The 64430-nt window shown below is 50.9% G+C and overlaps 1 long non-coding RNA gene across 1 annotated transcript, besides 6 other annotated features; it reads right to left on the bottom strand.

The window, feature by feature from the left end:
• Positions 7354-7423: an enhancer, noted in NCBI's record as "active region_17646". NCBI's record gives its function as "activates an Ori minimal core promoter by ATAC-STARR-seq in GM12878 lymphoblastoid cells {active_cell/tissue: GM12878}" and the evidence as "EXISTENCE:reporter gene assay evidence [ECO:0000049][PMID:35858748]".
• Positions 12656-13157: an enhancer, noted in NCBI's record as "H3K4me1 hESC enhancer chr20:24770113-24770614 (GRCh37/hg19 assembly coordinates)". NCBI's record gives its function as "activates a minimal SCP1, AML or CMV promoter by ChIP-STARR-seq in naive H9 embryonic stem cells {active_cell/tissue: H9 hESC(naive)}" and the evidence as "EXISTENCE:reporter gene assay evidence [ECO:0000049][PMID:30033119]".
• Positions 32019-32519: an enhancer, noted in NCBI's record as "H3K4me1 hESC enhancer chr20:24789476-24789976 (GRCh37/hg19 assembly coordinates)". NCBI's record gives its function as "activates a minimal SCP1, AML or CMV promoter by ChIP-STARR-seq in naive H9 embryonic stem cells {active_cell/tissue: H9 hESC(naive)}" and the evidence as "EXISTENCE:reporter gene assay evidence [ECO:0000049][PMID:30033119]".
• Positions 38806-39307: an enhancer, noted in NCBI's record as "H3K4me1 hESC enhancer chr20:24796263-24796764 (GRCh37/hg19 assembly coordinates)". NCBI's record gives its function as "activates a minimal SCP1, AML or CMV promoter by ChIP-STARR-seq in primed H9 embryonic stem cells {active_cell/tissue: H9 hESC(primed)}" and the evidence as "EXISTENCE:reporter gene assay evidence [ECO:0000049][PMID:30033119]".
• Positions 39308-39807: an enhancer, noted in NCBI's record as "H3K4me1 hESC enhancer chr20:24796765-24797264 (GRCh37/hg19 assembly coordinates)". NCBI's record gives its function as "activates a minimal SCP1, AML or CMV promoter by ChIP-STARR-seq in primed H9 embryonic stem cells {active_cell/tissue: H9 hESC(primed)}" and the evidence as "EXISTENCE:reporter gene assay evidence [ECO:0000049][PMID:30033119]".
• Positions 41975-46790, bottom strand: LOC107985402 (uncharacterized). The gene is made up of 4 exons (XR_001754562.2): positions 46553-46790; positions 45508-45637; positions 43680-43809; positions 41975-42552 (listed from the first exon to the last, which is right to left on the bottom strand). It is a non-coding gene; the product is annotated as an uncharacterized LOC107985402 (long non-coding RNA).
• Positions 48781-48955: a silencer, noted in NCBI's record as "fragment chr20:24806238-24806412 (GRCh37/hg19 assembly coordinates)". NCBI's record gives its function as "represses an EF-1alpha promoter that drives an FKBP-Casp9 reporter gene in an ReSE screen in phorbol 12-myristate 13-acetate-treated (for megakaryocytic differentiation) K562 erythroleukemia cells {active_cell/tissue: K562(+PMA)}" and the evidence as "EXISTENCE:reporter gene assay evidence [ECO:0000049][PMID:32094911]".

Here is a 64430-nt window from a genome sequence, read left to right on the forward strand (position 1 = left end):
ACTGGCGAGAGGAAAGCAGAGAGTGGACAGAAGTGAGACTGGAAGGTCAAGGCAGGTCCTGCTGGCTCTTGGAGCCCTTGGGGGCCACTGCAGGGATGGTGGATCCCACTGCAGGCTCTGAGCAAGAGTGTACCAGGACTCACTGTGGGAAAAGAGTGTGAGGGCAAAGGGGAGAACCAGGACGCCCTGTCGGGACACACAGCACATTTCCCAGAGAAAGAAGCAAGTGCTCCTTACTCTCCCAGACTCTGTCCCCAGCCTGGAGGGTGTCACCTCGGCCAAGGGAGGATGCTGTCTTCACACCCACCTGCCCTGGGAATCTTTTCTGACAAACACCCCAGGCACAAAGCAACTGCACAGTCATGTGGCATAATAATGGCACAGCCCATGGGCAAAGGAGCCACAGGAACTGACTATGGGGCTGGAAGGTGACACACCTGCCTCGACCCCAGAGGCTCTGAGGGGCTGGTCATATGCTCTCCTGAGTGGGTAGTCCTGGATGCTCAAGTCCCATCGTGCTTCCATTCTTGGATTCAGAAGATGAAACTGCACCTGGTCAATACAACATGAGAAGTAACATTAAAATACAAAAGAATGTGACATGTTAGAGGCAAACATAGAACCAACATTGTTTCCATGGAATCATGTTTCTACAGAATCATGTCTTTAAGCTCTTTAAGCCCCATACATAGAGGGTCTTTAAATAGCTTGTCTTTAGTCTGGCACAGAAATTAACAGTCCTACAATTATTAAGCAAAATGTTTGAGTTCCCACTATGTGCTAAATTTCCAAGAGACTGGACATAAAAATAGGCTACACGGAGAACTGTGACTATCTGACTCAGGTTTCTGAGAGAATTGGTGCATAAAGGGATTTCAGCACTGAATTTCCAAGAGACTTGTTCTAATGTAAGGCCTTGTAGCTCATTGATTTTTGAAGAGTTGGCGAGACGCACCACCTGATATAGAACTGAATTCCAAACAAGTGCTACACTTGCAGAGGGGATTGGATGGTTCTCTGCCACCTGTCCTCCTGGAGAAAATGGAAGCTCTCAGACACAGCCACGGGGTAGGTGCAAAGGAGGCAGCGTCCATCTGTTCTTGTGGGATTCCACCCCCTCCCCAAGCCTAAAACTATCCCTAGAAGCAGGGAGAAAGACACCCATGAGTCATCATTCATATGTGGATCCTGGAAGATGCCACGGGGACAGCCTGAGGACTCAGGAGAGGAGGGGAACCTTCTGGCAAATGCAGGGGTGACACTGAATGCCTGCCTGCCATGAGCTAGGATCTGCCCACCCCACACCCCAGCTCCCAGGAGATCCCTGTCAACACAGGCAAAGTTCCCAGCCCCTTCCTCAAGCAAACATGGAAGAGGGGCCCCTTCAGACAAATTGAGGGACTCAGGAGAACCCTCTGTAGGTTCTCTTCCAGCTTTACATGTCGCTGGCTGCCTGGCTTCCCCTCACATTAAGCAACCATTCATTCTCTCCTCTGTGCATTCCGTCCATCTGTGTGTGCAAGGTTCTGGGGCAGGGGAACAAAGACAGGGCAGGACAGATGCTGCCTGGAGCATGGCCTAGAGATCAGGGGAGAGAGAGAGAGAGAGAGAGAGAGGGAGGGAGGGAGGGAGGGAGGGGTAGAGAGAGAGAGAGAGAGAGAGAGAGAGAGAGAGAGAGAGAGCTGGGAACTGAAGCTCCTTGGAGCCAGGACATAAACTGGCCGAATTCCCTGGACCAAAGTCGCCTTCCTTCTAGGGGCTCAGCATGCTGGGTGCCTCATCACTGCTTCCCACACACTGCCAGGCCAGGGCAGGGCACCAGCGCTGGGCACAGGAAGCCTGCCAGGTGGAGACAGCATCTGCATCAGCCTTCCTATTGGGCCGGTGAGGCTTGAAGCCAGGTTTTCCTCTCCATGCGTCCACCTTTCAGAAAGGCTCCGAGGCTCCCAGATTGTCCTCCAGGGTCAGGGTAGGAGGGCCTGCTGACAGCAGGTGCATGAGGACGCCCAGATGAAGACGGCAGTGCTGCCCTGACCACAGTGGCTGCCGCCTGCCGGCTTCTCGGAATCAGCAGAGCACCTCGGGACTGGCGCCAGCCAGAAACACCTGTGCACCGGAACCATGGGAAGGAAAAGCGGGACTAGACTGCCAATGACAGAGCTGGACCGGGGCCAGAAGTCCAAGCTCAGCTCCAGAAGGCAGGATCTAACCACCCCTTCACGCCACACCCAAGAACCTTTCCTCGGGTCCACAGCACCTCCTGCTTCCAGTGTCCTACCCAGACAGACCTTCATCTGATTATTTATCTAGGTGCAGAATTAATTACAGGCCCTAACCGTGCATCTAGTTACCATTTTCTCAGTTGGGAACACAACTGTTACTCTGGTCTTGGCTGGGATGCAGCTGTTTCCTCTGAACACAGCGCTTGGTGCCCAGAGCTCTGCTCGCTGTGCCTCCTGCACCTCATAAGGGCCTCAAGCTCCAGGGCCACCTCTCCTGGCATTTCCTCTGTGGAAATATAACCATCCTAAGTACTGCGGCCCCAGAGATTCCTTGTTCTTTGGCCCTTCCCTCTCCTGTGCTTGGATGAGAGCCCAGTGAGGGGTGGATGTCTGGGCCCAGCAAGACACCGAGGTGCAAACAATGACAGAAAGCCAGAAGGGCTGGGCCAGCCAAGCCTGCTTTCCAGCATGAGACCCACAGCTTCCGTTCCACACCTTTGCAGGAGAAAAAGCAACAACTCTATCTTATTAAATAGATGCACAAGTATGAGCTGCATGCGATTCCCAATCAAGCAAAGTGCAGGATGGAAGAGGGTCTGGATTTTCCTGGAGGGAATGAGGCATGTCCGCCTTGCAGGCACCAGAAAGAAACCATAGATGGGAAAGTGGGGTCTGCAGAGCCAGAACAAATCAGAAGGAACAGGATGGTCCCATGGAGTCACAGAGTGGCTGAATTTGGCAGTCCACATACAAGGCCATCCTGGGATCTGAATGGACCGCAGAGATAGGCACGAGGCACCAGGTCACCCCATGGGGAGGACCTCTGTTCCTCCCCTTCCTCAGAATCTTCCTTGGAGTCCTGAATGACACCCCCTGGGAGGACTGGAGAGCTAGCTTCAGGGTTTACTTTGGGTTTTTGGAGTTCCAAACCCATGTGTGATTTGAGCTGCCACCAATGCTGCAGCGAAGGCCGAGGAAGGAAGCACCTGGGCCCCCATCTGAGCTGGACCCCATGGCATGACCACTAGCAGCCTTCAGTGTGGCTGTGTGTCATGAGGCATCAGGGCGTCTGAGCAGAAGGGAGAACAGGTGAGCATGGAGAGCCCCATGTCCCCAGGGAAACCTGTCCGGTCTTCATACTCTGCAGGGCTTCTGAGGCCCCTCTCCAAGACCACCCCCCTCCAGGGCTTCCTGGCCCTGACACAGCTGCCACCTGGCCTTCTGCACATCATGGTCATGTGCTGGCTTCTCTGCCCCAGAAGTTCAAGCTTGCTCCAGCTCCCAATTCTTTCTGGCAAGGCTTTTACCTGCCATATGTAATTTGACGTAGTGTTTTACTGGCTTTGTCTTCTTAAAGGGCATTTTCAATTATTCTGGTCTCCTGCCAAACCCTAAATTCATCTCCTACTTTTATTAGACCTGTTTATGCATCAGAATGAGTTTTTCCAGCTCCTGGCACCCCTCAGCTATGTCTACTGTGTCTCCCTGAGCCAGTCTTGAACCTGGCTCCTGTCAGAGGCCCTACGAGACTGAAGCAGCTCTAGAAATCCTGGCTGTGCATCCATGCAGCCTGCAGCATAAGCCCAGCCTTTGCCCTAATCGGGTGCTTAGGCCCAAGCTTGTCCTTCCCAGAATGTGCATTGCTGAAATCGCACATCACCTAAGGCAGGACAACTTAATCAGTCAACAAGAACCCACCCCATCTCCTCCCAGGCAAGGCAGGTGGGCCCCACCCGTGCTGGGGGAAGAACTTCTGTTTCCTTAGCCCTGGGCTAACCACTGCAGCAGGTGTTTTCCGCTGGTGAGGATGACAACCGCCAGGGCTGGCCAGGAAGAGGGGCCACAGGCAGAGGCAGAAGGGGATGTGTGGCTCTCCCCGGGACTGGCTCCCAGCTCACTCCCAAAGCAGCACTGCCCCCAGAGGGCAAGAAACGAGACCCTGCATCCCCACAATGGGGGTTTCCAAGTCCACCTGTCCATCCCTCCAAGGTCTCTCCAAGGTCAAGCTTCAACCATCCCACAACTCTGCTTACTTATTTAGGAGTGGACTCCATCAGTAGCTGTGTAACCCAGCAAGCGCTCCCTGAGTAGTCAGCGTGTGGATGCACTGGTGAGTTACCTGATTCTCTCTCCCTGCCTTCAGTCCTCCTCCCTCACCTCACCCCTTGGCTTGCAGCCTCACTGTACACTGGAAGCCCTTCAGATAAACCAGTGAATGAATGAATGAATGGATGAGTGAGGTATAGGAAAGAAGACTCCATGGGACTCGTGTGGAGGGAGCTGACTTGGAGCCGCTTCACAGCCTCCTTCTCCCACAAAGTCCCGCAAGGGAGTGAGTGGAAAGAAAGCTCTGAGAACATCCCTGGCTCCTGAGCCTGGGCAGCAGCAGAGCTCTCTGCCTTGCTTTGCCAAACTCTGACACTGGGTGCCCAAAACTAACTACAGATAATTTCCACTATAATAAACTAAATGGTTCGAGGAGGTTGTACAGACAAGCTGTTGTTAAAGGGACTCCGGGTGCCCTCTACTGGGTAGCAGTGGATGAGCCCTGTGGGGAGGGCGGCTAAGAGGGCAGGGCTGGGGGCTGTGCAGAGTCCAGGTCCAGCAAGGGCAAGCGGGATTGGAGGCCCCCAGACCGCTCTGGTGCTGGCCTGGCTCTGAGACAGCTGCCCTGGCTGACTTGCCCACCAGCTGTTTCCATAGAAATAAATAGAAAGCAGGTTGACATGGTTGTGTTGTCCTTTTCAAAGCACTATTCCCATTTCTTGTGATTTTGCCTCAAACTAAGACTGTGAGCTAAAGAGCATCCACCCTCATTACACAGGTGAGGAAAGAGACTTGAGGCTTTGAGCGACTATGTCCAAATGAAAGTCCTAATTACTCGCAAATGTGGAGGAAAATGGGTTCTGATGTCCTGGATCGTGGCTACATCCTCTCTCAACAAAAGGGTAAGAGTGAATTGAAATGCATCGGCTGTCTCCATCTAATAGGGAGACAGCTCCCGATGTCCCCACCCCACTCTCAGCCTTTCCTTTCCTCACCCCTCCCACATCCCAGCACACCTTCTTCCTCCATCTTTAAAAAAAAAAATCATTAACATGGCTTCTGAGCCACACCAGACTGTACAGCAAAATGGTCATTCTTCCAAAAGCCAGGTGTCCTGCCAAACCAATGAGCAGGAGGCCAAGAGAATCTTCAAGAAAAAGACAAATTCACCATTAAACAATGCCTGAAATATAAAATTAATAAAAGAGAAAAGAAAGCGGAAAGGAGCAGGCATTTCTGTGCAGCACTGCCAACGTCGGCAGCACGGTGCATGTCTTTCTACCAAGCCCTAGTCTGGTCCCTTTCCCAGGCTGCCGTCTCTCCTCCTGCAGCCTCTATAAACGCTGCGTGTGACTTTGGGCAGCCTCTAACAGAGTCTGCCTCATCCTGTTGCCAGGGTCCATCAGTCCCCCTCTTTTGGTCCCTCGGAGCAACCTGATCAAAGGCTCGCTGCTGGCTCAGACACATGAGCATCTTTTTTTTTGGTCCGCGTTTGTTTATTTTCCCAGAAATGTTTTGCTCTGCTTCAGATCAGGAGGCTGGGCCACTCATGTTCCATTGCTTGGCAAAGTCAAAGGGAAAAACTCTATCTCCCCTTGGCTTTAATGGATTGAAATGAAGTTCACCTACAATCGCAGCTCTATTTTAGTGTCCTGAAAGGACTCCCCTCCCCTGCCTCTCAGCCCATCTCACGCTTGATTCTGGGCTAGCCTTTCTAGGAGAGGCCAGGGTTCCTGGAGAAGAGGCTGGCCTGGGCTGTAACAGGGCATGGGGCAGTGTCCCCTCAGTGGCCACAGGGCCTCCCCAAGGACCAGGGACAGTCCTGGAGACAGTAACTGGACCACATCACCCCCTGGTGGGTGCTCCAGCCCTGACGCTTGACTCACACCAGGTGGGGCCTCCCTAGGCTGCGGAGGTCAGGATGAGACCAGGGCCAGGCTGTGAGCTCAGCAGGGCTCCCTCCTAATGCAGCCGAGACACTCTTTTTCCTCTACCCAGAACATCCTGCTCCCTCTTAAAGGCCACAGCAATCACATGATCCTACGTGGTTTGGAGTGCACTTAGGGAGCCCTCCCTCCTTCCCCCTGCCCAGGTGGAGAGCTCCTTCCTCTTCTGGCCCACCGCTCAGGCCTCCCGCCCCTGGTGTACTACAGTTGCTGGTTCTTGCATCTGTCTCGACTACTGAGGTCTAAGCCATGGGCACGAAGACCCGCATTTTACTCGCTGCTGCCCATGCTGTCTCCTGGCACTGAGTGGTTTCTCTAAAACTGTCTAGTGAATTACTCCAAATTCTACCACTTCTGACTAATGATGGGTGACGCTTAAGACAGAGAAAATCTTAAGAGCCCAAAGAATGGATTATGGTTAATGAAATCTCTGGTGCCAAGAGAAACAGAGTAAAATGCACTTAAGGCATATAGCCAACTCCAGCCCCAGCAGCTGACTTCCCGCCATCCACACAGGCCACCTCTGGCAGAAGGACCAGCCTGAACAAAATCCCACTACTGAGTCTGGTTCCCCCTAGCCCTCCAGTTCTCTCAGCCTCACACCTCCTTTCCCAAGGAGCTCAGAAATGCTAAGGACTGCCAGGATTCTTCATGTACCTGTTCATTGACTCCTTGCACTCCCTTTAATTGAACACCATCTTAGTTATCTATAGCAGCACAAGTCACCACAAGCTTAGCAGCTGAGAACAACGCACATGGTCACCACACAGTTTCTGCACGTTAGGAGTCTGGCCCGGGCTCACCTGCACCCTCTGCTCAGGGTCTCACCAGGCAGCAGCCCAGCAGTGGCCAGGGCTGCAGTCTCATCAGAGGCTGGACTGGGAAAGGATCCACTTCCAAGCTCCCTCGGGGTGTCAGCAGAATGCATTTCATTGCATCTGTAAGACTGAGGGGCCTGGCTTCATGCTATCAGCTGGAGGCCACTGTCAGGCCCTAGAGGCTGTCTGCAGTCCCCTGCCAGGCAGCCCCCTCTCTATAGGCCTTCTCACCTCGTGGCAGGTTGCTTCCCCAAATCCAGCAACTGAGAAGAGAGCAAGTCTGCTAGCAAGACAGTCTTAAATAAATAATGTAACATAATCACAGGAGTGACATGCCATCACTTTTGTGTATTCTAGTTAGAAGCAAGGCACAGGTCTCATCCGCTTTCAGGGGAGAGGACCACACACAGACGTGACCACCAGGAGGAGGTCCTGAGCCATCTTAACGTCTGTTCAGCACACACACCTACCTTGCCAGGCCCTCTGAAAGCCACCTGTGCCTCCTGCTCCAGTGCCCCACAAACCAGCTCTGCCTCTTCTGCTTTGCCTCTCCTCAGATCGGGGCAGTAGTGCCTTCTCTTTAAGGCTGTTGATGGAAATATGGGAATGCAATACTGGGCACAGAGTCAGTGCTCAATAAACAACAGCTATTAACACTAGGATTGGGTTGAACTCAAGTGGAAGACCACTCCCAGCTAATCTAACAAGAGAGCAGATGCTCAGGTGACACCCTGACTCTCTAGTTGTGCCTTAAGTCAGTGAAATAAGCACAGTGACTGGTTATGCTGGAGGTCTCAGGACAATGTTCCCCACCACACAGCCTGAAATGCCCAGCTGGGCACTACATGCTCTTCCTGGTGCCAACATCTGCTTGACCATTTCCTTATTTTAGAGTCTTTGTATTAGAATGGTGTGTTTGAGTTCTGGTTTCCTGACTAGCTTTGACACATCCGGTATTTTGTATCAGGAGCGGGTTTCTAATCCACACAGATGTGGCCTGGAGAATCATGTGATGGCAGCTTCTCTCACTTGTTACCCTCTGCAACAATTTTTTTTTTTTTTTGCTTCCCATTGACACAGCTTTAAGCTCAGCTGTTTTGGAGGTCTTAGCTCCCCAGGGAAGAATGTTCCACCAAGAAACCCAACAATAGTTTCACTGAATTGGATATTGAGACTGCCACCTAGTAATCTGTGCTCCTTGTACACTGACCCAACAGTTTCACATAAGAATAACATGGAAATTCCAATGTGGCTGAAGAGAGAGAAGGACAGATGTGGACACAGAGAAGGTCAAGACATGGGACAACCTCAAGGGAAAAGGAGATCTAAAGACTGAGGGGCTAGTCCTCAGACATGATGGTGCCAGTAGCAGGTGGGGTGTTACTGAGCAGACTCCTCCAGCCGTCCCAGTGCAGGCACAAGAAATGGCTCTGGCAGTGACTGCCGGGGAAGTGGGGAAGGCTGGGGCCTGAGAGTGGGCCCTCTGTTCGGCCACAGCCACTCCCTCACCTCAGGGCTATATCCCAGTGAAGTTGACATCTCACTCATGACCCTGACCTCATGTCATAGGGATGTGGGGCATGTCCTCCAGTACCTACTACCCCCCAGGCCACCCCCTCACACCACAGACAGCCTCAGCTTAGATCCACGGAGAGAATAGCACCAGCGTCCAACACAGCAAACAACTCTCAAATTGCTTCTCTCTGACTCTGTGACATCCTGTCTCATTTGGTCTAATGTGAAAATTCATCTGCACTTCCTGGATATTAACCATCTGCTGCTGGGAGGCACATGGAGTTGCAGGCAGGTTGGCCAGGGCTTGGGACCAGCGTTCCACACACATTCCTTCTCAATTCCTCATGAGAAGGAGAGGACGGGCACTGGAATCACCAGAATGCCTAAGCGCCCCTCCCACGTGGAGTCCTCATCAGGCTTCAAAAGCCAGACTTGAGGTACCCACTCACCCAAGGGCACAGGGATCAGTGGAGGGAATGGGCCCAGGCTCTGACACGTCTTTCTCCTTTTGAACCTGGCCTCCACCCTCTGTCAGCCAGAGGCAGCTGATTGCACAAAAGCACTTCTAGGAAATCCTCTTCCCTTCTCATTTTAAAGGCAGAGGCGCAGGCAGCTTCTGCAGTCACTCCTTGCTCTTCCTCACTCATGGAGGGTCCAGAAATTGATTGCAGGACAACTGGCTCTTTAGTTCCAGCCCAGAGGAGACAGTAACAACCCAAGATTGGCATCTGTGGAGCACCCATGCCCCGGGTGCTGTCTGGTGTTGTCCCCTCAGCAGCCCGGTGAGGGGAGCAGTTATCAGAGGTGACATGGCTGCCCACACTGCAGGGCTAGCAAGAGACAGGATCAGGACAGCGCACTCCCCTGCCCTCCAGGGAGAAGAACCACCGAAGCAGAGGAGGGAAAGTGAGCCACGGGGCCGATGGGGCCGCCCCAAGGACCAGATGCTGGTGGGCATCCGGCAGCCAGCACCTCCTCTCTCTGCCCAGGGGCTTTCTCTGAAACCTGGAACCTGCTCTGCCCGCAGACAAGGCAGCCACAAACATCCCTGGGAGTGGGCCTGACCCAGGGTAGACAGGAGTAGCGCTCCCTCATGCCTCCCCCAGGGCCTCCCCGTCCCCCGAGGCCCCAGCAGGATTCAATCCCAGTGACCACAGAGCTAGGTGGCTGACTCCCACCCTCACTCGCCATCACTGCCCCTTCCTCCCTCACTGCCCCCTTCTCCAGCTGCTTCCTGAGACCCCTTCCAGACCAATGCTTCATCCCAAAGCCTGTCTTGGGGTCTGCCCTGGGCAAATGCAGCCTGAGACACCCCCTTTCTGGTGGGCTGGCCAGACCATCTGCCTTCACTGTGGGCTCACAGCCCACTCACAGGACAGCCCTGGGCCCACCGTCCTCCCGCATCTCCATGAGAAGCAGGTCTCCTCCAGGCCCCTGACTGACCCCACAGAGCTGCTCAGAGAGCACTCGGGGCATGAGGGCCTGACAGCGGCATGCTCAGGACCCAGCGGCTGCTGTGTGCTCCATGACCTTTCCCGGGAGTCCCCTGCAGGAACCTCACCCTATATGGGTTGCCCCCGCCCAGCCTCTTCTCCCCACCTCTTCCTGTGCTTCCTGGGATCACCTTCCACATAAACTGCTGTGCCCAAAGTCTTGCACCAGGGCCTGCTTCTGGGGAACACGGTTGTGTTAGGGTGGAGGGTCCCCTGGCACTGGCTGTGAAGTCTCTGCGGTTCAAGCTGGAACTGAATATCAAAACCCCCAGAAGTGAGGTGCTGCTGCCGGCCGTGTAAGCCTGCTTATCCCTCTGCTTCCATGATCAAGTCAAGGCTGATACCCTCTCATGCCTCCACAGGAGCCCCAAAGCAGGGAGTGCTGCCCCAGGCCACCACCCAGTGCCCCTCTCAGGGACATCGCCGCCGGGCTGGTGGATGGAGGCCATGACCGCTCTTGATAAAGCCGTTGCATGGTGGGCAGTCTGTAGGAGCTGACTTACCCTGGGAGAGCAGCAGCCCCCACAGCAGTGGGCCCACGCCCCATGACATCCAGAGTCCTTCTTTGCACATATGACCACACATTCCTCCCCATACATTCGCCCCCACCTCCAGCCCTTCTTCCCCTCCCTGACACAAGCATCACCTTTAAGGTCTTTCCTGTGTCTCTTTCTCTCCAATGCAGGAGGACTCCCTCCCTCCATGTCTCCGTTTCACTGGTCAAGAGGAAACAGACACTATTTCTAGAGTTAAGCATGTGTGCACCAGGCTCCGGAATCCTGCTTCAATAGCCCTGGGTGATGGGTATTTGTGTTGCCTTATTTCAGAGTTGCAGTAACTGAGGCTTGAGAAGTTTCTGTACCTCACACCAGGGCACATGGCTGGACTTAAATGCAGGTCAGCCTGACCCCTGAACCCAGAGTGTTCAGTAGGACACCATGTCACGTGGTGTTAGTTACATGCAGAGCAGAGGCTACAGGAGCCCGGGCCCCAAAGGGAGTGATGTCTGATGGAGAGCTAGTTCCATTCATGGCCAGGGAGAACCTTCGCCTTTTTGTGCCAGAGACTCCTCTGCGGGTCAGGTGAAGCCTACCGAGCCCTTCTCAGAAGGATGCTCCTAACACATTACCCAACATGCGTCGCCTTACAATGTCAACCAACTATACTGAAGTGGTTATCAACACTGTTTTAATAGCTTTTGCGGTACAGGTGGTTTTGGTTACATGGATGAATTGTACAGTGGTGAAGTCAGGTTTCAGTGCATCTGTCACCTGCGTAGTGTACATTGTACCCAATATGTAGTTTTTCATTCCTCATCCCCCCCCAGCCTCCCCCTTCTGAGTCTCCGATGTTCATTATACCACTCTGTGTCCTTTGCATACCCATTACCCATAGCTTAGCTCCCACTTATAAGTGAGAACATGTGGTATTTGGTTTTCCGTTCCTGAGTTACTCTACTTAGAATAATGGCCTCCAGCTCCATCCAAGTTGCTACAAAAGACATTATTTCACTCTTTTTAATGGCCTGTTAGTATTCCATGGTACATACATCCCACATTTTCTTTATCCACTCATTGGTCGATGGGCACTTAGGTGGGTTCTATATCTTTGCAATTGTGAATTGTGCTGCAATCAACATCCTCGTGCAGGTGTCTTTGTGATGTAAGACTTCTTTTCCTTTGGGTAGATACTCAGTAGCGGGATTGAAACAATTCGTGACTAAGACTCCAAAAGCAAATGTAAATAAAACAAAAATAAATAAATGGGACCTAATTAAACCTTCTGTACAGCAAAAAATAATAATAATCAGAGCAAACGGACAACCTACAGAATGGTAGAAAATATTTGCAAGTCATCAACATGTTTTTTTTGTTTTGTTTTTGAGACCAGGCTGGAGTGCAGTGGCACGATCTCAGCCCACTACAACCTTCACCTGCCAGGTTCAAGTGATTCTCCTGCCTCAGCCTCCCGAGTAGCTGGGATTACAGGCATGCATCATCACACCAGGCTAACTTTTGTATTTTTGTAGAGATGGGGTATCACCATGTTGGCCAGCCTGGTCTCGAACTCCTGACTTCAAGTGATCCACCTGCCTCGGCCCCCCAAAGTACTGGGATTACAGGCGTGAGCCACTGCGCCCAGCCACTCAAAATGTTTTTAAATACATGTGTGATGTGTTAATATATGTGCTCCTTTACTAACATCTTAAGCAGCAAGTTCACTGGAGGATCTAAGAATTACTAAAATTTCAAAGTCCCAAGATGCCTGCAACCACCATCCATCCACGATAAAAAAAACCCTCTGCAATGTCCGTGGGAAAAGTCACCATGGTGGAACTCAATTCAGAATCAAAAGTAACGCAAAATCTGAGTTTGAAGCTAGTAGAAATAAAGATGAAATTTGTTTTCCTTCCAAGTTCACAGTCATCTGAATTTTACGCCCAGCCCCTCAGGAATCCATGAACCCCTGGTTAACATTTCCCCAGACATGGGATCCCTACCCCAGCTCCTGCCCAGGGTTTAAGTCGTCCCCTCCCTTCGACCACCATGGTTAGATTTCCTCTTTCCAGTGGTGCAGAAAACAGCATAGCCATGGGGATCTGTTGCAATCCTCTGAGTCCCTGGAAGTCTCCCCACACCCCCTGCCCTCTGCTTCAGCTCCTTCCTGTGCCTTGCATAAGAATTCCGGGCACAGCCAGGCAGGGCATGGAGGGAAAGCCTGTGCATTAAAAACATAGGTTTGCAGGCCAGCTGCATCACCTGGAGATCTGTGTAAGGCCCAGGAATCTGCATTTAAACAAGCCCACAGGTGAGTGCATTGCATAGCCTAGGGGCCGTATTTTGGGGAACACTCCTGCAAATTCAGTGACTTCCTCCCAGTCCCAAGCCCTCTCCTCCAACGTCATACCTTAACCCCTTCAGGCAGGAGACCCCCTGCTGCCCCCAGGAGCCTCAGCCCCAGAGATTCTGCAGTGTCTAAGTTTTCCACAGTCGCCAATCTCCACGGCATGAAATGCCTTGACTGTGCCCCTCACAAGCAGTCCCAGAGCCCTCCCTGCAAGAGGAGATCCAGGCAGTGACTTGGATGGCAGAGGATGGCTGGCTGTTTCCTCCAGAGACAAGGCTAAGCCCAGGAGAGCACTACCCAACGGCACAGGCTCAGACCGCATTCACCCTGCAGGGAGGCTGAGCTTGGCAAGGGAGAGGGCATCAGAGCCTGGCAGGAAGCCACAGGTTCTGCTGTGCTCAGCAAGGAGCCATCGGGGTGGGGACAAGCAGGTGACCCAGGGGCCTGCCAGGGAGGCTGACAGAGCTCCGTGGAAGATGTAGAGACTTTCTTCTTTGTTAAGCCAAGCCTGGAGGTAGAGCACTGATGGGTGGGGGAGGAGGAGTGAGGGGAGGAGTGAGGGGGAGGAGAGGAGGAGGAGTCAGAAGAAGGAATGTCCTCCCAGCAGCTACCATTTTCTGAGCCTTCCACCCCCTGACTGTGCACCTACTGCAGACTTTATATACATTTTCCTCACTTCACCCTCAAAATACACATGTTACAGAAACCTAAGGAATCAAAGGGTTAATCCTTGGCCCAAGGCCCACAGTGTTTCAGGTGCAGACCCAGACATTGAGCCCGGGACTGTGGCTCCACTTGTGCAGGAAGCAGTAGAGGCTTAGCGGGAATTCGGGGTGCATGCGAGGGGGACCTTAGATTCTCAAGTCCCACGCAGAACAACACTGGATCATTATGAGCCCCCAGAACCCCTCTGAGAACCATCCTGCCCGAGCCCTTTAGGGAGCTCAGATCCCTGAGTCCCAGGACAGAATGACACTGGATCATCATGAGCCCTCAGAACCCCTCTGAGAACCATGAGCCCTGCAGGGATCTTATATCCTTGCATCCCAGGCAGAGCGACACTGGATCACTTTGAGCTCCCAGAACCCCTGAGAGCTGTTCTGCCTGAGCCCTGAGCGCAGGTGCCACCTTGCCCTGCTCTGAGCAGCAGCGTGGAAGGGCTCTGAAAAGGAAGCTGTAGTTGGTCTGAAGCTGCCCCTCCGTGCCCAGTGGAGTCAGCTGACCAGCGCTGAGTTCTGGTGCAGAACTCGCAGCACTTTCCTGCTGTGGGATCTGTAGTGCATGCCTTACAGCCTCTGAACCGCCTTGCAGAGATGATGAGGCTTCCTGCGGGGCTGTAGGCCGTAGGCCACCCCTCCGCCAAGCTCTGGCCCAGCATCACAGAGAGAGAAGGTCGCAGCCAGGGGGACCCAGAGGCCAACGTGGCTCCCTTTCCACTCCATCTCCCGGTTAGAAAGTTTTTTAAAGAGTCAGTTCAAAGGTTTTTGGTTTTTGTTTTTTGTTTTTTTTCTTGTTGTTATCCTGACAGAATTTTCATGGACTCTTTTGATCCACATAAAGCAAATTGAAAAGTGAATAACCTGGTTTGGCCTCATATTTATGAAAGGAGGAAACAGCCAGCTTTCTCTAAAGCCTGCACTTGACCTGATGTAAAGGAATAAGAAAAAAATAAAGGAGGGGATGAGGGGAGAGAGGGAGGAGCATGCTTTGAAGTTGAGAGGCCAAAAGGGATGTGTGATTAGCTGGGCCCTGAGCACGTTAAAGAAAATTAATCGTTCAGTCTATATTTAAGGCTGGATCATAATTTTGCTCTTCCACAATGAAAAGAGCTCACACTCTTTAGCTGTTGGCCTAAATTACTCAAGAGACCAAGACCTGGAAACAACTCTCCAGCTCATCTCAGAGCCAGAGACAGAGACCCCTGCTCCAGCCACAGATGGTGAGTTTGATAACCACCCAGGATTCTAAGAAAGGGAAACTATCATGCTCATCTGGAAAGTAATTGCCAAAGAGTGTCCCCTGAGTGTCCTGTCCTCCTCCTGCCCCAACCACTAGGCAGGCAGATTCTGGGGGAAAGTGAGAGAAGAAGCATAAAGCAGTACAAAGAAAATAGAGAAGGACATTCCTGCACCGAAAGAAGAGAGGTGGTTTTCTGGAAAGCGTCGTAAGAATAAAAAGCAGCTTCTGGCTGTGCGTGCTGGCCGTGATAAATGGTGTGCACATGCCAGTCGTGGATTTGCGTGCCTAAAAAAGTGTCATTGCCCAAACATTTCTTCTCAAAGTGTTGTCTCCACTGGTAAAGCAAGGCTGCCTCATGGCATCTAGCTGCACTTAAGTTGGTGGGATGGGAGGAGAGGCATCACACCCACAATTTCCATTGACACCAGTGCCCCAGACCTTGCATGCCTGCTCACATCCCATTGGTCAGAAGCAAGTCACATGGCCACAGATAAGTGCAAGGGAGGCTGGAAGATGTGGTCTCCAGATGTTGGCCACACCCTGGGCAAAAGGTTTTTTTGATCAGGAGACACCAGAGTCACTTTTTAAAGCTAACATCATCTCGGTAGCCGGCATTAATGGGAGCTGCTCCTTTAGCAGGGAGAGCATGGCTCAAGACCCTAGGCTGTAGACATGGTCATGTCACAGCTCCAAACAGCCAGTGACTTGGCATCCACAAATCCTCCCCTCCCATCTAAACCAAAGGAGGTCGTGAAACCAGGATGGGGGAAGACACGCGGGAAGATGAGAAACCCATGTCTTCAGGTGCTGAGCCAAACTTGGGAGTGACCCCTGCAAACAGAAAGCCACTGCCCACCCTCACTGCCACCACTCTCGGCAGCCTACAGAGGAACCTTCCTGAAGCCAGAGGGGCTGTAGGAGCAGCAGGGTCTGGATGTGATCTGAAAGTGTCCAAAAACCTCTGTAGACAACTGCGTACATTTAAAAAGGAAAGAAAATCTTTCTTCTGTGAAAACCTTGATTTTTATGCCAGGCGAGTATGAGGACCTCTATTTAGAGCCATGTCTCTCCTGGGGGACGCAAAGCCCTGGCTGCAAACCAAGGCTTCCCCGGAGCCAACCGGGAGCCAGGGGTGACCGCGGGCAGCCCCTTGGGCAGCACTGCAGGAGAGACCACCTAGGGCCGCAAGGACTGGCAAGGGAGCAAACACTAACCACCACCTCTGGGTAGGGCAGCTGGGCACGGATGCTCCCATCACAGAGATGGAGACCCAGGACAGGGCTTGAGGTTTGCAGCTGCTTCATCGGGGAAGGAGAGGACGTTCACACAGGGAGACTCGGGTCCTAGGCAAGCAGGGCATTGAAAAGAAAAGGCTGGCATTTGCCACGTCATAGGAAGTGATGGAAGCTTCGCTGCAGGGAGTCGAGCCTGAGCCCTACCCCTGTGGTGCAGCTGAATATTGAGTGCGGGAGGTGGCAGCAGTGGCAGCGTCCCAGAAGGGTCTAACAGGTCATGAGACCCAGGGCAGCACAGTGGAATCTGGCGGGGATTGTCCCCACTGTGGTGAGGATTGAAGCCATGCGGGAGTCAGCAGGCTCACCCAGCAGGAAGAGAGGAAGGCAGGGGCAGGAGCCTGCATTTCCACCGACCACCGTGAACATCTCCCTAAGTCCCCCAAGGCACCCTCTTCCGGTCTCAGGAGCACCTCACCCTGCAGAAAACGTTGCTCAACTTAGAAAGGCTGTCAGCAAGGTGAGCCCTTGGCTGGTGTCTGGGCACTTGGATTTCCCGATCATTCCCAGGATAGATACAAGTGGATCCCTGTGTCTACACTGTCTGTACAGCAGTGAGGTTGATGCTGAACCTCTGCTCTCCTCTAGGAGTCTGGAATTTCGGCACGTGTCAGACAGAGGCTTCCTTCATGATCAGCCTCCGGTAAAATCCCTGAGTTCTAGGTCTTAATGAACATCCCTGACAAGCAACACTTCACACGTGTTGTCACAGCTAGCTGCTGGGGAACTAAGCACGTCCTGTGTGATGCACTGGGAGAAGATTCTGGAAGTTCCACTCACAGTTCGCTGCTGGCGAACTAAGCACGTCCTGTGTGATGCACTGGGAGAAGATTCTGGAAGTTCCACTCACAGTTCACTGCTGGCGAACTAAGCACATCCTGTGTGATGCACTGGGAGAAGATTCTGGAAGCTCCACTCACAGCTCGCTGCTGGGGAAGTAAGCACAGCCTGCGTGATGCACCAGGAGAAGATTCTGGAAGCTCCACTCACAGCTCGCTGCTGGGGAACTAAGCGCAACCTGTGTGATGCACCAGGAGAAGATTCTGGAAGCTCCACTCACAGCTCACTGCTGAGAACTAAGCACAGCCTGTGTGATGCACTGGGAGAAGATTTGGGAGCTCCCACTGGGTTTGCTCCAGACTTCGCCATGTACCTTGTGCCTTTGCTGGCTTTGCCCTGTGTCCTTTGTCATAAGCCACAGCTGTGAGAGCCACTGTATGCTGAGTCCTGTGAGTTATCCTAGCGAATCATCAAACCGGGCGGTGATCGTTCAGATCCCCAACATAACACCCCAGCCCTCGTGCTCCAAGGAGAGTCTGTGCACCCCCTACCCTCCCCCCTACCCTGCCCCCTCCCTGCCCCTTGCCTCCTGGTCAAATGAGAGTCTGTGCCCCACCTCCTCCTGGCCCAAGGAGTGTGGGCCCTGAGGCCACCAAAGGCTGTTTCCTTTGGAAGCCCATGCTTAGGCTGTGGCCTCTCAGGTCCCTACCTGACTCCTCCAGCAAGCTGCCCCATGAGGGACCCACTCTCCTGAGGCCACAGAAGCCCTCCCAGCTGGGACAGATCCTAGAGCTTGCTAGCAGGGTCTGGAGAGGTCGGCTATGAAACTTCAGCCTAAAGGAAAGCACCAACCTCCTTCCCCAGCACTGCTCCCAAAATGCAGCCCAGAAGCCTCTGCACAGAGAGACCCCTGCCCAGCTCCAGCCTTGAGTGAAGCAGGTGACACAGTGAGGGGCCTCAGCCCTTCCCAAGCCACAGCCCAGCCTTACAACAGACATGCTAGTACAATAACCCAGAATATTCGCCCCAGAGAATATTTGATGTGTAGTAACAGGGGAATCACCTCAGGAGTTTCCGGCAGAGATTCTGGAGAAAGCATCTCAATCCCACTAGAGTGCGGATTAGGCCCGGTGTCCCACCCACCAGGCACCCCCAGGAGTGAGGAGTGGACACCATTGTGAGTCCCAGACCAGGCATGGCCATGCTGCTGATGTTGGGTTGATGGTGGGAAGAAAAATAATAGTAAAGTAAAAGGGGTCGGATTTCACTTCTCCTGCACTTTATGGAGACCAAGGCTTCCAGCCCCAGCTAATGGACCAGACCCTGGAGGCAGCTACACTCCCCACAAAAGGAAGACACTTTGGAAATAGTGTTGTCCCAACAGGGCCCAACCTCCTACTCACCCCAAGCCCCTTCAAATAGAGAAACTCCATTTTCCTAAAGGATTCACCAAGGCCCAAAACCACCCTTGCCCGTAGTTACAAATCACAGCCATTGCCCATCACAGAGTGGGGTCTGAGGTCAGCATGGCCAGCCGAGCTGTCAGCAAGCCCCAGAGTGTCCTGCTAGAAAGACCTGAGGAATCTGGTCATCCCTGGGGTTCCCAGACTGCTGGATAAATATCCTGGGAACTTCCAAGTGATGTGTATAAATTAAAGGGGAAAGAAATCATCCATCATCTGGAAGCCCCACAAAATCCTCTGCATGGCCCCTGGAAGAGATCTTGAGCCACCCCCGCATCTTCCATGTTGGAGTGGGTGCTGGTCAGGTCCCGCAGCGGTAGCTCTGTGGCTCCCCCTGCTCCCTTTCAGGAACAGCCATGTCCAGGGCATGGCCAGCCACAGCCAACTTCCCCTGCACCGTGTGCAAGTTGGGAAAGGAAATGATCTCACTGAAAGCTGTGGCTTCTAAAAGAATGACTGGAAAGAGAGGGAGGTTGGTGGTCAGGCACAGCTGGGGTAAACTTTGCTGCTGGCCAGCCCCGCTGTGAAATCTCAGCAAAGGACTTCACCTCATCCGCCTCAGTCTCCACATCTCTAAGCAGGAAAACCCCCTCCTCGCTCCCGATGGTGGAGGAGACAAAATGAAGCTCAGCAGATGACTTCACGCCCACGTCACACCCGATGCATCGAGTCCACATTTCCAAGCAACTTCCAAGAACACTGGTTCCACCCAATAAGGGGTCTGAGTTTTAGAGTGGGGAAGAAGGAAAAGAGGATCTTAGTCAATAAATTTGTTAAACTCGAGGCTAAACTGTGCTAAAGAGATTTCTTCAAAGCTGCAGTTCTCTGGGCCTTGAATTCAGGAATGTTAATTTTGAGTCTACAGGAAGGAGGGTAGAGTAGAGAGCATTTCATAAATATATTTCACTGTGGAACCCTCTCTTATGGATGGTGCTTATTAAAATCTTGCCAAAGCACAAAAATCATCTGGAAAATTAAGCCATTTTTTGAATAATTCAGGACTGGCTTTGCACTGTGATACATAATGCTATTAATTATTAAATAAGGTTTAATTACCAAGTAGTATAGATTCCTTTCTTTTGTCCAAACATATGGCTGCCATGGGCCATGCCGGCTCTCTCAGCCACGTCCCTCCCTTTGCCGAGGGGCTTTCAATGACAGCCACATGCACACGAATGGGCAAGTGACCCAGGCTGGGACCCTGGTGACCCACCACCTACACACTGCTTGGTCCAGAGGTGGCTCTGCTCCCATGCAGGGCCAGTCGCCTTCCACAGCGTAGCTACGTGACAAGTAGGGAAAGCCTCTTTCTATCAGGACAGTGGCCTGGAAAAAGACATCAACAGCAGGGTGAAGAAGCGACCAGACCCAGAGGGAAGCTGAGGGCAGTGGGGGTACAGGGGACCCTGACATCTTTGCGTCCCTAACTGTTGCCACCTCTAGATGCAGCCCTGAGCCTCCCAGTTACGAGAGTCATGACATCCCTTTTTATGCCTACGTTGGTTTTAGTGGAGTAAGTTAAGCAGCATGTAAATGTTGAACTGGCATGAGTGATTTGGGTAACCAGGTCATCATGCACTGATATTCTCACTCCGTAACTCCTCGATTCTGTTGCCTTAAACCTTCTGAGAACAAGACAGGAAACACATAGTCTTAACAGTAGTGTCAAAGTCAAATAAAATTGTAGAGATAAATTTTTAAATCTCATGTTTTATTTGAGAAGGAAGAATTGCAATTTGGGGCACACACACAGACCAGGTGGTATTAGTCATGTAAAAAGTACAAAGAGGAGGTTGGAGGTTTTATAAAAAGGAGAAATATCATGTACTGATCTTTGAGAAAGTTTATTGGCACTAGTAAAGCTTTGGGGAGTTGACAAGCTCTGGTTGGTGAGTGACGGAGGGTAAAATTAGTCTTAGATTTGCAGCAGGTCCCATTAGATAAAACTGATTTCAGGTCACCACAGGCAGTTTCAGCAGTCAGGCTTGCAGGGAATTATATTTCAGAGCAATGTTATGTGACCTGAGTGCTTTTTGCCTCTGGCTCCTTGACTCTGTTTTGGTTGGGTGTGACAAGAATGACCCAATTCGTACAATCAACATTCACAGTAGCAGCTAAGTCATAAGATTCATGTTTTGCTTCCTTGCATATTTTATAGTACCTGACCCATTGCCTTGCATGGACTCCGGGTTCATTAAATATTCATGGATTACGATAACAATGCCGTTTCTGAGCAAAGCATTCAGTAAGGAACCTTGAAGGTGAACGTTCTCACCATTATCTGCCCCCCGGGGACTCCAGGCTGGGCTGTGCCATCCTGCAAACCCCCAAATCATCCTTCAGGATGCAGGAAGAACATGCTGGAACTTCTATTTATAGCTATTTTAAGCTGCAAACATATCTATTAGGCTTCACTAAGATTTAATGTGATTAACAATTACACACATGTATAACTTACGAAATGCATGTATCTGGGTATAGCTGGGAGTTTTTCGGTTTTGTTTTTGTTTGGTTTTTAATTGATGGGGCAGAGTAAAAATGCAGGGAGTGCAGCCTTCTAATAACCAGAGCTTCCAAAGTCCAGAGGCCCAGTTGGCATAGGATGGTCCCTGGATAACCCCAATTCTCAAAGTGGGATCCCTGGACCAGTTCATCAGCATCTTCTAGAACCTCCTCAGAAATGCAAATTCTTGAGCTCCACCCCAGACTCACTGAATCAGGAACTCTGGAGGTGGGACTTGGGAGTCTGTGTGGATGAGCCCTCCAGGGAATGCTAATCAGCTCAAGATTGATGACCTCTAGATAGCCAAGGCCAAATTCAGGTCCATGCACATATTGCCCAATACCATGTCGAAGGCACCCCGGTGACCTATGTGAGCAAACGTGTTCGGTTCATATCACTGTTCTTGTAGCCCATGACTAAGCTCACGGGGAGGAGTGTGGTGTGTAGTGCAGCCTCACTACAGCCCTGTGGCAGCTTCAACACAGAGATCCCAGTTTCCTTGACACTCCGGCCCACATGAGATGGGGTCTGCCTCCCTCTCCTTGGATCTAGAGGGCTGTGGCTTCTTCGACTGGCAGAGCATGGCAGAAGTGATGCTCGGTGACTTCTGAGGCTGGGTCAGAAGAGGACACAGAGCTTCCACTTGGATCTCCTGGGATACCTACTTGTGGGACACTCCCTCTTAAAGACCATCACTACCCTGGTTTCAAGGCTCAGCCCGACGAGCGGCCATGGGAGGTGCTCCACCCGCAAGCTGAGCCCAGGCCAGGAGCCGAGCGTGGGAGGGAAGATGCTCCCTCGGAAGAGCCCTCAGTCCCGGATGACTCCACCCCACTCGGTCTTCTCAACTGAGGACCCAGAATCATGGAGCAGAGACAAAGCTACCCCTGGCCCTCAGCATCCGTGCCCATAACACGATGAGTGCAGGTTGCTTTCCAGCCCTAAGTTTGGGGGATTTTGTGTAACAGCAATAGATAATTGGAACCTGCAGTCTCCAACACACAGCCTGAGAGTGAGGGCTTCTCCTAAGCGCTCCACAAAGTGTGCAGCAAAGGTGGGTGTCGGGGCAGGTGCAGAGCTTCATCTTCCAGCCCTAGAGTTTGGGACCTTCAAAATGTATCTAGTCCACCCCCTCCCTTTACAGAGAACTGTGAAACACAGAGACCCGTGGTGACTCAGTTAAGCTCCCAGGATGAGCCAGCAGCAGAGCTAAATGAGACCCCAACACAAGACAGCTCCGGAAAAGTTCACAGACTGGAGTGGGACCAGCCCAGGTTTGAATTCCAGCTCTGCAGCTATGAGCAATTTTCCAAGCACCATCTTCATTACAGCACCAAGAAGGAGATCCAATTAAGTGAGATAAGGATCACTGCGCAAAAGGCAGGCCCTGGCTGGTACCATGGCTGCTGTCACTGTTCCCGCTACTGTCCCCCACCTGGCCGGGGTGGGTGGACCCATCCCAGGACTTTTTGTGGATGTGAGTTTAATTGAAGAGCCCAACGCTGTGTGGCTTCTCTGGCCTGCTGTGAAATCGCCCAGCCCACCAGGGAGCTGATCCGATGAGTTCCAGTCCTCAAGTGTTCCCTGACCACTTATGCCCTGACTCAGCACCACTGTTATTTAGGGCATGCACAGGAATTAACCAACTGCTAAGACAGGATGGAAATCCTGGAAAAGGAAAACAAGGAAATGTAGAGATGGCTTCCCTCCTGCCTCTGAGGCCCTCTCATGCTTCAAGCGGAGCTGTGTCCCTCCACCCTTGGCCAGCATGGGACCCACGCTGACCCCAGGCAGGGGAACACAGCAACAGAGAGCAAGCCGCACCGTGCATGGCACACCACACTGCCACTGAGCCCACTCTAACCATGTGGCCCAGCTCCAGAGGTGGACTTTTCCTTGTGCCTTTGGAGGAGCCTCTGCCTTCTTATCCCTTCCAGACCAGGGTCTTGCCTCTTTCTGCAGCTCGGTATTTCCGAGAGCAAGAACATTCTCCTTCAGTGCCTGATGCTGCCCCTAGATCCTTGCTGCCCAGTCTTGGATTTCACTGATGGCAGTTATCAGTTTACATTGGCTAGATTTAGGTTCAAGTGGCACAAATAGCAGTGGCTTAAACAAGATTGTCATGCATCCTTTGCATAAAGGAGGAACAAAGATAGGCGTCCCTTGGCTGATGAGTCCAAAGTGTCAGGGACTTGCCTGTCTTGCTGCCCCACATACTGGGACAGAATAGCTGCTTAATCTCCAGCCATCACATCTACATTCTAGGCATCAATAAGGAGGCAGTTTTCTGGAAGTGCCATAAAACACTTCTCTTTACATCTCATGGCCGGAACTGAGTGGTATGGTCACATACAGCTGTAGGGGACACAGAAAATACGAGAAGGTAAAAGTGGATGAGGGACAGCCATCACCATCTCGCAGTGGAAACCCAGGCCTCTTATTTGGTGTTGTGCTCTGTCTCCTGTTCCTAGATCGCCCCCATGCCAACCGCCCATGTCAACCTCTCCTGGTGGAGCTACTGGGACCTCCCCGGAGCCCAGGACCAGTCCCTGAGGGTCTTACTGTGCTCGGCTCCAAGCCTTCTCCAAGCCAACTCGAGCTGGTAAGGAAGGGGCCAGTTCAGAGCCATGGAGTCAGGTGAGGGAACAAGAAGCCCTTTCTCAGCCTTGGAGGGTGGGGGCTGCACTCCATCTTGGCTCCCTGAGATCCAGGTGACCCCGGCTTGCCCACCAGGCAGCAGCTGCACACCTCCTGTTCCATCCTCCACCCACACCTGCTTGGGAGTAGAAGCAGACCAAAGTCAGCCCCACCCCCGCCCTGCAGACCCATGCCAGTGGACCGATGGTGTCACCTTAGCAACTTGCCATGCAAACGTCTGACGAACGCCAGCTCCCCTCCATCCTGCCAGCTGCCACTTTCCACATGCATGCCACTTGCCCAGAGTTGGCCACATTTCCCATATGTGTGAAGGAAGCAAATCCCTGGACCCTGAATCTGTATCTAGGGTAGGGCCTAGGAATTAGCTGTATAAGAAGCACCCTCAGACCTCATTGTCATAAAACAAGATATCTGTGCAATTACCTTCACACGTGACTCCGCAGACCTCTCACAGCTCTTTTTGACAGGTCAGTACTGCCCGGCATCCTGCCTGGAGTCATAAAAATCCCCCAATTGCCCATTCTGTAACCGTGAGCTGCTGTCAGCCTCTTCTCAGTGAGGAACTGACTTGACCCTCATTAGCAACTGCCAACTTAGTAAAGCCCATAAGACTATTTAACGCCCTCCACTACCAATTAGTTATGAAGTGCCCCAAGAAGATGTTCTCATAATGCCCGTGGCTTGCATGGGTGCCCCTGGTGTATGTCAATATATGGGTCAAAGAGCCTTGATAATTTCACAGGATACCCCAAAGTTCACTTCATTAGCAAGCCTCATGCAAAGCAAGTCAGCAGCAGTAGCAGAGTAATTAGCAGCTCTAATTGAAAGACCAGCTCCCTAATAATCCTGCAGAGCCTGGCATCTGGGTCTCGTTGCTCCTAGAAGGCAACTCAAGCTGGTAAGGAAGGGGCCAGTTCAGAGCCATGGAGTCACCCCACACACTGGCAGCCCCGCGCTCCAGCACCCTGCTCAGAGCCAGGCAGGGTCGCATGTGAAAAATCTGTAACCCTCCTGTTTACTGCCTGTTTGTCCAGAGGCCCTCAGGAAGGTCCTGATTACAGAAGGGCTTTGATTTTTTTCCCACCCATGCTGTTTGACATATTTAACTTTGCAAGTATAAGATACATAGAAAACACAAGGCAGAAAATAGCTGATAGAATCACTCCTGTGTCTCCACACTACTTTGGGGGTCTCTGGTCCCATTTCTTGTTGGGTCAAGGTTTTTCTTGATTGGCGGGGTTGGGTTTTAGACACAGGAAGAAAAGTGAGTGGGTGGGTCAGCCTCTGAAGCCTCTCCAGCCTGGCTCTCCTTATTACTTTGGCCCCAGACATTTGAAATCACAGTGTCATAAAAATTGACTGTTGCTCTCTACTTGGGAAGCAAGCTATAGCCCTGCCACCCTGCCCTCCTAGTGCCTGCTGCCACCTTGGAACTTAATGAGGCTTCTAGCAGCGAGTTCTCTCCTGCCCTCCACCTATGCCTGCCACACGTCAGGGTCCCTGCAGGACTTGGTGTCCACAGAGGACATGGAAGGCCAGGGGGCCTTGGAGAAGGTGCTCAGGGAACCAGTTAGCCACCTGACACTCAGCAGCACTGTCTTCCCATCCCTGGAGCCTTCTCTGACCACCGAGGCCTCCTTGACAGCCCCAAAACCTCCCTCCGAAGCCCTGGAGCCCCTGCCTGTGCATCACGTCACCCTTCCCAGCTCTGCGGGTCACTACCCTGTTCCCTGCTGTACCCCTACACCCCACACAGTGCTGCTGCAGGGCAGAGGAATGGAGGGCAAATACCCTTGTGAAGTACTCCCTGAGTCCTTTAACCACCATCAAGATCTGTTTAAGGGCAGCAGGAAAACCCAAGAATAAATACTACAGGTGAAGAAGTTATTTGTATTAAAATAAACATATTCAACTCTGCATATCCAACACACCCTCTTCCATACTCATCCCAACACTACTCGGGTGTCTGTGCATATGAACCAGCTGATGTCGACCCTCCCGATCTGCAAGCAATCTCACGGGCTGGGTCTTAGGCGTCCACACCTCAGCCATCTGACCTGCAGCTGAGAGGCTATCACCAGACACCTCCCTCCCGGGGCTGAGACCATGCCATTGTTATCTGGGGTCAAAGCAGGTAGAGCCCAGTGCGGGGAGGGTGGGGCTGAGGGACAGGCTGGGAGAATGGGACCCCGACCCTTGAGCCAGAAACCTGGGGCCCTGGGCCATGCTCCTGGCCCTCATCCCCTTAAAATGCCACAGGCCGAGTGGACAAGTCTGCCAAATGACCCCAAGAGGGACAGCGCCCCAGGACATGTCCCAGGGGCATCAGTAACAGCCTCTACTGCCCCCACCAGCTCCAGGCTGCTCAACCCCGCCTGACCCCACCCAGCCCTGGTCCTCTAAGACCAAGAAGGATGCTGGGGGCTGGGCCCACACTGTCCCCTGGTCCCCAGTCTGAAGAGGTGAGAGGGGGAGAAGGAAGGTGCAGCAGTCCCTACAGGTAACCAAAACGATGCTTCTGTTCTCACCCAACCCGTCCTGTGGGGGAATGGGGAGGGGGTAGAGGGCTCAAGGGAACAGCCCAGCCCCAGGATGATTACCATCCTCTCCACCTTCTTGTGTGTTTGATAATTTTACAATAAAATGTTGGGGTAGAGGGGAAGTATGATGAATAAAGGCTAGCCCTGAAGAATGAATATCTGTCCTAACCTTCAACTGAGCGACAAACCGTCCCATGGCCATGGCAAGGAGGCCTGGCCCTTCAATGCGTCCATCTGGCTTGCCAGCCAGAAGGGAATCCTGAGGCAGTAAGATCTGCCAGCCAAACACTGTATAACAGAGGTGTTTTATCTCTTCCGTGCTCAGGCAAGGTCGTTGGATAGGAAGCGTGACCATGGGAATGCTGGGATGTCCAAGTGTTTTCTTAGTGTGGCGAGTGGATTTTCAATGGAATCCTTTCATCTTGTGAACTCCCACACAGGCGTCCACTACAGAAACTGGGGAAAGGCATCCCAGGTTTCTACAAGGAAGAGCCTGGAATTCTCTGCCTGCCCTCCCTGCAGGAGGCCTCCAGCAACACCAGTGAGAGCCACTGGCCTGCAGAGGCCTCTGCCCTTCGACACAGGGGCGTGCGGCTCGGCTGCCTCTCAGGCTACCTGGCACCAGGTCTGGAGGCATAGCTGCCTGGGCCAGCCAACCCCACCTATATTTCATGGCCGTTGGGGGGCAGGCATTGCGTGGTGTCCACATGGACTCCAGGGGTCACGACAGCAAAGATCCAGTTCCTTGAAGCTGCCAAAGGACACAGCCAAGCAGAGGTTCTGCTGAGCAGAGGCCCTGTCCATCCTTCTCAGGGCTTCCTGTGAGCCCCAAATCCCCAGGGCCCTGGACATCCACACAGGTGCCCCTCAGCCCCACTCCACCGTCCCACACATGTTTGGAACAGGAAATTGTGTTTATTTGTTTGTTTGTTTGTTTGTTTGTTTTGACATAGTTTAGCTCTTGTTGCCCAGGCTGGAGTGCAGTGGCATAATCTCTGCTCACTGCAACCTCTGCCTCCCAGGTTCCGGTGATCCTCCTGCTTCAGCCTCCTAAGTAGCTGGGATTACAGGCACCCACCACCACACTCTGCTATTTTTTTTTGTATTTTTTAGTAGAGATGGGATTTCACCATGTTGGCCAGGCTGGTCTCGAACTTCTGACCTCAGGTGATCCACCCGCCTCAGCCTCCCAAACTGCTGGGATTACAGGCATGAGCCACCTCACCTGGCCCGGAAATTGCTTTTTATGTGACACCGGGACTGAAATGCATCTTCCTTCAACGCTTCAGTACACTAGTCAAAATAAACACAGTTCACTGACATTTCCATTGTTCATAACAAAGCCTACCTCTGGAATACAGGCTCTTGGTTTAGGGTTTTGGTTTTGAGCCGGCTACCAGGGAATTCAATCAACCCTAAGTCCACAGGCTCAGAGCCCTGGAGACCCAGTGGAGCAGGGATACAGGGAGGGTTTTTCTCTTCCCAAGATGGAAAAGTGCTGGTCTGTGCATGTGTTCTGAAAGATGCAGTTCCACTGACACCTTCTCCTGCATCTCGAGGAGCTTGTGAATGCACACCCAGTGAAGAAAGACCCCCTTTCCGAGCTGCATTCAGATGATTCATGCATTCAGCGTGGGGAAGCCTGAGGCTGTGTCTGTGATGAGTGCAGACCTGTAACCACAGCAGCATCAAGACCAGGAGCTTTGGTGCATCTGGGCCCACCTTGGCCCCTGGCAGCACTGCTGGCAGGAGACCCGAGGGAGGCCATGGCCTGGCACACCTGCCAGACCTGTACAGAGAGCCCAGCACAGGCGGAGCAGCCCTGGCTCCGTCACGGGCCTGCCTGAAGCCCCAGCAAGCAGGAGGAGCTGGAGAACAGAGCACTAAGGCCTGGGTCAGGATTCTTCTCCTCATTGTGCTCATCTGCAAAATGGGGCTAAGGGAGGAGGCCGCACGTTCTTTGTTTGTGGAGCACCTGCCATGTGTGCTGCTCCTGCAGCTGAGGAATCCACTGTAAAGACCACAAGTTCACTTCCACCTCACAATACCCATCCCCCAGAGATTCTCAGCTTGTCCCGCACTTTCGAAAGCTCTTCTGTCGTGACCTATGAGTAGAGAACAGTGAACACTCTATCATTATGGTTCAGACCAGGACACTTTCGAGAGCAGAAACACTGCCATTAGTCACAGCGCTGGGGCAGCAGGCACGAACAAGGACTGTCCTGAGAAGTTGGTGTTGTCCGAGCCTGGGGCTTTGGAAAAGCCCTCTACAGCCCGAAAGCTCTCCCCTCCTTTTCTGTAGGACCTTTATCATGGTGCAGAGGTGTTAATGCCATAATCAGAAACGAGGCTTATAACACAAATACCCCTGGGAGAGGTCAGGAGCTGATCTGAGTTCCTGCCCACACTCAGGCTTTGATTGGCAGGGTCAGGGGGCACATAGTGAGAGAGGCACAGGGCCGGCCTAAAGGGAGAAATGCTGCGGATACACGAAACTGAGTCTGAAGACAAACCCCAGCCCCCTCCAGCCCCGAGTGCACTTACCTCTCAAAGTGTTTAGAGCCACCTGGCCCATCAACAGGAGTATTTGAGATCAGTGAGAAGGTTCTGTCCATCCGTCCACACATGCTGGCATCTGAGCCTGGAAAGCAGGCCCTCAACCCTTCATTCCATGTGGCCTGAGGCTCCTGGCAGGCTGTCAGTTCTTATGGGGACCTCTGGCCTCAAGGCCCAGCAGGAAAAGCAGAGAGAGGCCACTTGCAGTGGGTCGCTGCTGCCCCACCCATGTGTCTTCACCTCCGCAGGCTTTGAAAAGGACACACACGTGTGAAGATAAAAGTTTCATTTAGTCATGAGCAGGTAACTGTGTCCTGTCTCTATTGGTGGAGGATGAGCAGGGCTTAGCAATAACCCTTTTTTAGGCTAACAGTTGCCAGGCCATCCCCACTCTTTGTTGGCTAAACTGTGGATGTCCTAAAGAAAACGGAGGACAAGAGGTTGAAATAAAGTAAACAAGGAGCAGTTAGAGTGGCCTCCAGAACCACCAGCCCAGAAGAGGAACTCTTGTCATTCTTAGGCCTACTCCATGTGCCGCACCCAAGGTCAGAGCCTGCCTGGGACGTCACACACCCGGTGGTTTATTCAGGTGGAACACAAAGGCCTGGCCATTCAGACCCAACTCAAGGCAACTCCCAGGAGTCATTCCGGCTCTAGAGCTCCATCACCAGGCCCCTGTGGCAGTTCTGCACATGGCTCCCCCTGATCCTGAGAGCCCTGCTTAGGAAACGCCTGCATGGCAACCTCCATCTCAGAGTCCACTTCCGGGGAACTTAACCTGCCACAGTAGGCACTCAAAGATGTGCTGACGGGTGATGTACTCAAGATGCCCTGTGTATGCATGCACATATGAATGCATGTGTCTGTGAGTGCAAGTGTGCATATTGCTACATGCACGTACAGGCACGTGTGTGTGCATATGTGTGCACACGTCTCTGTGCATGCTACCTAATTGCCCTGTCTGGCAAAGTCTGGGTCCCCAAACAGAACGAACTGGTAAACATCCCACAGCACCAGCACTTCCCTGTGTCATTTTTCCTGGCAATCCTGTGGCTTTAAAGATTTCAAATATGAAGAAAGTCCCAACCTCCTAAGAAACATCAGTCATGGTAAACCTTCAGCGTCTTGTGTCTTGTTTCACAATGGCTAATTCCCACTGCAGCTGGCCTCACCTGTGCAGGGACAATCTCGCAGCACCAGCTTGAAATTAATGTGAAGATTAATCAAAGGACATCATTTCTCCAACGAAGCTTTGTGGAAATAAAATGGGCCTGTCAGAGCCCAACTTATTACAAATTCTTGATACAGACAAAAGGTGGTAGATTCATCTTGCTGCTCAGGCAGACACTCAGCAAAAAGGTTTTCATCAGCCGCTTCTTCCTAGAGCACACAAATCCGCGTGTCCTCCATGGGACGCAGGGAAGGAGCCACAGGAGAGGCGATGACCTCAGAAAGAGATGGCAGTGTTGCAGTCACACAAACTAAGGACAGCACAGTGCAGGGAGCAGCCCCCTCCCTTCCCAGATGCAGCAGCTCCTGCCAATTTTCTCTGGAGTCCCAGCATGGGCAGCCCTGGGCCCCCACACGCAGGCAGAGCTATCCTGAAGGCCACACCCATTGCCCCAATCAACCAACACCATCAGTGTGGCCAGCCAACGATGCCCAGGCCCCACGGCCCTGCTCCAAGCATTAGTCTGGTTGTATCCTCAGGAAGCTCTGAGTCCAGCAGAGGATCCCATTGAGTCAGCAAGGGGACACTGGGGGCTTCTGAAGCTCAGAAGAAAAGGCATCCAAGTGGCTTGGGAGCTTCAGAGTTTCCTGGGAGAGGGAGCATCTCACGGGACATGGCTCCTGTATGGGGTAGAAGCAATGGTGCAAAGACAGAAAGTATGGGACACATTTGGGAGTGTGGCAGACATCCAAGAAGCTGGTGTGCTTGGAGTGTAGAAGTCCAGGAGGCGTAGCTGAGGAATCAGCTGGCAGAGGTGCCAGGCAGTTGAGGGCGGGGGCCTGGGGCCGGCTGGGGGATCTGCTACTCCATCTCACACCAGCTCACCCTTGCACAACTTAACACAGAGAGCAGTGCACACTCCCAGTCCTGCCGCTGCTGAACGCTGGTCTGCTGGCCACAGCATGCTCTCAACTGTAGGCTGACCTTACTCCACGTGGCCTCTTCCTGCCATTAACATTCTGTCATTCTGTTTCCAGGGGAAAAACTTTTTATTTTTTATTTTTTAATTTTTTTTTAGATGGAGTCTCATTCTGTCATCCAGGCTGGAGTGCAGTGGGGCCATCTCAGCTCACTGCAACCTCCACCTCCCAGGTTCAAATGATTCTTGTGCCTCAGCCTCCAAGTAACTGGGATTATAGGCACGTGCCACCACATCCAGCTAATTTTTGTGTTTTTTGTAGAGACAGGGTTTCACCATGTTGGCCAGGCTGGTCTCGAACTTCTGACCTCAAGTGATCTGCTCGCCTCGGCCTCCCAAAGTGCTGGGATTACAGGTGTGAGCCACTGCCCCTGGCCTCCAGGGGAAGGACTTTATTGTAGCAAATTGTACAATAGCTTTCCAAAAAATACACGAACATAGGATACTTTAATGTGTAAGTACACTCTGGTTTTTTGTTTTTGTTTTTGTTTTTGTTTTCTGAGATGGAGTCTGGCTCTGTCGTCCAGGCTGGAGTGCAGTGGCATGATCTCCGGCCCACTGCAAGCTCTGCCTCCCAGGTTGACGCCATTCTCCTGCCTCTGCCTCCTGAGTAGCTGGGACTACAGGTGCCCGCCACAATGCCCGACTAATTTTTTGTATTTTTAGTAGAGACGGGGTTTCACTGTGTTAGCCAGGATGATCTCGATCTCCTGACCTCGTGATCCGCCCGCCTCGGCCTCCCAAAGTGCTGGGATTACAGGCGTGAGCCACCGCGCCCAGCTCACTCTGGTTTTAAAATGCAAGTTTTGCCATGAGTTGAAGGTAGATTAGCTCTTGTGGTTTCTTCTGCTGTGTAACAAACCTCCTAAACCTTAGGGGCTTGAAACAAATCACTCATTATCCTTCTCACAGACTTGCAGTTTGGACAAGGTATGGCCGCTCTGTGTTCCTTAAAATAGGAGTCCAGTGAGTTTGGAGACCATGAACAATTAATTCTGAGGCTGGCTGGTCTCAGTGGGCAGTGTGCTGGTTGTGGGGGCTGCAGGCTGTGAGATCGCATGGGAGACATGGGCTGTGTGATCATGTGAGGACTGTGGGCTGTGAGATCACATGGGGGCTACGGGCTGTGAGATCACGTGGGGGCTGCGGGTTGTGAGATCCTGTGGGGGCTGCTGGCTGTGAGATCGCATGGGGACTGTGGGCTGTGAGATCGCGTGGGGGCCGTGGGCTGTGAGATCATGTGGGGGCTGTGGGCTGTGTGATCATGTGGGGGCTGCGGGCTGTGAGATCACGTGAGGGCTGCAGGGCACAGTGCAAGGCAAGCTCCTCAGGAGGCCCAGGGCAGGGCTCTGGGGACAGGGTGGGGTGAGGGTCACTAAGGTTGAGGGAGTACACTGATACACCTGGGTTGACATGGCTGTCACAGCCCTGCTGATGAGAGCTGAGAGGAAAATGGAAGGGGGAGAGATGAGGGGCAGAGCTTTGGCAAATTAGACAAGCTGGGCCTGCACACACTTCGTGGGGCCAGGAGGACGTGGCCCTACTTCTGATCTGCAGGGCTGCAGGGCAATGGGCCTCTAGGGGCAAAGCCAAGACTTGGGCACCCCATAAAAGAGGCAGGAGCATCCTGGGAAACGTTGAGGGTGTCAGGGATCATGTTCATGGTGTCACAGGAGCTACCCAGGACTCGGGACCCTTTAGCTGGGGTACAGAAGGGCTTTCACCTCGGGCGGGCACTGAGGTCAGCAGAAACATGAGATGTCGGGGTGAACGAGCACTGTGCTTCCAGCTGAGCCTCCGGTGCTAGGCTCTCTGATACCCAAACCCTCCCTGGACAGCGGCCTGCAGCGCGGGGAGATGGGCGGTGCTGTTCCCATCTCATAGCAGAGGAATGGAGACCAGCACAGGGGGAGAACGTGTCCAGGGCTCCACAGCAGTAGGTGCTGGAGTCCTAAGAGGAAGTGCTGAGCAGTATCACGATTCTCTGGCCTCTCAGATGCTATTCTCATCCCTGCCTCATTCCCAGAACTAGACTCCCTGGGGTCACGTCTCACTGGTGATGCTAAAATCCTAATTCCTCCCCGTCCCTGCACCTGCGACCTTCAGTGTCAATGGCCCTCCCTGGAGCTGTGGGGCGAGATCAGCTTCTTGCGAGGACGCTGAGCGAACATGGTCTCGCTCCTGTGATCTCGGCCCAAGCTGCCTTCAGGCCCTGGTGTGAAGAGACATCACACACACAGAAGGTGACTGATCTGTGGGCTCCAGAAGCAACAAGCTCACGAAGGTCAGGAAAGGCCAGAGAGCGGCTGCAGGTGAAAGGAGGCATGAATGCAGCGTGGGACTCCAAACCTGGACCCTGGCTATGAAGGACATGACTGAGATGACTGGCCACACTCAAGGGGGCTGAGGACGGGCCGATTAAAGTGCTGAAAAGACCGGGCGCAATGGCTCACTCCTATAATCCCAACACTTTGGGAGGCCGAGGCGGGCAGATCACGAGGTCAGGAGATCAAGACCATACTGGCTAACATGGTGGAACCCCGTCTCTACTAAAAATACAAAAATTAGCTGGGTGTGGTGGTGGGTACCTGTGATCCCAGCTACGCGGGAGGTTGAGGCACGAGAATTGCTTGAACCCAGGTGGCGGAGGTTGCAGTGAGCTGAGATCGTGCCACTGCACTCCAGCCTGGGTAACAGAGCAAGATTCTGTCTCAAAAAAAAAAGAGCTGAAAAACTGACCGTTGGGTGCTATGCCCAATGACTGGGTGACAAGATCAAACCCCAGCACCACACAGTATACCCATGGAACAAACCTGCACATCCACCCCCTGAATCTAAAGTAAAAGTTGAAATTTTAAAAACAGGAAAAAAGTTTTTTAAGGGAAAAATAAATAAATAAATAAAGTGTGTGTGCTAATTCCTCAATTTCGATAGCCACATTGTGCTCCCAGAGGAGTGTTTTTCTGTAGGGATTGCGTGAATCACACACTAAGGCATTGGGAGTGATGGAGCGTTATGTTAGCAATTTAATTTTAAATGGTTCTGGGGAAAGTTCTCCATACTGTTCTTGCAATCTTCTTTTTAAGTTTGAGATTGTTTCAAAATTAAAAGTAAAAAAAAAAAAAAAATGTATTGTCCATGGAGAGAAAGCCAGCTTTCCCTAAAGTGTGAACATAGAGACGCCCCACCCTTTCCTAGGACAACCATGGCTGCTGCTGCTAACTGAGCCAGCTGAGTTCCAGGCGCAGTGCAGGCATCTGCTCCAGGCATGACTTGGTCATCCTATGGGAGCTGGGGCAGGCACCAGACACACTTGCCTGAACACAGGAAATGGACTGGGAAGTGCAGGCCAAGGGATCTCCAAGCCCAGCTTCGGGAATCTGTCTCATTCCTGCTCCTCTGGGCTGAGGCTTTCTGGAGGCTGAATCTAGGCAGAACCCATAGGTGGGCAAATGTGATCTCAAGGCCCCACTGTGACTTGTGACCAGAGGAGCCTCTCCCTCAATATTATAGCAAGATTCTCAGGGACTCTGGATTGGGCTATGGCGGAACCAATCCGTGTGGCTGCTAGTGCAGAGAGGCACTCTGTTTGGGCATGCAGGGTCACATGCTTAGGGGAACCGCCCTACCCAGCCCACATGGCTTGAACTCTGAACCTGGTGGGTTGGTTAAGCCAACAAGGGGAAGGAGTCAGTGGAAGTGGGGTTGGGAAAGGGGGCCTCCATGTGTCTGCACCTGCCTGACACTACCTGCCCCATACCACACCCTCCTGACACTGCCCACCCCTACCCCACCCTCCTGACACTGCCTACCCAATACCCCACCCTCCTGTCACTGTCTACCCAATACCCCACCCTCCTGACACTGTCTACCCAATACCCCACCCTCCTGACACTGTCTGCCCCATACCCCACCTTCCTGACACTGTCTGCCCCATACCCCACCCTCCTGACACTGCCTGCCCCATACCCCACCCTCCTGACACTGCCTACCCCATACCCCACCCTCCTGACACTGTCCCATGCCTGCACCCACCTGACACTGTCTGCTTCATACCCCACCCTCCTGACACTGTCTACCCCATAACCTACCCTCCTGACACTGTCTGCTTCACATCCCACCCTCCTGACGCTGCCTGCCCCATATTCCACCCTCCTGATGCTGCCTGTGCCATACCCCACCCCCCTGACGCTGCCTACCCAATACCCCACCCTCCTGACAATGCCTACCCCATAACCTACCCTCCTGACACTGTCTACCCCATAACCCACCCCCCTGACACTGTCTGTCCCATACCCCACCCCCCTGACACTGTCTACCCCATACCCCACCCCCCTGACACCGTCTACCCCATACCCCACCCTACTGACATTGTCTGACCTATTCCCCACCCTCCTGACACTGTCTACCCCATGCCCCACCCTCCTGACATTGTCTGACCCATACCCCACCCTCCTGACACTGTCTACCCCATACCCCACCCTCCTGACATTGTCTGACCCATACCCAACCCTCCTGACACTGTCTGTCCCATGCCTGCCCCCACCTGACACTGTCTACCTCATACCCCACCCTCCTGACACTGTCTGCCCTATAACCCACCCTCTTGATGCTGCCTGCCCCATATTCCACCCTCCTGATGCTGCCTGCCCCATACCCCAGGCTGGGGTGCTCAAACCTTCTCCTTCCTAGAACCCCCAGTGCACAAGACTCGGGAGGTGGGTGGTGCTCCCTGCCTTTTGCCCCCAGGCTGATTTCTCAAGAAGGCTCATTAGAGGGTGATTGGGAGGAATACTTGAGCCAGAGCTATTTGGGAGGGGTCCCTGCCCTCTTAGGTGCCCACCTCCCCACCCAGCAGCTCCCATGCCACCCCACCCTCTTGCCTGGGTCACAGTGACCTTTGTCTGGGGCAGAAATCAAGCCTCCACCCTCCACCACCGGGCAGAGCATCAGGGATGAGTGCCGACCCAGCCAGCCCGGATCTCAGCTTTCCGAGGGAAGGGCAGCTCTCAGCAAGGCTTCCTCCACTCCCCTCTCTGCTGCGATGAGTTTTGTTTTACAAAGTGTACAAACAAATAACTCCGGTATTTGTTTGGTAGACTTAGGTTTTTGTGTTTGTGTTTTGCTTAAAGTGGGACATGTCTATCACTCAGCATACCCAAACCACCTAGTTGTAAGACAAGATTTACATTTGTTCCTTAAGTAGTCAGCTCCTGTCAGTGGATGCAGCATGAAAACGTGACAAGTCATGGACTTCAACAGTCGGAAACATCTCTAAACGGTGTGTCCAGACATCACTGTAATATGTGGACTGTCTACATCAGAACCACTGGCTTACTTACTAAAAATGCAAATTCTAGGCTTGCCCATGGACTCAAAAGGTGTGGAACAGAATCCAAGAATCTCCTTTTAGAGTGGCAAGGGACTAGGGGGACAGGGGCTTCTGACCAAGAATGAGAAACCATGACGAAGGCAGTAATGTTCACAGGAGATGTGTGTGTGTGTGTGCGAGCGTGTGTGTGCGTGTGTGTGCGTGCACGTGTGTGCACGCACGCGTGTGCGTGCGCATGTGTGTGCGTGTGTGTGCGCGTCTGCGTGTGGGTGTGGGTGTGCGCGTGCGTGCCGTGTGCGCATGTGTCTGCGTGTGTGTGTGTGCGCGCATGTGTGTGTGTGCGTGCATGTGTGTGCATGTGTTTCCGTGTGTGTGCGTGTGCATGCATGTGCGTGTGCGTGTGTGCGCATGTGTGTGCGTGTGTGTGCATGTGCGTGTGTGTGCGTGTGTGCGTGTGTGTGCACGTGTGCACACGTGTGCGTGTGTGTTTCTGTGTATGAGACAGAGAGACAGAGACAGAGGTGAGGTGGGTCCCTGAAAATCTGATTTCAAAGAGGTCAGCGGGTGCTGGTGTTCTGGTGCCACACACTGCACTTTTATCTCTTTGATCCACAACAAGAAAGCAGAAATGAAAACTTCCTTCTCTTCTTTGTTAAAATAGGCTGTCTTCTCAGCCCAGCAGAAGAGCCCTCAGCCATACCAGGGCTAGCCAGCCTTCCAGAGGAGCCTGTCCCCTGCTCTCCTGGGGACCCCAGCACCGGCTGAAGCCTCCAGAGTGACTCATGGCTCTATGTCCATCACTGCAGCTCTGGAGGAGTAACCACGGCACACATACCCTTCTATGGGACACCTGCAAATACTTTTCAATAAGCTCGAGTCCATTTCATCATCAACACAAACAGAAAGACCCTCCACTAGGTCTCTCACCCGCTTGACATAAATTTGTTTTTCATATTCCTCATGGAAAATAGAGCTACGCTTGATCAGGAAGGTGAAAATGGAATGGGTGAGGGTATTTAAATTCTCTCTTCTCTCTCTTCCCTCCTTGCTATGTGTACTTGGAATAAGTGCACACGCTCAGCTTTAAGAGCTGTTTGGGACTTGGGAACCAGCTTGCCTGGACATCAGAGGCCACAAAGTCCGTCCCTGTCTCTTTGCAGTCTGTGCAGTTGCCCCGGTTGGTGGAGCCATGGTGGCTGTGCCCTGTGGGTTGTGAATGATTGCAGGGGGGCTGCGGATCAATAAATGCTGCAAGAATGACCCATAAATCAAAGAGCAATATGCCTCCCACTCATAAATGGGGCCATTTTTCAAAAAGACGTCGATGGTGTGGTGGTCAGTAATGCACACTCAGGCTGAAGGGTGGCTGCATCCCTGGGAGCTTCAGGTCTCTGTTTTCCAGAAATTCAAGACACTCACCTTGTGTCTGTGACACTTTCTTAATGTTTAAAATCAGTCCTCCAGAGGTAACATGATAAGGACCGAGAACAAACCAGGGGTTGCTGGTGAACACCAGGGAAGGACTGACAGCATGAGGCATAGAGTTTAGATGTTCAGCCCTGGGAGGGAGAAAGAGGCATGGGGGAGCTCAAGCCTACGGCCCACCTCCTCCTCTCCTCCTAGTGGAGTCCAGGCTGGCTGCTGAGCACCTCACACCCAGGAAGATTATTGCCTCTTTGTGTCCAGATTAACTGTCCCCAAAAGTGACCAGGTTCTCTGATTCACCCCCACCACCTTCACCCTGGCAGACAGGAGCCTGGGCCCTTGGCCGTGTGAACTGAGACCAGCCGACACCCTGCTGGACTCCAGCTCCTCGGCCCTGGTTCAGCCCACCCAAGACCCATAGTCCTGCCTGTCTCTGCCCAGTGACGGTTTAACTCCTACCTAGTCCATACCATGTTCCCAAAACGTTTCTCAGTGAGAAGGATACAAGTAGCCTTCCTTCAGGCCTCCACGTGCTTCCAGTAGATGCCTTGTGATGCTCTCTCCTGGGCCCTACTCTCCTTCTCCTTCCTCCACTCAGGCAGGTGGTTCTCCTGGTGCCTCCAGAGGTGAGCACACAGCAGGGCAGAGAGCCAGCGTCACCATGGACACCTCTTGGCTCTTGTTTCCCAAAATCCCAAACCAAGAGAAGAGGGAAGAGGCAGAAAGTTCAGGCAGGTGCAGAACGTGGGGGCTTCCTGCGGACTAAATAGACCACCCAGTGGGCCTGAAGGAGCTGGGAGGCTGCAGACCTCAAAGCTGAGAGACCTCAGGCTCTCCTGGATCGCTTGTCCTGGGAAGTGATTCCATGATATTCTTGGTCTCCCCAAAGCACAGCACGAAGGGACACCAGGTGGCCCAACCCAGTGGGGACCACCTGTGGCCAGAGGGCTTTTCGGTGCCTCGGCCTTGCCTGAGTCTTTGAAATAACCCTGGTGAGGTGGGGAGGAAGCGGCTGGGAATCAGAACTCGCCTTACAAACTGGAAGTGGGATTTTCCACAGAGAGGAGGCCAGGTGTAAAACCGAATGAGGATGATTTATGAAAAGCAAGGAAATGCAAAGTCCCTGCAGACTGAGGTTCACAGCTTCCCCACGCTCTGCCTGCACCTCCGGCCATCCCTTGGTTCACGCTGACAGCCTCGCCCCCTGAGCCTGCTCAGTGGAGGCTCCTATGTGAGGGAAGCCTATGTTCGGCCACCAGAGGAACCCGGCAAAGTGGGCGGGCACCTTCCCTTCTCCACCTGCCTCTGTTGTGAGGGTGAATGGCCCAGACTCCCTGAGAAGGTCTCGTGCTCACCAGACACCTTTCCAGTTTTAAGAACGCCACCTTTCCTCAGCCCTTGAAGTCCCACAGACCCCACAGAGCCTCTCCTGGCTCTTGTTTTGTATCCTAGGAAGGTCACATGTTCTTTAGGGCAGTCATTACCCACGCTCTCCCCAGGGTGGGAAGTTACCCAGTGCCTCCAAGGAAAAACAAGTTCCCTCCAACTTAAAGTGGCTAAAAGTGGCTATGATTTCAATGCTTTCGTTCCCTCTGCCCAGGGAGGTGGCTGAGGAGAAATGGATTGAGACTGAAGGTCGTCGGAACGTGCGTGGCCCCGTGCTGAGCGCCGTGTGGTCACCAGCCTGTTCCACCCACATGTACGGCCCAGGGACTTGGGAGGGACACAGAGACACGGAGCAGCAGGGAGGCCACGTTGCCAGCACCCCAGCCATGCCTCCTGAAAAGCAGGAGCATGGACACGTTACCCCTCCACCCTCGGGCCTCGTCCCCTCAGTCCCCTCCTCCAGCAGGTGGACGTGACACTGTGGGCAGATGCACGGGCATTGCAAGGGGCCACTGGAGAATCCACAGGAACTGAGCTGCATCCACGACAGAGGGCTGGAAGTAGAGGCAGAATGTGGGTGGCCTGGAGCTTCTCCTACGGGTGGCCTGAAGTGGGAAAATAATAATGGACATTTGGACTCATTCCTCATCACACAAAAAAAGTGCCAAGATGGAGCAGAGCACAGGACGTTGCAAGGACAGTGATCTCAGCCCAGGGCCAGGGCAGGGTCATGTCAGACCATCCCTGATAGCCGAGACATGGCAGGTTCCCAATGCCACACTGACCCGGTGGTTTTCAGAGCTTTCCCTTGCATCACCCCCAACTGCCCACGGTGACCCTGAATTAAAGGAACCTGCCAGCCCTTGGATCTGCGATGCCCCTGCCTGACCCACACCATCCTGCTGTGTGCCCACACATCCTCTGAGTCATGCAATGGGCTCACTGCACATGGAAGCCAATATTATAGCCCTGGCTTTTGAGAAAAGAAAAGGTTTCATTGCAAGGCCAACCAGCAAGGAGACAGGAGGCAGGGCTCAAATCCGAATCCCCAGTATTGGGTCAGGTGAGACTTTCATGGGTTGGGGAGGGCAGGTTAGTATGCAGACGCACTGGCGGGGCGGATTTTAATGGGACGGCTTTGAACGTGGTTATTTATGGTAAGGTGTGGAATGGTGGACTTCAGCACTGGCTCTTCCTGGATAACAGACTGCTTGTTTCTGAAAGGTTCCAGTGTTTGCGTTCCAGTGATGCCCAGGCTTTTTGGTTCCTCCAGTAAGAAACGTTGGTTCTAAGTGTTACTGAAGGTTATGGTTTCCTCCTCTCCACATGCCCAGGTCACATGACTGCAGTTTCACCTCTGCTACTTCTGCAAAATAGCCTGACATCCTGTGATCCACATGATAGGGACAGTTAGGGCTGGTCCTGCAGTGACAGTCCTTCCCAAGTCTCCCGGGTGCTGACAGATAAAACAGTTTTAACCTGACCTAAAGTCTCAAACTAGGCTTGAGGACATTTAATAGAAATGATTGGTAAAGTGACGCCATCACAGGCCATAATTAAACACATCCAAACAGCCTAATCTATGCACAGTTACATCTAAATAAAGTCACCCACTCACACCATGCTGGCATCTTTTTTAGATAAATCATCCAATTTCTTGCCCACATACTCTTCCAAAAGGTTGTGCCGCCCTGAGCAGCCAGGTCTGTGACGGAGGTTTGTACTCCACACTGCTGCTCACTCTCCTCTCCAGAGCCCAGCACTGGCTTCCGCTGGACCACCCAGAGAACCCCACAGGCGCCCTGCTGGCTCCCCTCAGCCTCTGGCAGCTCCTGAGTCCCAGCACCCAGGTTGCTCCCCAGGTCCGTTCAGCCCCACCTCTGGGAGGGAGGGCCTGGCCTTGGAATTTCCTGAAGCTCCCAGGTGACTCCAACCAGCAGCCAAGCCCAAGAGCCCCTAATTCAGGCAATCAGAGTGCGTGCATGGTCATATTTTGTCATGTAAACCCCACATTCTCCAAGTAAAAATTGAGGCCGGCACTGGGTACTCAATAAGATCATTAAAAGCCTAATGATCATGACTAATGTTCAACCGCAGAGGGCATGGAGGCACACTGACCACTGACGGCACAGTCAGGGAGGGCGGGGCCATAGAGACAGAATGACAGGGAACCACATGAACCCACCGGTGACCACCACTCCCTCACCCAGGAGACGGCCAAAAGCTCCCCAAGTGCAGAGGGGCGAATCTGCTGGCCCTGAGCTGCCTGCTCCCCTGGCTTCTCAAACCCAAGCACCTCCGCACCCCACTGAGTGCTGAGACCTGCGATTTCACACTCTGAGCATCATTGCACTCAGCTGGGGAGCACACAGTGCCTCCATGCAGTGCAGTGTGCATTGTGCAGAACCTACACCTGCTGTCACCCTGCACCTGGCCCCTCACTCGCTGTCCCCACCCACGTTCTCACATTGCTGTTCCCCCTTTAAAGGCCCTTGGGTTCAGAGGGTGCCCTGAGCAGTGGGGCTCCTGTGAGCATTTGAGTGCTTGCCCAGAGCCAGACTCCAAAGTGGACACAAAACAAGAGAGCTAAGAATGACCACACTAAGTGGAGCATGCCATTACCAAAGTAAACATAAAATGTTTCTGCTTAAAATAAAATAAATCCAATAATTTCCAGGTCCCGGGAATTTATTCGGAACCCCTATAGACTGCTAGATGGTCGCCCTCAAGTCATGGAGGCACAGGGGAAAACCAATGAACGTCCAAAGCTGTGCTTTCTCAAAACAGACGATTCCATCCTCTCCCCATTGTGGTCCCAAGAAAATCACACCAGTGGAGCAGTAAGAATGGGGGCTTGGTGTGGATCATCACAGCCCCGTAACTGAGGGACGGAGGTGGAGACGACCCAGGAATAAACCACAAAGTGAATGGGCTCCAGGTGGCTCCATCGAGAGCCATGAGTCCCATTGGGGAGAGGTGACATATGCTCTGTGCTTCTTTGTATTTAGAGCCCCTGCCCTCTAGAAAATATTTTTACTCAAAATTAAGTTGTCATTGAGATATCATTTTATTTTTATTATGAATAGATTTCACCTAAACTCAATAAAGCTGAATGTATGTCTTTGAGATTTTTTAAATGTGTGGAAAGGAAGTAAATCCCACCCCGGTACATGACCCTGGTATTCTCAGCACCGTGCTTCTGAAATCTTCCTGAAGTCGATCTTTTTTCCCCTCCCTTCCTCCTCTCCATTCATTTATGACCCAGACCCTGTCGTAGGCACTGAATATACAGCAGGGAAGGAGACAGGCCCAGATCTGGCTCTGGTGGGGCTCACATCCCACCAGGTCTAATAGAAACAAACAGGGGACGAAACATTTTCATTAGAGCTAGTGCCATGAGCAAAAGGAAACAAGATGAGTGGGGGTCACCACAGCTCCTAGCGTGGGACAGGCAGAGATGGCTGCTCCGAGAGGGTGAATTTGTGAGACTTACAGAACAGGAGACAGACCCAGCGCAGAATGCCCCAAAGCAGAGGGAACGCCGTACTTGCCAAATCCTGCAGGAAATGCCAGGCAGAGATGACCAGGACAGAGCTTCCCTGAAGTAACCTGCACGGCAGTCTGGGAAAGAAAAGTCAAGGTCCTTTATGGAGGACTCGCCTGACACCAGGCTCGGCTGTGAAGTGCTTCCCATAAACATAGGGCAGCAGCCGAGGTTCCTACTGCACACAGCAGTGTATTTCAGTCTGCGCCCGAGACCACACTCCTAACCACAACACTCTAGGACAGGTACACAGCAGGCTATAACCAACGGCAAAAACAGTAATGGACCTTGAGGACCAGAGAAGGGTCTGGCAGAAAGGAGGTCAGGACCTCGCCAGGTATAGATGATTCAGTGTGGCAGAGACTGGGCCAGAAAAGGCGCTGTGAAATCCACCCTGTTGGCTGGAACCCTTGTGCTGGGAGCCCTGAGTAAGCCCCCATGAAAGGCAGCTCAGGACGCCATGCTGTGAGGAAGCCCAGCCACACAGAGGCCACGTGCGCCACAGACATGGGAGTGAGCAAACCTACTACTGACTCAAATCTTCCCAAATGACACACCACACCCTGGGCCCCTTCCAAATTCCTTACCCACAGAATCCGTGAGCACAGCAAAACGGTTGTTGTTGTACTAAGTTTGGGGTAGCTTGCTGTGTACCCATAATAACTGACAACCAAGGATGTGCAAAATAAAGCAAGAGTGCTGATGCCTCTGAAGTGCTACAGTGACTTCAACGAGAGGACCCGTGCTCTAGCCCCAGTCCCTGAGTCTGAGAGGTCAAAACGGGAACATTAGAAACTTACCTACCCTCATTTGACAGGAAAGGCTCAGGGACGTGGCTGTCTCAAAGGCAGGTGACGAGGGGGTCTGAACTGCAACGTGGACCTCCCCATCCCCTTCTCACCCTGGGGATGCTTTCTGCCTTGCCACCACCCCCACATAAAAGTCCTATGAACAGGAAGCCAGTGCACTGTAAACACTGATGCCACTTGGAGAAATCCTCTCAAAAAGGGGTGCATAGAAGCTAAGAGCTTCCTCATCACTGAGTAATACATTTAACCTGTTTCATTAATATGTTAACAACGGTAAGCAGAAAACATTTAATTAGCCAGAGCTTTGCTTGTTTTCTCTGAATTTTAAAGGCTTTCCAGGACATGCACTGGGATACATGCATCTCTAAAATCTTGAGGAAAGTGTGAGCCAGCACCTTCTTGACCCGAGGTGGATCCCGTTAGCAGCCAGAGGTGCATGGAGCCCAGGCTGCAGGCTGGCCTCTGCGGGGCGATCCCCTCTGCTTTCCTCTTCCTTCTCCTCCTTTCCAACATCTTCAGAGGGGGCTGAAAGCAAATTAATGAACACACTTATATAGACAGGTTGAGCACTTATAATCTGAAAATCTGAAATCTGAAATGCTCTAAAATCCAAAATTTCGTAAACATCAACATGACACTGAAAATTCCACCCCTGACCTCATGTGATAGAGGTCAAAATTTTGTTTCATGCACAAAATTATTTAAATTATTATATAAAATTACCTTCAGGCTGTGTTTTAAGGTATGTTTGAAACATAAGTGAGTTTTGCGTTTAGACATAAGTGGGTCTCATCCTCCAAGATAGCTCATTACATGTATGTGCATATTCCAAAATCCAAAAATATTGGAAATCCAAAACACTCCTGGTCCCAAGCACTTCAGATAAGGGATACTCAATCTGTGTGTACATACACACGCACATATGAATGCATTTGTGTGTGTGCAGGCGTGTGTGTATGTATTTAGAGATAGATTTGCAAAGGTTATTTGGTTGCTCCCTGATCACGGCACCATCTTGATTCTAGGATCTCTTGAAGGTCAGTTAAAGGAACCAACAAATGAGCAGGGAAGTGTGTTGATAACTAAAAGTAACCGTGCATGAGACTCTGCTGGATAAGACAAGCAAAAAAATTGAGGGCAAAGGACTTGAGCTGCTAAAATAAGCAAGAGGGCAAGCCCTATGTCCACAGGGAAGTGGGGACGCCATCAAAGGATCAGAGACTCTATGCTGCATCTTGAAAAGCTGACAAATTCCATTATATATACATTTTATGCACCTAAACTCAACAATTTAAAATTCATGTTGGTCAACATTTTAAAGAGAAAGGCCCAGAAAAATAGCCATGTAAAAAGGGCAGCCAGTGGGACCCAAAAACCCACCCAACAGGTTCATGTGGCCAGAGAGCTTGAGACACACACTCTGCGGTTCTCTGGGTCGCGCTCAGCAGCCCCGTGCTTTCCATGGTTGTGGAGAGGTTTTGTTGAGCCGTGTCTCTCGTGTTTGCAGATTGGTAACCCATGGGCCCCACGGTACTGGCATCATGCAGGGCATGGCACAGGGAATAAAGCAGGGAACCCTGAACAGCAGGCCTTCATGAGTGACTGGGGATGTCTGCATGGGTTTCAGCCTCCACCCTGTAAGCCAACAGGAGATCCCAGCTGTAATCCGGACCAACTCTGCTCTGCATGAGAGCAATGCATTCCTCAGCATTGTTCACACAGCTCCTTGCTAAGGTTCCACTGCCATACTTGCTGTCTCTTCATAGCCCTGGTTGCCCTTCTCAGGGAGAGAGCTTGCACTGACCTGGGGGTAGTGGTCGAGAGATGATGTACCCACAGCTTGGGTGGGACAGGGGATCACCATCTTCCTCCAATCCCCACTCTTCCAGAGATGCAGCTCACAATCACCTCAGCCCTAAACCAATCTTACTGAAAGCACATGCCATCCATGCAAAAGAATAGATGTATACAGCATAATGTGGCACAAAGCCGTGATTACTAAAACAGAGCATTCTCAGGAAACGGGCCTGGCATCTTTAATTCCTAAGGCACTAATGGAGTTGATCTCATCCCTCAAATACCTCTGGTCTCAAAGCTTTGATAAATGTGAGAACAGGGTGGGTCTTCGGGAAATAGAGACAGTAGCAGGAAAATCCAAAAATAGCATCAGAGGATCCTTCGAAAAACATAGTAGACAGAGAGAGAGAGAGAGAGAGACGTCACCTGTACATGGAAGGCAGCTCGACCAAGACAAAACTCAGGAAGATTCCAGGCAGTGAAAGGTGCATATCGCAGTATCATACCCCTTCAAGACACCTTTAAGTAATCCATTTGCAAAAAACACCAGTCTCATCTGAGGAAAACAAATCCCAGGATAGCCAATCAGTGAATTACAGTCTTAGCAGGCACTTGCCAGAGGAGGCCGTGTCAAGTGAGACCCGAGAATCAGACCACACCAAAATTCTGCAGGGAGTCAAAGAAAAACGTACAGAAATGCTCACATCAGTGTTAGTCATAATGCCCAGAAAGCAGCCACTGGTGGGCATATGGATGAGCCAAATGTGGTCCATCCATAAGGTAATGTGGTCCATCCATACGGTGGAACACTGTGGAACCCTGAAAGGGAAGGAAGCTGTGATCCCTCCTGCTGCCACAAAATGGACTTGAAAACACTGTGCTTGGTGAAAGAAGCCAACACAAAAGACACACACTAGTTGATATAGTTCTATGAAATGCCCAGAATAGGCTAATCTGTAGAGACAGAAAGCAGATTCCTGGTTGTCAGGTGGCAGGGGAGGCGGGACTGGGATGTCACCGCCAACAGGGCAGGGATTCTTTCCTGGGTGATGTAAACATTCTGAAGTTAGATGGTGATGGTCACACGGCATTGTGGATGTACTAAAAGCCACTATTTCCTACACTTCAAAATTGTTAAAATAGTGTCACGTTATGTGAATTCTACCTCAATTTTATAAACTCTACTTGGTTAATCCGTTTTTTAAAATTCTGCAGTGGCAGCATCTGGCCAGGGCTCCTTTGTCAGCATGCCCTGGGTGGGGTGAGGAAAGTGGCCCCACAACCTGCTTACCAGGGGAGGAAAAATGGCCCACAAGGTGCCAGGAAGCCAGTGGGATCCAGCTAGAATTTACGGATAAACCATAACCTGGTTTTTAAAATATTTCACACAAAGGATCTTAAATCCCAAGAAATAGAAACATGCTGCCAGTTCCTTTCACGGATCCCACCAGGAAGGGGGCATGGAGAGGACCTGAGACAGGCGGGGGCCTCTCTTGCTCTGTTTTCAGTCAACCTCAACCATGGTTGATGAGTCCTGGGGGGCTCCATGCCAGCAAACGGCCTCTCTGATGGCCTTTGTTCTTGAGGCTCCTGTAGGAGAAAAAAAAAGAAAAAGAAAATCCCGTTCAATCACCATAACCTGTCCCTGCAAGAGCATAAAAATAAGTGATTGCTTATTTGAAACACCTGAACTATCACTGCTGCAACAACTCAGGAAATCTGATAAGATGATAATGAAAACTGTGTCATGCATGAATATCCATTTTAAAAACACACTTATGTCAGTCTGTACGTAAAGGTCGAAATTAATGTTATGTTGAAAACATTTTTCAGGGCACAATTATCTTGACTCATGAAGTGAATCGAATTCCTATTAGGTTTACAGTCTTGGGTTTAAGCCTCACACATTTCACCAGAAGGGCTTCACCAATCAAAGTAAAAGCTGAATTAAAGAGAGATCACAAGGACCTTCTATCCCTGGAGCTGGTTGTCTTTGTTCAGCCTTCTGGGTCACATCTTGCCCTCCAGGGAGAAGCGGCTGATGAGTCAGAAGGCGCTTGAGAAGACGTCCTTCTCCCAGTGAGTCCCATGGACCCCCAGATGCTGAGGCATGACTCTTCCCACTGGGTGGTATCTGCGACCTGGAGCTCCTGGCCCAAGAGCCTCCAGTCAGTGCATCACTGGAGCAGCAAGGGACACCTGCTATGTCCCCTGCCCACAGGCGGGGAGCAGCCACCAACAGGGCTCCAGATGCTCTTTTGCACAGGCATGTCTCTTCCCACTGGGTGGCATCTGCGACCTGGAGCCCCTGGCCCAAGACCTGCCAGTCACTGCATCACTGGAGCAGCAAGGGACACTCACTGTGTCCCCTCCCCACAGGCGGGAGCAGCCACCAATAGGCTCCAGAGGCTGATGGGGAGCCACTGTGTGGTGCATCCCCCCTGCCCAGCAGCCGTTTTGGTGTTTTCTTGATGCCCGGAAGGTGGACAGTACCATGTGGAAGTGACTCAACGTATTAGCCATCTATAGCTCCATAATGCCATATACTTAGCAGCTTTAAACAACACCCATTTGCCACCGTGCAGCACTGCAGCTCGGAAGTCCTGGCAGGCTTGACTGGGCTCTCTGCCTTTGCCCTTACAAGCTGGAACCGGTGTCAGCTCCGCTGTACTGTGGGTGGAGGCTCCAGGGAAGATCAGCTTCCGGCCTCATCCAGGTTGTGCCAAAATTCAGTTCCTTGTGGTTCCAGGACTGAAGTCCCTGTTTTCTCGTGTCTATCAGCCAAGGACTATTCTCAGTCCATGAAGGCTGCTCTCAGGTCCTGACCCATGACCCCCTCCACATCACCATCAGGAATGGAGCAGCTCCCTGGTGGCAAACACTCTGTCACCCATAGGTCCCTCCGACTTCCACTTCCACCACCAGCTCGAGAATATCTTCTGCTGTAAAGGGTGTGTGAAGCTCAGCCCAGCTGGGTAATCTGCTATTTTAAAGTCGAAGGATTAGGAACTTTCTCCATTCACTTGTGCTGCTGCAACACAATACCTGAGACTGGGGATTCAAAAAGAAGAGAATTCATTTCTCACAGTTCTGGAGGTTGGCAAGTCCAAGGTCAAGGAGCCAGCAGGTTCAGTGTCTGAGGAGGGCCTAGTGTCTGCTTCCAAGATGACACCTGTTGCTGTGTCATCTGAGGGAATGAACGCAGTGTCCTCACATGGTAGAAGACAAAGGGGGCACGAGCCTACGGTGCTCCCCTCAGCCTCTTTTATAAGGATGTGAATCCCATTCATGGGGGTTCCATCCTCGTGACTTCATTCCCCCACCTCTTAATACTCTCACTTGGGTGATTAAGTTTCAACATATGAATTTTGGGGGACACACTCAGACCATAGCAGTAAACCTAATTACACCTGCATCAGTGAATCCAATCTTCAAAGTCTTGGGGATTAGAGTGGGAAATCTTGAAGGCCATATTAGAATTCTGCCTCCCACACCTGGTGAGTTAGGAATACTCACCATAAGCTCAAAAATCAAGCTCTGTTCAAGTATTCCCCACCCTCCATTTGCACACAATTTCCAGGTCTTCTGATTTTACTACTACTAATAATAATAGTGGTGGCTAGCCCTTCGTGCCAGGCCCTCTGTTCCACACCTAAAAACTGGTCTCATTTAAAACACACAATCCTCTATGAAGCTAACTCTATTACTAGTTCCATTTTGCAGAGAAGAAGACTGAAGCTCAAAGAGGTAAGGCGATGTGCCCAGGTGATTCAGCCAGTGCATGTGTGGAGCCATGAAAAGGCAGGACCCAAAGTGACAGCAGGGGCTCCTACCCCAGACCCGAGCAGTGGCCGTTAGTTTCAGCCTCTGTGTGCACTGAGTGCCTGGGTGCGGGCACCCGGCTCCTAAGCCCACACACTATGGTCCGCCATCTCTCCAGCTGGTCTGGGGGCCAGCTTCTGTGTGCACTGAGTGCCTGGGTGCAGGTACCCAGCTCCTGAGCCCACACTATGATCCACCATCTCTCCAGCTGTAGGCCCCCAGCCTCACCTCTGTGGCTTCTTCCCTGCCCTCCACTGGCCTATAAGCAAAAATCACAGAGTTTTTAAATGTTCATCATTTGCTGTTGACTTGTTCCCCTGAGGGCTTGATAGAGATGACTAGCACACATATGAAAAAGTGTTGATAAAAGATTAAAATGCAAGATCATGGAAGATCCAGATCAGCAAAGAAAATCCAGTCTAAGGGTAAGGCTGAAGGCCACACTCTCATGTCTCATCCAGTTCCTAAAGCTGAAACATAAATTTTACTCTGAGCTCCCTAGTGGAAAAAGCAAAAACAAAACCACAGAAAATTAATTGTGCAGAGGTGGAGGTTGCAGTGAGCTGAGATTGCAACACTGCACTCCAGCCTGAGCAACAGAGTAAGACTCTGTCTCAAAAAAATTTTTAAAAAAGAAAAGAAAATTATCTGTGCAAAAGTAAAATAATCCAACTCCTTAAAAAAGCAAAATTTTTTCCCAACTCACAGAGCAAGAAAGCAGTTTGCCTTGTGAACCTCATATAAGCGGCACTGATTATCATGGTAGAAAACCCTTGGCAGCATTTCTAAAGCAAATGCAGGCCTGGGCGGTCTCATGGAATTTCCCTTACGGACCTTACGGGCAACCAGGGCCCATCATGAGCACCAAGCACAATGCAGTGAGCATGGATTCACAGTTATCTGGGAAGCAAGACAGATTCCGAATTCCAGAGACTCAGCCCAATACACCCCAAAGAATGGAGGTTCTGCATGCCCTCCAAAGACCCTGCACAAATGCCCTTCCTCTCAACAAGGGCAAACAACTGATGATTCAGGGTTCTCATCTCAGATCAGAACCTGGTGGGCAGATATTCTCTCTCTATTGCCAAAAATTAAATAATCTAATCAAATGAGAAAGGTTGAGTAGACAGATCTTTCATGAAAATGTATAAGACTAACCAAGGCCCTTAACAAGACGATCCAACCCTGAAGAGAAGTTGGATGGAAGAACTTACATATGGGACCAGATTTACACACACATACACACATGGACACAAACATATAATGCATGCATGTATATGCACATATATACATATCTATGCAAATGTACACACGTATACACAAACCCATATATGCACACACATACACATCAACATATACATACACATGTGCACACATGCCATCATATACATGAACATGCAAATACATACATGCAAATATACAGAGGCATATACACATAGGCATAAATATACACTCATATATGCACACATATACACACCTAATAAACACACACTCACCCACACATGACAATTCTGATTGCAGCAAACACTCATGTTTATAATTTCTCCACTTTCTAACATAGCCAAAAAATTTTTAGTCCAGAAACTTTTCAAAGCAAATTGAACCATCACTAATCATGGTCATAGACAACTTTCAATGATGAAGCAACACTGATATCTGGTTTAGAGCAACATAAGTTTCAGTGACACTGTCACAATAAACTGCTGAAAAAAATCTGAAACTCTCCAAGGGGCCAGCTGAAGTGGCTTGCACCTGTAATCCCAGCTACTCGGGAGGCTGAGGCAGGAGGATCTGGAGACCAGGAGTTCGAGGCCTGCCTAGGCAGTGTAATGAGACCTGCATCTCAAAATAAAATAGAATAAAATAAAATCTTTTAAAAACAAATTCAAGGATCCCAAAGAATTCTGAAGAGTCCAAGTGAACTGAAGAGGAAAGAGCGAGTCGTTCACCTGAGAGAGCTGGAAGAGTGCAGGATGACCTCAGGGCTGTCTTGAAGGCCTTGACCTTGTCTTTCTTTTCCTGCACCCTCCACATTTTCTTCCCCTCTGTGGGGCCAGAGGAGCACCTTCATCACCTTTCAGTGCCTTTCAGTGACCAAGCACCATGTCCCTCCACCTGCACCCTGGTAGCCAATGTGCTTTGCATCACACCTGCCTCGGGCCAGCCACACCTTGGATGATTTCGCTAACACTGTTGGCTCTCTACTGATTCACCTAAACATTCCCCAGCACTAAAGACATTTAATTTGCTTTCACAGTGAAGAATCCACTCTATTCCATACATTTATAACACTTTTCAGCTGCAACTCTAAACCGAGTAATTAAACTGAAATGACCTTTTCTGTAGACATGTGGTTTTATTTGGTTTTACTCACTTGACAAGTGTTTCTGTGTTCTAAGCATGTGCCTGCATTTGCTCTGTTTAACCCTTTAACAACCTTATGAGGTAGACACAGTGATCATCCATATTTTACCAGTGGAGAAACTGAGCCACAGAGCAGTTAAATCGCTTGTTTGCCCACACAGTCACAAAGCTAAAACATTTTCTCTACAGGGGACCAACAAAATGTTTTGAAGAACTGGTAAAATGTAGACTTAGATATACTTTGGAAAGAATTATGAAACACAGATTCCACAGAAATGTTCCAGGAGAATTCACAGAATTTTTAAGATCATCCTTTAAAACACTCCTCATGCCCAGAAAGCCATCTCTGAACTCCACAGCCTTTCTGGGTCTCACTGCTCTCTGCACCCCTCCCCTGGCCAGCACAGAAAACATGCTCTTCTCTCTCCATAGCCATTTCCCTCTGGCCTCCACAGCCAGGTTTCAAATTGTGTGGAGGGAAAGAGCCTAGCACTGGGAACTGAAATGGAATGAATTAGAGGACACAGACTGCCCAAGTGGGCAGAATTCTAATGTGACCCCTGACCCAGTGAGCTTCCCCTTGAGATATGAGATGGAGCACCTGTGACCCTGTTAGGTTATATGACAAATGAGAGATTATCCCACTGCACCTGACCTAGCCACATGAACCCTTGAAAAGCAGAGAATTTTCTCCAACTAGTGGAAGAAATGAAGTCAGCCAGATTCCATGACCTTACGGTGTCAACATGGCATCACCGGTTTTAAAGACAGAGGGAACCCATGGTGAGCAACACAGGGGCCCCCAGGCTGAGAGCAGCCCCTGGCTAACACGCGGCCTGAGTCACCAAGAACCGAGTCCTGCCCAGCACCTAAGTGTGCCGGGGAGGAGATTCTTCCCCAGGACCCAAGAAGAGCCCAGCCCAGCTGACACCTTGACTTCCACCTTGTGAGATCAGAGAAGCCCACTGAAGACACGGACTTCTGTCCTACAGAGCTGTGGGACACTGAGCAGGTACTGCTCCAAGCCACTGTGTCTGTGGCCATTTGTCACACAGCACAGGTGACTAACGAATGCCTGAGGAGTGGGCGTGGGGCCCAGGTGATGCAGGGCCCCAGAGGGAGGAGCAGGGCAACAGCCTGGCACAGCGAACCTCCAGCAGACTGAGGGGCACACGCTGTGGGGTGGCTGGGAGGAGGGGCTGGAGCATGCCGTTAGGCACCAACAGTTAAAACAGACCATGCTGCACCCTCTGAGTCCTGGCTTCACCCCTTGGAACCTGTGTGGCCTTAGGGAGCTGACCTCCCTCAACCTCAGCTCCTTTATCAGTGACCTCCAACCTTGAGGTTGGAGTGTGCCCACCATGCGGGGTTGCCATAAGGATTAAATCAAAGGCCCCACAGGGAGCCCTGGCCCAGTACTGACACACGGGCAGGGTCTGCACACATTGAACATGGGAAGGGATGCAGCCTGCCACTTGGTGGCAGACAAAACATTGGCCCCCAAAGATGTCCACCTCCTAATCCCCAGAACCTGTATGTTGCCTTACATGGCAAAGAGGGCCTTGCAGATACTGTTAGGTTCAGGATTCTGAGATGGGGACATGAGTCAGGTGGGCCCAAGGTCACCACAAGGGTCCTCACGAGAGGCAGAGACAGAGGTGGCAGCCTGACCACAGAGGATGCAGGGGGCAGGGACCACACTGCCGCAGCAAAGACAGAGGAATGGGCCAGGAGCCCAGGCGTGCAGGAGCCACAGGGGCTGGGACAGGCCAGGACACATCTTCTCCCCAGAGCCTCCAGAAGGACCAGCCCTGACGGCACCTTCAGCCCACTAAGGCTGATTTTGGACTTCAGCCCTCCAGAATCGTACAAAAATAAATGTGTTGTTTTAAGCCACTAACTTTGTGGTAATTTGTTACAGCAGCCCCAGGGAAGTAACATACCCTTCCTGAAACCACACCATCCTTAAGACTTAGCCTGTGCATAGGCCCAGGGGAGAGGCAGGGGACACTAGCAGGAATGAAGCCTCCCAGCCAGCCTCATCCTGCTTATTTGCAGGAGGTCACCCAGGGAACCATATTCCCTGCAGCTCCCATGAGGCACAGATTTATGCAAAAAATAAAATTATTAGAAGTAATAGGAGGGCAGTTCTTGGGAATTCCACTTTGACCATTGCACACAGGAGACTGCCAAGCCTCAGGACCACAAACCAGTGCCAGACACACAAGTGGATATCACAGGTCAAAGACAGCACAGAACCAGAAAGGGGAGAAGAGGTGGGAGGGCTTAGACCACACAAAAACCTTAACTCTGCCCATCGGTTTGAGGGGCAGAATCCTGATGAGTGGTGGAAGGCCCCCAGATGGTTATGCCAGGGCGTGCTATGTACAATGTGTGTAGGTGTACGCATGCACACAGGCACACAGCACAGATGTGCTTAATTGCCAATAAACCATGTAGAGCCTATGGAAGTCATACAGGCATACTTGTTCCAGACAAGGCTTTTCGTTACAAGATGACAGCTCAGAGATGCCTCTCCTGGTGTCCTGGCTTCCGGCCTGTGAAGGGTTATCAGAGCCATACTTCTTGTTTCCCTGAGGAAAGGAGAGGGGACAACACCGGCTTGGCTTGTAAGGTCTCAGGGAACTTTATAACCTGTGAAAGACAGTGGAAGTAGATATTATGGTTTAACAAATCCTCATTTGGCACTTACTATTTATTCCAAGGTAGGGATCTTTTTATCGTGCCCATTTTACAGATAGGAAAACTGAGGCCTAGAGAGATCAAGGGATTTGTCTAAGACCCCACTGTCTGCAAGGGGCAGAGGCAGGCTTGAATTCAGGCAGTCTAGACCCAGAGGATATAGAAAATGCACCCGCATCAGCATCATGACTGCTGTGGATGGAATATTTGTGTCCCCACAAAATTCATATGTTGAAGCCCTAGCCCCTAATGCAATGGTATTGGAGATGGGTCCTTGAGAGGTAATGAGGATTAGATGAGGTCATGAGGGTGGGGCCCTCATGGTAGGATTAGTGCCCTCATAAGGAGAGACACCAGAGAGCTTTCTCTCTCTCTCTCTCCCCTCCACCCCCACCAAGTTCATGGGCAGGTCATGTGAGCAAACTACAAGCCAGAGTGAGATGCAGCAGGGACCCCTCTCAGGGACTTTCCAGGCCCCCAAGCATTGAAATAAAGGAAAATCTTGAGTTCCTTCAAGGAAAATTCCAGGCACCCAGATAGCCCTGAGAAGTAAATGAGCAACTTGATAAGCAAGAAGGTAACAGTAGCTTAAAACAGTGGCCAGGGAAGACAGGAAATGTTTGGTTTCCCAGAGAAGCTAAAGATAGCATCTTAACAAATGTCTTTCAGCTGTCTTTCAGAAACCCAGACCCCCACCAAGTGGATCTGCTGGTGCTTAAGCCTCAGATAAGGTGAACTTTGGACTGAACCTTGACCTCTGTTCTTTGCTCTAAATTTCTTCCTGAGCGGCCTGGGCCCATGGGCCATATTCCACATTCTTTTCTGCTAATCCCAAATTTCCAGACAAAGCTTTGTCTCTTTAACCAATTGCAAATCAGAAATGTTTTTAAATCCACCTATGACCTGTGGGTCCACTCTTGGAGATGTCCTGCCTCTTTGGGTCAAACCAAAGTACAGCCTCCATGTCTTGATTTATGACTTCGGCCATCACCTCTGCGTGCCCTCCTTTGAAAACCCTTACCTTAGGGTAAGCCATGAGGGAGGTCAGATCTTAAGCATGAGCTGCCCAATTCTCCTTGCTTGGTGCCCTGCGATAAATGCCTCACTTTCTCTCGCTGCAATACTGATGTCAGTGTTTGGCCACGACCCCAGTTCAGTTTGATAACAAGAGAAGAGCCCTCAGAATAAAACCTACCTTGCTGGCACCCTGATCTTGGACTTCTCAGTGTCTAAAACTGAGAAATAAACTTCTGTTGTTTAAGCCACACAGTCTTCTGTATTCTGTTATGGTGGCCTGAACTGACTAACAGAGATTTGGGGTTGCTGAAAACAGGGACCTAGTTTATAGAAGCAAATCTCCACACCATGGTGCACTGTGACTGTCCAACACAATCCTCTCTGTTCAAAATCGTTGCCTGCAACGAGCAGAGAGGTTTCCAGCGAACTCTTCCTGGGTCCTCCCACCTTCCCCATGGCAGCCTGGAGCCCTGGAGCCATGGCATCTGGTTCCTGCACATCAGCACCTGGGAAGCCGAGATGTTCCCGAAAGCTAGGTGCCGACCACCGGGATCTCCCCTTCTCCTGTCCTGCCCAGTGTTCAGGGACAGTGCACCAGAGAGAACCTGAACACTGATTGCAAGTAGAGCCTCCAAAATCCTTATCTTTGTTTAGATGAAGACAAAAGAGGTGAGGAAGAAGGACTTGCAGCACAGAGGACATCTGTCATCGTCCACTCGCAATTCCCCATCATTCACACCCGCCTCCTATTTGTACTGCTTCTCCTGGTGTCAATGTTGCCCTCCAACATGGAATCTCAAGTCCTACACTTCCCAACCTCCCTGTTTATGGAGAGCAGACAGGCTGCTGTGGGATCGGTCACTGGGATGCACCCCTATGGGACTATGGCTTGGGACTGCCGTGTGGGAAGAGGTTGTCATGGTAACCAGGCACCCTCCCAATGCCTTGGGGACCACAGAAGAGGAGGAGCCTGGTCTAAGGCCTGAGGCTCAGGGAGGTGTCCAGGGATGACCCCTCTCCCCTGAACATGAGGCTAACATTTTGATGGCTCCAAGGATGGCCTTGAAAATAGGGTGCCCATTTGCCTTTTGCCATCCGCATCCTCAGGGTGTGCTGAAACTCTCTTTCAAATCAGTGAGAATGGTGTTGGAACAGGCTCTCCTAAAAGCACATGGCCCAGTCTCAAAAGACAAGTGTAATTTGGTCAAATGAGCCAAAGAACCATGAGAAAGCTGCCCAGAACCTAAGATTTGGGAGCCTGAAGATTCAAATCCCGCCTCTATCCCCGATGCCATGATGCTTATGTGCGGGCACTGAACATCGCTGAGTCTCAGCTTCTCCTCCTTATCTGGGGATCTGCCTACTTGCTGGGTGGTTTAGAGGCTTGAATGAAATCATTCAATTCACTTCAGCAAACACCTCTTGAGTACGCTGGAGCTCACTGTCTGGTCATGAGAGGAAAGCAGAAGAATCGTGGTCGAACGTTGTGGTCAGCATCACCAGTGGGCAGAGACGGGGTGCTCTGAGGGGCCCAGAGGGAGTGCTGGCTTCAGCTGGAGGAAGGTGGAACATGAATTCATCGCTGAGCAGGAGAGACGATGGGAGGACATTCTCAAACTATTGCCAAATATGTCCGATTCTAAGTTAAAGAAGCAGCTATGAAAAACAGAGAATAAACCCACCTAAGTGAACCAGGGAGAACTGGGAGACTGAAGAGCTCCTATGTTCTTGGAGGCTGCCATGCTGATGGCCCCAGGGAGACATGATTCGCCTGGAGATGCCCCAAACCTCATGGGAGACACACGTGTGGCCCAGTTTACTGTGGCCTACCTTCAGGGACATTTCTTCACCATGCCCTGCTCAGCAAAGAACCCAGTTACCCTTCAGAAAAAAGGTAAGTGAGCTCAGAAAGAACAAGCCAAGGTTGTTCCTAATGGTGATGGGTGACTTCACAGAGGGGCGGCAAGGCTGAGCAAGCAATAACCACGTGACTGGGCCAGAGCCTGGCCTTCAACCTGGTCTGCGTGCAGGAAGCAGACAATGGTTCAAAATCCCTGCCATCTGGCAGGCCTACCACATTTCTTCTGAATGCAGTGATCTAAGCTGTAAAAATGCATAGAATCGGCTACTTCTGTTCTGTGGATGTGTCTCTTTGAGAGAGTGTAAAGGAGAATTTAGGCCGATTGCTCCTGTCACCCTCAGCCCGTGGCCCTGGACTCCAATCTTCCTAACGCGACAAGGGCACTTGGCAGCTGCCCTCCCAGATTCTAAAGTCACCATTGCAGACAGTGACATGGTTCAGTTTCACCAGGACCTTGATGGATGGGAAAGGTGCTCTTAGTTCACGTGAAGACCCAGCGTGGACACTGAACTGTGTCACAGTGTGTTGAGTCTGCAATGGTGGAGACGGTTAAGAAAAAAAAAATGTTTTACCCTGCTAATTTCTAAAATTCAAGTAAAATAAAAGGGTAATGATCCAAAAAGCATTTTGGATTGTGAGATTCCCATCCTGAGAGAAGAGCAGCCAGAGATAGATTAAGGAGGTGGAAGTGTAAGAGTCCAAATGTGCAGGCCTGGGGACCTTACAACAGAAGGCAAGCAGATTAGAAAAGATGACACCCAGCACCCTTGGGAGCACTGAGCAATCCAGTCCCAGCTATTACCCTCACAAGCTGTGTGTCCTTGGGTAAGTCACTTAACCTCTCTGTGTGCCAGTTTCCTCATCATGGGGCTGTTGATAAGATTAGATGAGAACACTCATGTAAACATTCAGTATAATACCTGCCACTTAAATGGTAGTGATGACTGTTCAACAAAGCCCCACAGAGAGGCAGCGTTCTCACTTTTGAAGCAACATTGTGTATATCAATTTATTCAATAAATATTCCTGAAATGGTGAATACCTGGGTTATAGGAAACCGTCATATTTTACTTCAGCTGTTTAATTAAGGTGATTGTGATGAGTCTCTTTTTTAAATCATGAGGTGGCCTTTTGGTATGTGTTTGAATTATAAAATGCATATTTGTATCAGCATCTTATATATACAAAAATGCACCAGGTGCATTTGTGTGTCCATCAGCATTTTTCCAGCTAACACATCTGTTCTGTAGTGAATGTATGGAATTTTCTTCTTTTTGTGATTTCACTAAAATTTACAGGCAGTTACATTCTCATCTAGATGAAAATGTTAGCCTATGAGACTTCTCATGGTAGTTCTAGTTTTAGATACATTTCCAGGAGACCCTTTTAAGGTAGCTTTTCACTCAGTTTGTGTTTTGGTAGCACCTTCAGAAATCTATGACCAGTGAAGCTTGTCCTTAAGGAAAGAAGAAGATGGAAAATTCATTTACCCTTCTGTTCTTGGTGTTCTTGGTAAACACTAGTCAGGATCAGATGCACCTGATCAGTATCAGAAACCTCACCAGTTCATTTGAGCAGGAAGGGTTTGATACAGGGAATTGAGCAATGGCCAATCTTCTGGAAGGGCTGGAGGGGCTGGCATAAGCTGGTCACTCCTCCCTCCAGGAGCAGCCCAGGAAGATGCACAGAGCTGGCCCGCTGTGAACGTCTGCCTCCCCCATGGCCAAGGAGTCAAGGAATCCAGAGGCCACTGTCCCAACTGCTGGCTCCAGGACCCGGCCCTTCACCATGATCCAGTGAGACAGGAGAGAGGTTGGCAGGGTTGAACGGAGGTAGGAAAAGGAGCGAGGAGGGCAGGAGATGGGGTTAGGAAGCCCTTTTTCAGAAGCAGTATTCCTCCTGGCTGGATTTCTTGCAACACAAATCACTTTGAAATATTTAGCATTCATTTCCACTGGAGCTGTTCCTCTCTCTCCACTTCTTCACTAAATGTTAGGTTGAACCACATAAAACTGCCACTTTTGTAAGTCAAAGATGGGATGGGACTATATTGGTGATTTTATGTGGCTCACCTGAAACTGTCATCACCTCTAGGCTGGGCAGGGAGGGGAGTAATCCTGGCCACACCCAGGCCTCTCCACCTGGGACCTCTGCCCGCTCCCTGAGCGAGATCATGATGTCTCCTGGCTCAGCGGACATGTGGTCTCCAGCATTATTCTCCAGAAATGTCCACTGAGCTCCCCTCCAATTAATCTGTTCTAAGTTGTGTTAAGATATGGACAAAATGTCCCCTGAGCAATTTTCCAGGATGATAAATGATTACATTAACCTTTCCCTGACAGGTGGCTTTCTCTGTGGTTGGCCCTTTGTTTCTGTCCAGTTGGGCTCAAATGGCTAAGGGGTTAGAACAGGGGCATGTCTTGTCCAGCGCAGTACATGCCACATGCCTATATGCCACATGTCTACTCTCCATGCCTACATACCACATACCTACTCACCATGTGCCTCTACACCATGAGTCTAACCTCCACATGCCTACCTGCCACATACCCACCCTCCACCTGCCCACCCTCCACACACCCACCCTCCAGCTGCCTACCCTCCACACATGCCTACCCATCACGTGTCTACCCTCCATGTGCCTAAAACCACGTGCCTACACATCAGGAACCTATACACCACCCACCCACACACCAAATGCCAACTTCAGTACTGCAAACTGCAACAAGCACATGGTACTCAGAATCCCTTAGCTCTGCAAGTGACCTTGGAAAGTCCATGCAGCAAAGGAACCTTCTTCCTTGCTGATAGAGCTATGATTTTATGTGGGTCCCCACTTCATCCTCAGCTGCAACTTCTGATGGACCACATGGATCTTGTGATCCCATTCCCCTCGACTTAGCCTGTTTCTAACTAATGAGACAGAAGAGGAAGTCTGCTGAGAGTCTGGGAATGGCTTCTTGCTCCTAAAGTGTTAACACTGGTGTATTAATCCGTTCTCACACTGCTATAAAGAAATACCTGAGAGTGGGTAATTTATAAAGATTTAATTGGCTCACATTTCTGCAGGCTGTACAGGGGACTTCTGGGAGGCCTCAGGAAACTCTCAATCATGTCACAAGGCAAAAGGGAAGCAAGCATGTCTTACATGGCCGAAGCAGAAGGTGGGGAGTGGCAGGGTGCTACACACTTTAAACAACCAGATCTCGTGAGTACTCACTCACCATCACGAGAAGCAGCACAGAGAGGGAAATCTGCCCACGTGATCCAGTCACCTCCCACCAGGCCCACTTCCAACACTGGGGATGACAATGTGACAGGAGATTTGGGGGGACACAGATCCAAGCCCTATCAACTGGGAAAGAGCATTCCTTCTCCTTATCTGGTGGTTACCATGCACGGACATTGACGGCTGCAGCCCAGGAAGGGTCTGCCTGGAGCCAAGAGCCCATCACTCAACTGCGGGTCAGAGAGACTCGGGTCCTTGGCAGCACAGTCAAGCCCCAGGGCAAGGAGAGGTTAATGTAATCACTTCCCTTCCAGACAAAAGACAGAGTGGCTTTTCTTTTGTTTTACCTTAAGAAAAATTAAGATAGTTTAATTAGGACTAACTGGGAAAAGCAAGAGGAAAGTCAACAGTTTAATGAGGATTTCTGGAATCTGGACTACTGGCTTCTTTTCATGTTAGATAATAAATTATTTTCCCATTTAAGCCAATTTGAATGAACATTTTTAGTTAATTTGCACCCAAGTCACTCTGATTGAGGGTCAACTAATCTACCTCCTATTGCTAGGCAGAAGTTTCTCATCTCATCCCAGACAATGGGGACCTGCCTTCCCTTTAGAAGTCACTTTAAAATGGAACTACACAGTCGCCTTTTTAAACTGATTTAAAACTGATTCCAGTATTTAGTAAAACAACAGAAAACAACTCCTCTTCACACGTAGCCCACCTGCTGTTTAAAGCTCCCTTATTTCCTGATGTTAAGGTTCCCAGAGACAAGCGTGTGTTCCCTCTGTAGGCAGATTCTCCTACAGCTCAGAAGCCCATTTGGCTCAGCCATAAAACCCACCCTTGCTGCCACGAAGATGAGACTTTCCTTTGCTTATCCATCAGGTTTATGAAATTAAATAATTAAAACCTAAAGTTGTTGGAACTTTAGATTATTCTGATCCCTGACAGGAATGTGGCTTTGTGGCCTGAGTCACGCAGCACGCAGCTGTAGCTCTGGCTTCTTCCTGTAAGTGATTCAGAAAGACCTTGTGGCGCCAGAACTAAGACCCCTCAGATGGTCAACCCTGCTCATGGAATGCTAAAGCAATATTCCTTAGAATGTAGCAAGCTGCCACCGATCAAATCACTGCAACATATGTACAGGCCTTGCATGGAAGATGCTGGAATCCCCTAAACTTCTCTGTCTCTGTCTGTGTAAGTGAAGCCCTAACTCCCAACTTGTGGAGCCTTGACCCTGTTCCTTTGGAGTCTGTGTTTCCCAGGTGGCTAACCCTAAGCTTCCTGCTCAAATGAACTCAGCACTTAATCATGATTTCTGAATCTCATGATCTAAGGTTGACAGGTTGGTGCATTCTACCATGACTCGCTGTCATTGTTTTCAAGGAAATCTGCCTCTGCAACTATCACACTTCATTGAATTTAAGACGCTGTTGATATAACACCACTACTTTATATACTGCGAACAACAGAAATCCTCTGGCAGGAGAGCTGTGACATGCCATGAATTCTGCAATGTACTCCAATCTTGGAGAAGTTAAGATGTGTTTTTTTAAATGTGTATGTCTTAGAATCATTGAAAAAATGGTATTTTATTTTTGCACAGCAGTCGCAAAAATATCACAAAGGAAGAACATCAATGTTGGCAGCCTTTCCAATGGGCAAGGAAGCATCTCTCTGTGTAGCATCCCAGTAAACACACAAACACAGCTAAGGGAGATATCTCTGTGCTGGGAACCTCCTAGAATGTCTCCTCTCCTGGATTCCAGAAGGAGGTAAAGGGTGATTCACACCACATGGACTCTGGTTGTCTTCCTGAAGAAGGCTGGCCCTGCACAAGGGCACTCCCTTGGGATATGCCCCATGTTTTCATCCACAGTCACATGGACTCCTGTCATCTTCCTGAAGAAGCCAGGCTCTGCACAAGAGCACTGCCTTGGGTAATGCCCCATCTTTTCATCCACAGCCACCGCCCCATTGCCAACCATCTGCCTGAGCCCTGGTGAGGTGGATGGGCCCTACCTGGGACCTTTAGCCACTGGAGGTTTTAGAATGCCTCTTTGACATATTCTTTTCTGTGATTCTGTGTGTGAGGACATCCAGGAGCCAAGGTGGAGAACCCTGGATGGCCTTACAAGATGGCTATCTAGTTGTATGTTCCCCGCACTGGCCTCCCCTGAAACTTTCCCTGTACCACCAACCCACCCCTCCATCCATGGTGTGTGCATGTGCGTGTGTGCGCAGGCCCATGGTGGGCCAACAGCCCTGCCCCAGACATTGTCGGGTTCTTTGGGAGACTGAAGCCACAAGAGGTAACATGTGCAGCATTCAGTGGACAAGTTTCCTGCCACATGGAGAAAACTGGCTTCGGTGAGGCAGAAGAACAGAGCCAACATTAAAATAGAATGAGAAGACACACAGAGAGAAAGAGAGCCAATGGCATTTCCGTTTCTGTTTCCAGTTTTGACTCATTTAGTTGAAGCCTAGCCACATTCTCACACTTGGGTTCTGTAATACATTCCAGGATTCTTATAATAAAACCTGTGTTTTATTTCACTGGCTTCAATTAGGATGCCATCTCCCACAGCAAAAATGTCTAACAAGCATATCGACCATATTCCTGACCAGAGCAATGTATACAGCGCACTGATGGTGATGGTGCCAGCTTTAGGACCACGTGGAAAAAGCAGAGCAATTATTTCAAGAGTTGGGGATAAATAAAGGCAAAAAGTTAAAAAAGAGAGATATAAAGCAGAATTTGATTTAGGGGAAGTTTAGGAAAAAGACAAAACTCTGTAGTCAGGAAGAGTCTTGAGAGACCCAGCACTGGGCCACATAACATGGCTAAGCCCAGGGCCCAGGGGGACCAGACTCAGCGCCCACTCATGCCACTCTTGCAGGTCATCCTGCAGCCAGTACAGGGGTCTGACCTCCCACTTCAAGGGAACTGACCATGTTTCAATCAAATAATTGGTTTAGTAGAGAAAAGCCTGGACTGGTGTTGATGAGGCCCAGGTTATCAACTCCCTGGAGAACCCACAGTGATCTGGCTGAGCCTCTTTTTGCCCCTGTTCCTGAGCTGTTAAGTGAGAAGATTCAATGAGCTCCAAGGTATTTAATAGAAAACTGTTTTCAGTTAAACCCCAGCACATATAAATGTCAACATAGCTTATCTGTTGTAATAGACCTAGAAATCATAAAACAGGAATATTTCCTATGTAAACTGCCTGCAGTGAATGCTCTAGTTGGGACATGCTTGGGGCCCAGTGCAAACTCTTCCAGTGCAAACTCTTCCCAGACCCACCCCAGCCAATTATCCTTGGCCTCTCCTTCGGCACTCCTGTAAAATATTAGGACCCAGGGAACATGTAGGAAATGCCTGAGCCAGATGATCTTCGCAGTGGTTTCTTTCTGCCACATAAACTCTGGGCATGTCTGACTCCATCCATAGCCTCCCCATCTATCATTCTATCCTCACCCCAGACACATTCCTCTTTTTCTTTGGAAATGTGTCTCTCACCAGTCTTGTTTGAATGAGATGATCTGAAACATACGTGCAGAATCAAAAGTTAATAATAAAACCCTGTTTGTTAGGCACTCAGCCCTGGTTCCTGGGACCACAGAAACACTTGTTGATTTTCTCTTTTGAAATCACACACGGTGCAGCCACAGGAACCCAAGGCGAGCCACTCGCCAACTCAGAAGTGATCCCAATCGTCTAATGCTGCCTGGCCCCAGTGCTTCCTGGAGTACATGAAGCCCTCTGCATTGTCAGGATCTTGCATGAGTCTAGCGGGGAGAGGCAAAAATGAGCCTCTGCTGGAGAAATTGTCCTGCTGGTTTTGTTTAAAAGCAAGTGTGTTTGTCAGTTTGGGTTGGCTTAGTGGGGGATGGAGGATCCCTGTTTTTATTAATATTAAAGTTCCAGCTACCTAAATTTTTGTGCCTATTGTTTATTTTCTCCAAGAATCAAAATACAAGAATTAATAAATTAAAACCACAGTGAGATACCATCTCACACCAGTGAGAATGGCTATTATTAAAAAGTCAAAAATCAAAAGATGCTGGTGAGGCTGTGGAGAAAGGGGAGTGCCTATATGCTGTCGGTGGGAATGTAAATTTGTTCAGGCCCTGTGAAGAGCAGTTTGGAGATTTCTCAAAGAACATGAAACTCAGCTACTATTCAACTCAGCAATCCCATTACTGAGTATATATCCAAAAGAAAACAAATCATTCTACCAAAAAGACAAATGTATTCACATGTTCATCCCAGCACTATTCACAATAGCAAAGACATGGAATCCACCCAGATGACAGTCAATGGTGAATTTAATAAATAAAATGTGATAC

This window comes from Homo sapiens, chromosome 20 (genome assembly GCF_000001405.40).
Source record: "Homo sapiens chromosome 20, GRCh38.p14 Primary Assembly".
Taxonomy (NCBI): Eukaryota; Metazoa; Chordata; class Mammalia; order Primates; family Hominidae; genus Homo; species Homo sapiens.